This window comes from Solanum stenotomum, chromosome 8 (genome assembly GCF_019186545.1).
Source record: "Solanum stenotomum isolate F172 chromosome 8, ASM1918654v1, whole genome shotgun sequence".
Classification (NCBI taxonomy): Eukaryota; Viridiplantae; Streptophyta; class Magnoliopsida; order Solanales; family Solanaceae; genus Solanum; species Solanum stenotomum.
This window is the reverse complement of record NC_064289.1, coordinates 358,083-430,171: the sequence shown is the minus strand read 5'-3', so window position 1 is coordinate 430,171 and position 72,089 is coordinate 358,083. Positions and strand designations below refer to the sequence as shown.

Genomic DNA, 72,089 nt, shown 5'->3' with positions numbered 1-72,089 from the left:
TTTGCTTTTTTGATTGTCCATTGGAAGTTAAATTTTGATGACACAAAAATATTAATCTCACGATTGTTTATCCATGAAATGATGCTTGTAAACTATCAAGCTTTCGCCTATATATCATGGATAGAAAGTTCACATGGAGCAATATTCATCAAGTCAATTGAACTAGAGATGGTAAATAGACAGAGAGAACTAATTATACTTTTTGGTTAAGTGTGTTCTAGGTTGACTTGAGCTACCTACCTAGAATTACTCCAAGTTTCATGCATCTATGAGTATATACTTTTAGTGTCCAACAGGATTAATTGGTGAAGAAAGTAGAGCAACTTTCACATATAACAAACACAAAAATCATCTTTGTATGTTATAGCTATAGTTTGCATAATTGTGCTTCATAGCAAACATAAATATGTATATTTCGCTATATATATACAAAAGAAAGCAGTTGTATAATTTCGATAAACATATACAAAACAAAGCAGTTGTATAATCTGTTTTGGTATACATATACAAAAGATCAATTGTATAATATGTGTTTGTATAAAGCGAGAAAGAGAGAAAAACAAAAGAAAACTGGGCAAGGAAAGATCGTATTTGTATAATCATAAGTGTATAGAACGAAAATATATGCATTTGTATTTGTATATACAATTTTCTCTCGCTTTATACAAACACAAACACAATGTATATATTTGTGTTTGTATAAAGTGAGAGAGGCAAGTGAGCGAGCGAGATCTGGGATAGTGGCGAGCGAGATCTAGGAGAGGGGAGAGACGGGAACGAAAATATATGTATATATACAATTTTCTCTCGCTTTATACAAACACAAACACATTTTATACGTTTGCATTTTTTGTATAAAGTGAGAGAGGCGAGTGAGCGAGCGAGATCTGAAAGAGTGGCGAGCGAGATATGGGAGAGGGGAGAGAGGGGAACGAAAATATATGTATATATACAATTTTCTCTCGCTTTATACAAACACAAACACATTTTATACATTTGCGTTTGTATAAAAAGCGAGAGAGGCAAGAGAGAGAACGAGAGTGGCGAGCAAGATTGACCGGGAGAGAGGCAAAATAGCAACAGTTTGCTATGGGGTACAATTAAATCAAATTATATTTGTAGCATTTAATTTAAATTAATAATTTGCTATTATATACAATTTTTCCAAGAAAGTATGAAATTCGTGATTTGATTATGGGGACAGAATATGCCGACGTGGAATGAGAATCACATGCACTAAACTACCAATTAGGCCCACATTCACATTGCGAGAAAAGTAGCAAACGTTATAGCTTGAGACATATATATATACTTAGATATGGGACCCCGTGCCAATATATGTTACTGTTTCTGTTTTAATTTATGTGGTACCTACAAGGAGAGAAAATTCATTGTGGTTGAGAAATTTATAAGAAGACTGATTAGTGTTTCAAAGGGTAAGAAAAATTATTTGGAGAAAAAATCATTCTATTTATGGAATTCGTATCACATTAGGAGGAGAACAAGTAAAAATTTATTTTGTGATTTGAAAAGAGAGAAAATTAGATATTATTTCTTTCAACCTCATTATTCTTCTAATTTCTTTCTTCTTTTATTTTGTCATGATTTTTTGTATCTTTAATTAAAGTTTTTTTTTCTTATTTATCTTTAATTAAAGTTTATATATATTTTCTTAAAAAAGAATTTAAAAAGATGATCATATTTAGTTTCTTTCCTCATCAATGCTATTAATCTCATAATTAGTGTTATTTATATTATTTTCTTAATTACTTTTTTTTCTTTCATTTAATTATTTATTTGAAGAAATTAGTTATTATAACTTTATAAGAATTACACATGTATTTTTACATAATTGATTTGTTATTTTTAAAAATTTTGGATCATTCTTCATCTTAAAGTTTCTATCTATATGTAATAATAAAGCTAAAATAGAAAATGTGGGGTGACACCTTCTTAGCAATAGATACTTATTTATTCTTATCAATGTTTCTGACATTTTTTGTTATTTTTTCCTTAAAATAATTGTTGCCTCGATTTTTAGTTTTAGTTTTATTTTTTTAGCATTTTCTAATTTTAAAAGACTGGAAAAATAAAATTATTATTCCAATATCCATAACCATATATAATACATTAAAAAATAATTGAAAAGTTGTAAATGGAAAAGGAATCACCATTTAAGGAATCATTATTTTTAAATTTTTGGATCATTTCTTCTTCTAAAAGTTTCTATCCATACGTAACAATAAAGTTAAAATAGAAAATGTAGTGACACCATTCTTACTAATAGATAGTTATTTATTTTTATCAATTTTTTTTGACAATTTTGGTTAGATTTTTCTTTAAAATAATTATTGCCTCGATTTTGTTTTAACATTTATTTTTAATTTTAAAAGATTGGAAATTTTATGTTAAAAATTTTAATAATAGAAAAAATGATTTATTTAACTTTTATCATCATCAATACTACTAATTTTTTTGATGTTTTTTCTTAATCTTCATCTCATCATTAATGTTATTTATATAATTTTCTTAAATCACTTATTTTTTCTTTTTTAACTCTTTTATATATATAAAGTTGGATATGTAAATGATGATGTGACATTTCTTAGAAGCTAAGATTACTATTTATCTAATTTCTCCAATTTTTGAGTTCTTTTGTCATACTAAATACAATATGTTTTATTATAATTACATTCAATATAGTAAACAATGTGTTCTAAGAATTAAAACAAAATTATTATTTCAGAAAAATAAAAGTTAAATTATAATTTTATTATGATTAAGGAAAGATAAAGATATTATTTCAACATCCCATAACCACATTCAATACATTAGAAATTAATTGGATATAACTGTAAATGGTGAATCACCATTTAAGGAAAATAAATGTTTGCAATACCATAATAATTAAGGAGAGTAAGATATTATTTTAATATCCTAATTCGGAACTTTTAATCTACTACTCAATTAAAAATAAAATGCATTTAAGAACATTAGAAAGTTATTAGTTTAATATTTTTTCTCATTGTACTAATTCAATTCAGTCAAACTTAATTTTAAAGATAAAATAACAGCTTCATTTTAATTGTTATCAATATATTTCAAAAAATTATCGTGAAAAGGCTTTTCTTGCACCTTATTTTAATTTTCATATACTATTATTATTTTTTCTGTCATTTTTCAATGAATTTTTATTTCGATTTAAAATTTAATGTTTATTCTTAAAACTCTGATGGTACAAATTAAGGTGGAGTAGAATATAATAAATGATGATTCTTCTACTAAATAAGAAGATATAACGAAATTGAAAGGGTGAAGGTTTTTTTTTTAAAAATGGATAGGAAATTCTATTAAGGTATCATTACGTCATTATTCAATATATTTTTAATATAAATTTCATTTGTTGATGCATTTGTTTAGTACTCCCTCTGTCCCTAATTACTTGTTCACTTTTCATTTAATAGTTGTCTCTAATTACTTGTCCATTTTGACAAATCAAGAAAGAATATTTTTTAACCTATTATACCCTCAATTAAATGACTAAATACTTTGAAAATTGCAGAACTTTTTATCTACTTCATAATTAATAGGGGTAAAATGATAAACTCACTATGTCATTAATTGATTTCTTAATAAATGTGTCAATTTAAAAGTGGACAAGTAATTAGGGACAAAGGGAGTATTACAGTGTTATTTGACATTATGAGATATTTATTAGACATTTAAGGAGAATGGTAGACCGAAATATATATTATATATTAAAGGATGAACTTCATGCAATGGAAGAATTTGTTATTAGCAAATATATTTTAACTTATTTGATAAAAAATATATTCTTCCTCATTTAATAGATGTAAAATTTGTGAAACTTTATTTTTTTTTCACAATCTTCATATTATTAAAACAAATAATAATATTACGATTAAGCAACAGAGTAAATATAAAATTAATCAAAAATATTTAATTTAAATGATCGCGCGAAGTGCGGCCAAGTTCTCTAATTTAAAACAAAAAAGTAAAATTTAAATGGGTCTACTATAGAATTCCTAGAAATCCAACTTCAAAAATTATGTTAAAAATGGAAAATAAAAAGTGAAATAAATTTAATTGAGAGTTATCCTTCGTCTGTCCATTTTATGTGAGACTTTTTATTTCTCGAGAATCAAATAGTTTAAGTTTGACCATAAATTTGCGTATGATATCTTCAATTTATTTTAAAAATTTGGAGAAATTAGATAAATAGTAATCTTAGCTTCTAAGAAATGTGACATCATCATTTACATATCCAACTTTTATATATATAAAAGAGTTAAAAAAGAAAAAATAAGTGATTTAAGAAAATTATATAAATAACATTAATGATGAGATGAAGATTAAGAAAAAACGTCAAATAAATTAGTAGTATTGATGATGATAAAAGTTAAATAAATCATTTTTTCTATTATTTAAATTTTTAACAAAAAATTTCCAATCTTTTAAAATTAAAAATAAATGTTAAAAATAAAAATAAAAATGGAGGCAATAATTATTTTATTAAAGAAAAATATGTATAGAAAAAGTAGAAGTAGATGAAGTTACTTTAGTTCATCTTTTTGGTGGGCCTCAATGTACAATTTCTATAGCTTTTAGTCCAACTCTTTAGTGCAATGTTGGTCCTCCAAACTCCCATTTCTAAATAAGAGTAAAATAAAATATAAAAGAGTTAAAAAAGAAAAAATAAGTGATTTAAGAAAATTATATAAATAACATTAATGATGAGATGAAGATTAAGAAAAAACGTCAAATAAATTAGTAGTATTGATGATGATAAAAGTTAAATAAATCATTTTTTCTATTATTTAAATTTTTAACATAAAATTTCCAATCTTTTAAAATTAAAAATAAATGTTAAAAATAAAAATAAAAATGGAGGCAATAATTATTTTATTAAAGAAAAATATGTGTAGAAAAAGTAGAAGTAGATGAAGTTACTTTAGTTCATCTTTTTGGTGGGCCTCAATGTACAATTTCTATAGCTTTTAGTCCAACTCTTTAGTGCAATGTTGGTCCTCCAAACTCCCATTTCTAAATAAGAGTAAAATAAAATATAAAAGAGTTAAAAAAGAAAAAATAAGTGATTTAAGAAAATTATATAAATAACATTAATGATGAGATGAAGATTAAGAAAAAACGTCAAATAAATTAGTAGTATTGATGATGATAAAAGTTAAATAAATCATTTTTTCTATTATTTAAATTTTTAACATAAAATTTCCAATCTTTTAAAATTAAAAATAAATGTTAAAAATAAAAATAAAAATCGAGGCAATAATTATTTTAAAGAAAAATATAACCAAAATTGTCAGAAAATTAATTCTTCATGTGGGTTGTTGTATATGTAGAAAGGCACGTGTACAATTAATGAGGCACAATTAATTTTATAGTACAATTTGAAATGTTTTGTGTACAACTTGATAGTGCTGTGTTCGTGCTTTAAAGTGTCAACTCTAATAAGGAGCAAAATGAGTAATAATAATAATTCTAATAAGGAGTAATGAGTAATAATAATAATTGTAATGTTAGTCCTTGTAATAGTCCTTGTAATTGTCATTTATAAAAGTTAATGTACAATTTTTTTTGCACGTTGTACAACTAATTTAATGCAGTCAAAAGTTAATGTACAAAATTGTATGCACGTTATACAAGAGTATTAATGCAGTGTTAGTCCTTCTAAGTCTCACTTCTAAATAAGAGTAATATATATATAGATCGCCCAATATTTAGGCCCAACACCGTTTGGATTTGAGCTTCTTCTTTTTCTTTTTCATGATAATTTTAGGAAGAAAAAAAATTGTTCTTGTATTTGTTTTTGATACATAAATTTGGAGGACATCTGCATAAAGGCCACCGTAAAGTGTTTGTAGTTTTGTAAGCATATGTTGGTTTAATTTACCGAGTAGATTTTGAGTGGGATGTGATATAATTCAATTTATTTTAATCGTTTAAATTAAATCAATCCTCCCATTTAACACTTGCTAGTGAATTTGGCCGCGCTACGCAGTTTTTAAATATTTCAGATTTTATTTAAATTTTTCTAACAGAATTTCACTTTATTTGATAATATTAACAATAAAAATTGTATTTTGTTTCTACAAATTTACAAAACATTATTTTCTTTAGTTCTACTTTTACGTACTCTTTGTAACTCTTATTTTATCTTTTAAATATTTGATTACATTATTATTTCTCACACACTTATTATTTGACTTTATCCCTATAAAAGTTTTCGAGTATTCACATACATAATTCTTTGTCATATTTGTTTGTGTTTTCTCCTATTTTAGAAGATCATGAATATTGTACCCTGAAACATAAAAAAGGTGAATGTCATGCCTTGCAAAAAAAGTACATTTTTTAAGTTTTACAATATAAATAGAAAGAACAAATGGGCATTTTATCTTTAATTGTACCAAATAGATTTCAAATTTATTTAATTTTTATATGTTTGCTCGTTTAACGGTTCATTTTTTCAGATTTATACACTTTTAATATACTACTTGCTTCACTAAAACAATCTAAAATAACTTCTACTACAACAATCTATTTGAAGCTAATGATTCATTTTTCATAATTATAAAAAATATAGTTACATAGAGTAATTTTTAATAATGTAAAATGAGTTATGGCAAAATATACTTTTAGATTCTTTTTATTGTTTTGATATACAAATAAATATAAGGAAATAAGAAATTTTGCAAATGTTTTCGCAAGCAATTTCAAAATAGAATTCTCACAAGTCCATTACGATTTTCCTCCATCTCTCGTATTATTTTTTTCACTATTTATGTCGTATAAAAAATGAAGATAAACATGAAATCACTTACTGATTTGCAAAAGGAGAATCCTACATGAATGAAGCTAATCTTGATAATAAATAATAATTTACAATGAACCGATTATATGAATACAATCAATAATGAAAAGTCAATAAATTTGTGTTCTTGATAACATCACATATCCATGCATGCGATCTGCAGTAAGAAATTTAAAAGACAATTACAATTTTTATTTATTTATTCACGAAGAACTAATAATTCATAAACATTATCAAGATTCAACGATGAAAAGTCACTATATAATTTTTAGAATTTTTTGTGATGAAAAATTAAATAGTGAATTTGTTAGGTAAAATTTGAAGACCAACCAAAAGCATGGTAAGAGAAATACTTGCACTTTTTCATGTTTCAACTCCTTTGAATAATCATTAAAGAGATAATTTGTTGTAAAACCTGCAAACAGTTAACATATAATTAGAATATTATTTTCATAAGATATATAGATCAAAATTCATTGCTTGAGGTAAATAAAAAATGAAGATAAAAATAAGATGTTGCAATGCTAAATAAAAAGAGATATAAAATGACCAAATTGAAGTAAAGATTAAAAATTGTGGTAGAATTCTGAAATGATTACATTATATAGTAAAATTCTGAAATGTTGAATTATCTTTTTCATTAAAGTTATCATTAAATGAGTATTGTTTTTAATAAAATTATGTAACCACTTTTTCCGTAATTAGCCACATTAATTATGGGAAAATAAATGTTAATTTAGGGAGTAGCCTTTTGAAATTCTATATTTTAGGAATGTATAACTGATCATTAATAATTAATAGTAGTTAACAATTTAAAAATATAGAAAAACGTCTAAAATTTTAAAAAATAAATAAATAATTTTTCTGATAATTGAGGCATGCCACATCAACAGGATGAAGATTCTCCTTTATATATATAGAGAGAGATTCTCCAACTCCTTCTTTCCTTCAATTTAATGGGTAGGTGAATTTATTTATGTTAAAGCTACTGGTTAATACCATCATGTTTCAACTAATTAATGTGAATAACATATGTCTCAAAAATTAACAATTCAATATAGGAAAAATCACCCTATATATACATTTAAGAGATAATATTACGAATTTTAAAGCTATTTCTAAAATATTCTTGCTTATAACAATTTAATTACGGGTTATAACAGATAACATTTTATTTAAAAATCAATTAAAATTTTACTTTATTAAATAAATAATATTTTATTATTTTATATTTATAAATGCTATAAATAAATAATCTACCATAATTTTCTCTTACACATTTATAGGAAATTTACCTTGATTCTTTTTCCTTTTTTTACTTTTACACGTCAAAATCACACCCCTAATTTCACCATGCCTCTTCTAGTCATTAACCCACCACCCCCACGTACAAAAAGTAAAATTTTTCGTTGTAACAATTACCCATTCCTCTTTCACCTTATCAATCATCTTCCATTCAAACTGCTTCTACATCTCAATATCACCTCCTAATAAAAAAATATTCAGTCTACAATCAGAAAGAAAGGGCGATTTCACAATACTAAGAATCAAGTTTTCAAGATTTTCGTTAAAACATGTCGAAGAAATCAGAGCATACTTATAGAAAGAGTCCCAGATTAGTAGAAGCGAGTTCTACGGTTGGAATAAAGCCTCTGACGTTTAACATATTGACTCAAACGCCACCGCATAACAAGAATGCAACTCCAGCGAAAAGGGTTGGTACTTCTCAAAATAAGAAGCAGTTTACAGGAAAGAAGAAGAAAACTTAGTTTATTTACGAATGAGGCTTCGAAAATTCCAATATCAAAAAAGGGCAAAAAAGTGATTAGGATAAATATTTTATTTAATATATTTTCCAATTATTAAATTTAGTAGAAATTTTGTTATAATTGTTTATTTATGCATATTATTTGTGGCATGAATTTTGTTTTAATGTTTGACATGAAATTGTCGTGACATAAGCATACATATGTATAGTTACTATCATGGAATTGATATTAATTTGGTTATTATTTTTATCAAAAAAGATATGAAGCATGTTTAAGATTGGTATGAATCTGACTTAATCTTGGTTTATGAATGTGGTATGCAATATGTTTAACATTTGTATGAAACTTATTTAATTTTGGTATGAACTTGGTATACCTTTTAGCAGGAAAGCTATCCTTCAAAATCTCTCATTATGTCTATGAATGTGGAATGAAACATGAATAATATTGGTATGAAAATGTCTTAATATTGGTTTAGGAATGTGTTATGCGGTATGTTTTAACATTGGTATGAAACTGATTTAATTTTGGTATGAAGTTGATACACCTTTTAGCAGGGAAGTTATTATTTAAAATCTCTCATATGTATATATGAATGTGGTATGAAAAAAGAATAATATTGGTATGAAACTGTCTTAATATTTGTATGAAATTTGTCATCTAACTAATATTTGTATATGAATGTGGTATGAAATAGGAAATATTGGTATGAAACTGTCTTAATATTTGAAGTCATGCATCTGACAAATGTGTCTCAACAAGAGTCAAGTTCAGAGTATGTATTTCTATCTTTTAGTGATTTCATCATAAAAATTAATTCACTTTATTTCTTAAAATTATTTTTCTTTCATTTTTGTTTCAGTGATTGTGGTATGTACACATATTTATTTGTTGAATGCATCAGCAATGAAGTTTTTAATATGGGTTCCATTGATATCGATGCAAAGTATCTTCGTCAAAGGTACGCCACAATCATATGGCAGTACGAAAAAACAAAGAACGATGATGGTGCGATTAGTGAGAGTGAAGTAATTGGAATTGTTACTAGCAAATTTGGTGGACCCGCATAGCAAAAGAACATTCCCCCGGATACCAGCAATTATCCTACACCAAGACCACGAAAATCTAATTTGAGATAGTTGATTGGTATTAGAAGTTTTTTTAAGTTTTGGATGATATATATTTGTTTTTTCCTACTATTTTAAGTTTTGGATGATATATAATATTCACTGTTTTCTTCCAACTATATATAATATTCACTGTTTTCTCAAGTTGAATACTAACAATACACAATTTGGATATCAACATTTTTATTGGACTTTAGTTTGAAAGAAACCTCATAAACATAGTACCAAATAATTCATATTCATTGTTAAACTTAACATGTGGATTACAGATTGTCTATTATAATTCTGGGATACCAGTTATATAAAAACTGCATACCAATTAGGTTCAACATTAAACAGTTTTAATTTTGGATATTAATTGGAAACCAAATAAACAACACTTTAGATTACATGAAATAAGAGTGTCATAGAATTGGTTTTCAATTTGTATAAAATTGGTATCCAATTCATATATGATTTTTTTTTTTTACTTCATAATCTAAGATAAAAACTAAAAAAATAAAAAAATGTATGAAGGTGGTATCCAACCTGTATAAATATTCGAAGAAACAAATCTTACAATGTAAAACAAAAGAAGAAAATCTGGTTTTTGAAATACAAAAAAAAAAATCTAGGAGAGAGAAAAATTTGAACAAAAATAATAATATGATTTTTGAAATACTTTTAACAGATTAGAGTAAAAAAAGAAAAACAAATATTCCTATTTTGTTTTGAATCTCCTAAATTTATGGCAATTATGAAATATCATTAATGTATTAAAATTAATTACTACAACTAATTTCGTGTTTTACTTTTTCTTAATTTTTAAAAATCATTTTTTATTATTATTTTAAAACTTTTTTTAATAAACTGTTATAACCTGAAATTTTTTATTGTTACAACTTGAAAGTTTTATTATACTGTCATAACTTGAAATTATTAGTCTCATATATGTCATTTATAAAATTTTCACTTCAATATATTTTAAGGAAAAATTGCCAAGATACACATCTTATTTTACTATAATTTCAAAAATTCCCTCTCGGGTACATCATTTCTCTCTCGCTGATACATCCATATCCCCCTTTCGGATACATCCCTCCCCTATGTATCCGGATGTTCTATCCCTTCTATCATACGTCCCTCCCCTATGTATTCAGATGTTCTATCCTCTTTATGATACATCCTCCCTTCTCGCATACATCCCTTCCCTATGTATCTGAATGTCTGCTAATGTATTCAGAAGTCCAGTGATGTATACGAACTCCATAAATTTTAAGGGATTTTTGTAATTTAAAAAAATAATAGAAAAATAATGTAATTAGTCTTAAAAGTGTGAATTTATGTAAATTAGACATTTTAAATACATATGAAAAATTATCGTTAAAAGAATATTTATGTGACTCTCAAAAATCAACACACACAAATCGGAACGGAGTGAGTAACAAGGGTAGATTATGTTGCAAAAGAAGGTCAAAGTAGGTGGAAAGGAATTTGAGATGTGTCTTGTCTATTTGTCCGAAATAGGAAACAATTTTTCAATTTTCTAGATCTACCATATCTCCACTCTCATCTTATTGTCGATGCACTGTCTTTAAAGCACACTTTGCCTGCCATATATTATCCAACATCCAGGTAGCAGTATATATTATATAGTGATCTAGAAATATAGGCAAGAGAAACAAGCTCTTTTACCATCCACCACATAAGAGGTTGGCAAAAGATCAAGCCAAACATAATGTGTGCGTTTCATACGGTGGAAATCTTTTTTATAATTTTTTTTGAGGTTCTATTGGTTAAGGAATTAAATTTCTTAAAGACTAGAAAAATGACTTTTGTGTGAATATAGCTAGAGAAAACAAATTCTAGCACTCAAGGACATGGTCACCTAGAACTAGTGGTCATTAATTTATTTTTGAAGAAACATTTTTCTCTCTACCAAAAACACCCATAACATGCTAGCTACATATATGCATAACTGCTCTTTGAAATATACCCACCAGTAAAATCTTTTGGCTATACGACAACATCATGTGGTTGTTAATTAATATGACCAGGCAATGCCATATATATCTCTTTGGACTATGTCATGAAAAGAAAAGAAATGGCTTACTATAAGAATGTATATATATCAAGATTCATGCTAATAAATATATTGTGTTAATTTAAGATAACTTTTATAAGATCCTTTCTCACGACCACTCTGATTTGATATATCATCTTGTTAGGTGTTACTGCTATAGCTTTTTTATTAAAAAATAATAATAAATTATTTCATTATAAAGAAATCTAATATTTAATTTACTAAAATTGAACTGCTTAGGTTGTAGGAAGAATCTTTTAAGATACTTTTATAAGATCCTTTCTCACGACCACTCTGATTTGATGTTTCATCTTGTTAGGTGTTACTGCTATAGCTTTTTTATTAAAAAATAATAATAAATTGTTTCATTATAAAAAAATCTAATATTTAATTTACTAAAATTGAACTGCTTAGGTTGTAGGAAGAATCTAGTAAGTAGTACTTAGTGCTTAATTTACAAAACTATTCAATTTCTTAGTTATAGGAAGACTACTATTTTATTTTAGTTGTGAACAAAGACAATCAGCTTGTTGTGTTTGCTGCCAAATTAACATGTGTGTCATAGTCCACCAGAGCTGCGGTTTAATTTGACCCAACAAGCCATCCGCTCTTTGGACCAAAAAGATGCTACTACTCTAAATTGTATTCAATATATCAACGACAAGAGGGAGTTGCTCGGATGGTAAGCACCTTCACTTTCAACCGAAGGTTGTGAGTTCGAGTCACCAAGGGAGCAAAAAGGGTAGAAACTCCTAGGGAGGGTAAAAAAAATAAAAATAAAAATAAAATTCTATATACCGTTACCATGCATCAATTTAGACTGCTTATTAGAACTGAAGTCAGTACTATTCAATTCAACCTGAAGTACAATAATCATAGTTAGTGTCATCTAAACTTGTTGCAGCATGATTAATTGTTTTGCTTTAATATTTTTTTAAAAAAATGTATCCCTAAAATAAGTGTTGCTTTAATATTTCAAGACAAAGTATTAATTGTTTCCAACTACATGCACCTTTATATTAAAGAACTATTGATTTCTTTTCCATAGTGATTAATTCTCAAGAAACACTATCTAACTAGTATGAGTAACTTAGTAAATTATATCTACATTTATTACATAAAACGATACTTATTTTGAGACAGAATAAATATTTTGCAATAGGTGTGGAGTATGATGCAAAAGAAGGTCGAGACAGGTGGGAAGGAGTTTGAAATGTGTCTTGTCAAATTGGCTCTTGCTTGTCCTAAATGGGAAACAATATCTCACTGTTTTGATTTACCTCATCTTTTAATCACTTTGCCTGCCCTACATTGTCGAATATTTATCTAGCAGCAGATAATCCAGAGATACAGGCAAGATCAACAAGCTCTTTCACCATCCACCCCATCAGTGTCGTATCTTTTTAGGCCAAAACATAGGGTGTGTTTGGTAGGGTGCAAATGTTTTCTAACATCAAAAATAAATAAATTATTTTCTATAAACAAATTGTAAGGATTTGTAAGATCATAATAATAAAGGAAAGAGACATTCTTTTGAAAATAAAGTAAGATAAATAAATTGAAGCATAATAAAGGAAAGAGGGAAATAAATTAAAAAATAAAGTAAGACAAATAAATTTAAAGCGAAGGAGCATTATATTACTCAATAAATTAAAGCGCTAACACCTCTGATCCCAAGAAGTATATTTCCAGTCAACCTTTTCATCACAACAATTTCCTTCTATTTCTATCACATACATAATATATATATTCCTGATACCTTACGTACCCTAACTATAAATGAAGGAATTAATGTACATGTGATGAAATAATTAAACTACTCTTTCAAATAGCACTTTGGCTATGTGAAAGTTAATTGTTCTAGTATCACAATAAGCTGAGTAGTAAAAGGTTTTGGCAACAGTAAGAAAAGTCTCTTTGATATTGGCATCCAATTTCGAACCATCAGATTCAGATAGCACGAGCTCTGCTAGCTGCTGCATGTCGCCTTCTATTTCCTCACTAAAAGTCAACATTCCTACCTCCTGCTTTTCACTGCTTTGGCTGTCTGCATTTTGTCCCTGAAATTAGAGGACAAAATATTAGGCAAATGCTATATATATATATCTCTTTGGACTTTGTCCAGGAAAAGAAAATAAAAAGTGGCTACTATAAGAATGTATCATAAAAAGATATATATGTACGAGTATACACCTCAAACTAATCTAATTAAAGTAAAAAATAAATTGGAGGCCTAACTTTTAATTATGTTTTTATTTATAAGATACAAAGTTATATTTCTTTTGTTTTTTTTAATAAAAGGGCTTAAAGCAGCAAATAGAGTTATAGCTAAGAGATGGAGAGTGTTTTCTAAATACTCAAGTGCTATATGTATTGTAATAACCAACCTTGTAGAGTTGAAAGAGACGGAGTCGTTGAGAAACTGTATTGGTGATTTCCAATAGCCTTTGGTAAGTTGGATGGGACAAGAATATCTCCTCCGATACCCAGTGAACACTGCACAAATTTAACGTGCGAATTATGAGTTGAGCAGCTCCTTCATCACATCCTTCTCCTACTGTCAGCAGCCAATTTTCCCACTATAGCCATAGACAAAAATTAGTCATGTAATAAAGCAGCATATATATATATAGTTATAGTTATACTACACCAGTACTTACAGCATGACGCAAGTAGTGATGGATGTCTCTGCCATGTGTCAGCAAGGCACTCAGTGAGAGATGATTTAGGGTTCCAAGAATAACCCCGACGAGCCTCTGTTCTGTGCTGTACCTGTCATTGCCATTGCCATTGCCATTCATCAATTATAATACTCTTTTATGTGTGATCAAAATATATAGTGATTGTTACCTGGAATTCAGAGTGGTGCTAGACTGTGTGAATTCGCGAAGAAAGGCAGCCTTGTCCTCTTGTTGGCAACCAAAATGAGACCTCACACAGTCCATAAGAGCTGCGGTTTTGACCCAAGCCATTCGCTCGGTCGACCTTTCAGCCTCAAATATACTAGCACTGCCTAAATAGTACGTCACCAGCAACCTTTTCTCGCTTACTCCAAACTCTCCTAACCCGCATTCGTAGTACCACCTGCATGCATGTGCCCGCCCATGTACTTTACATATATATAAACACTACTTACGTGTTGTGTTATATATTAACCCCGGCCCATCCTTTTTCTTTTATAGCTAGCAAGTTCACTTTAATTAATAGAGTAGTAATTTTAATAGTTTTGTCATGACTTATAAAATTGGTAACTTACTTGCGAATTCTTCTCCACTCGAACTGGTGCAAAGCTTGGCAATTGTTATAGTCCGATTTCGCTAGCTCCAGGTATAGGCTATTGTTAACAAATGGCATCCTGTATCAAATAAAATGATCAGTACCTACCTACCTACCTAGCTAGCAGATTTCAAACAAAAGGAAAAATAATTAGTACATTCGAGAGAGGTCAAAATGATTTGATTGTATTGGCTAACGTGGAGGTGTAGTGAAGTCTGACGACAAAGCACATCAGTATCCAATGTTTAGTGTCAATTTATTAACGTTTGTTGTTTTGAAAACAAGAAACTTGATTTTTCCCAATTGTCCTTATATATCTTTGCAAGGTCCCACCATTTCTCAGGGTAATTTATTGGTTGTATTCAATTGTAGCATTTGTTGAAAGAGAAATCAATCATTGATGAGTGTTCATTTAATTTGATAGTGAAACGAAACCAAACAAACAGAGAGACAGACATAAGGTGTGTCTGCCGTCTTTTGCAACTATATATGGTGGGGCTCCAATTACTAAATACTATATAACATCACTAGGCTAGCTGCTACCACCTTTTAAGAATTAAAACAACATTTTTTGTTTTTATTTTATCATTTATTGCAACAGTGTAAAAGTTACTCCATATGATTGTGTAACACATTAAATTCTCTCCATTCATATATTATCTTTGTGCAAGAAAAGGTTGCTGTGTAAAATTAATATATTTATCAATCGCATGTAAAAAGTACCTATACAATGTTTTGCCAATCCACACGTCATCTTCACCACCATAATGTTCTAAAAAGAACCTTGTTTCTAGCCGGGGCAGGCTAGCATACCATGGCACATCTAATGCATATCCCACCTGTAAGATATATAATATGTTGTAGAAGATCAAACAAATGAATGTGATGAATAAATAGAAGAAGAAAAAAAAAAAAAAAACCTTTTAGATAGAGATAATAAGTTCAATGGCTATATATAGGTACCTCTCCAGGTAAATCTTTAGTAATGATCCACTTGTCTAGCAGTTGATTTTGAGCTCGTTTTTCTCTTAGATAATTAGAGGTGAATATTCTGGCATTTTCAAGTATTTTCTCTCCTGAGAACATTACATGAGATGCCCTATAAAGATTATACATTCCTGTCACTGCTTGATTTGATTGCCCCACGAAGCAGAAAAATTCACCTTTGCTCTCAAAATGTTTGAATACGTCTGACAAAAAAAAAACAAGTACAGTACATTATGTATCATGAGTACAATAGCTAGCATATACTTTTAATTTGTTTCATAAGTATGTATTTGTTTTCTAACTAATTTTATAAATAAATTTGAATACAACTTTAGTTTAAAACATAATTTTTAAAAAAAATAAAATACTAAAGCCAAAGGGGTCTATGGTAGGGAAGTAGATAATTACTAACCAGCAGAGACCACGTAGCCATGCAAGCGCAAAAGTCTAAAAGCCATGGCCGTGTCATCAATGTCTTGAACTGGGGAATTTCTAGCCCAGCAGATTCCTTCATTTGTCCAATATCTTAAAAAACAAAAACATGGAGTACTATTATTATATTCCACTAGCACAATATTAAAAAAATAATAATACTAGCACAAGAAACCAAAAATAAAAATAAAAATGGATACTCCTACTTAGAGGAAACGATAAACCCTCACAGTCCACAAATTCCTCAACTTGTTTTTAAAAGTACCTGCTAACGTAATCAATGCACTCTTTTATTTCTGGCTCAAAATATCGAGAAATTCCAAGCCTTTGCAACCGATCAACGGTCCAAATATGTTCAAACAAGTCCACAGGATACACATTAGGAACTGTAGAACATATAAGTCAATTTGAACATCAATATTACAAGTAATATAATATATAGTGTAGTAATATTTTTTAAAAAAATTATATACCTCCGCCGTTGAATTTGTGGACAGCATTTTTGAGATAATTGAGGCAATTATGATCTTGAGTTTGCATAAGTGCAAAGGCAGTGGAAGATGGAGAGAAGAGAAAAGAGCCATCAGTGCACTGAAATTGAAGCAACTTTTGCCAGTCCAAATCTGTCATTCCTTCCAAACTGTGGAGTAAAGTTGTGGGGACTTTGTGCATAATGTCCTTTGGTATCCTATTATGTACATTGGCACGCACACGTTACGTTATCATTACTCACATCCACATATAAGCTAAAGAAAGTAAAAGTACTTCCACTTTTGTATCCAAAACTACCCTACTAAAATCTGAAGAAGGATTAGATATGTTTTATTCATAATGAGAAGCATGAAAGATAATAAATTCATGAGCTACTTTTTCTTGTAATGGAAACCCTCTCCTCTCCATATAAAATTAATTTGTTATTTCTCAATTCAGATTTAATCAGGTTTCAATATGAATATATACTAGATACCAAGTGAAAAACAAAAAAGAGAAATAATGTATATCATATATATATATAAAGTGAAAGAATAGTAGATATAGGTATGATTACCTTGTGAGCTTTAGTTGTCTTCTGGCATAGATGTCTTGCAAGACGGGAGAATCATAAGGAAAATCTAAGCCTAATTTTTTAGCAATCTCAATGAGTGAAGGAAATGCCACTTCAAAGCCTATAGGCATGTGCTCTGCATTCTCATCACCAATCCTGCTCAAATTCTCTCTCATAAACGACATTCCTATAATCACATACGAAATTGTTAGTCAATCATCATTACATCGCGAAACTCTACTAGTAATATACTTGACACATTCGATATATATAATGTACTAATAAAAATTAAGATTGAAACATTACCAAGTAGAGTCTTGTCAGGATGCAAGTTCCATGACTTCAAGGCAATAACACAAGCCAATGTGTTGATGACACGATCATAAACCAAAAAAATGGATCTGTCACCCCATGAACCATCAGGCAACTGATTGTTTGCAATCCATTCAACACTTGAAGGGAACTGAGGAGTTTCAGTTCCCTTCACATGATCTTTCACCATGGCAACCCATGCTGTGTCATAAGCCGAGACGCTTATTTCTCCGTCTCCCATCGATCCTAGCATCGACCGAACAGCATCTATATGTTCCTTGTTGGATGATGGATCGTACACCTTTTACATATATAAAAGTCAATTATGTGATGTTAGATTAATTAAACATCTTAAAATTAGGTCTGAAACACCTAGCGTTTTATTATACTGAACGAATAAAATTAAAAAGTTTCTATTTTGGCTTAACAACAACCTCAAGTGTGTGTGTTTCCACGTCCACTTCCTCTGCGATGTCGTCCCACTTGATAACCGGCAACGAACCATTTTGCACCTCTTTGTAGTCTGCATTTTTATTTTTTTTGGTGTGAAAAAACACTGTTAAATTTATAAATAATTCTTATAAAAATCGTTTAGAAAGCATGAAAATTACTATATCACCTTTTGTACGACGTCTAGAAACAGCATTACATTGCGAAATTCGATTGAATTCAACATGTTCTCCAGAAGATCTGTTGCCTGTATAAAACAAAAAAAAAAAAGCATCCATTAAAAAAACTCTGCTATGGACATTTTATTCACGCCACATGTATGAAAAAATCATGCCTTAAAAATTCCGCTAAGGACATCTTACTCATGCATCAAACAAAACAAAAAAGAACAGAGATGGCTATAGATTTTAAAATTGATTTGGACATGAAATTGAAAACATTTCCAAACGAAACGCTAAGTTAAATTAATCCTGATTTTTGATAGAGAATTATTTTTAATCTATATATATATATAAGAGATGATAAAAATTGTGCATCTGTCACTAGCTAGTATTAAAGTTGAAAACGACTCAAAAGCTACTTACTTTTTTATGTGTCAATTAAAGAATTTTAGAAGAAGGAGCAGAGTAGAAAGTAGAAAAGAAAAGCTTACTTTTAAGGAATTTGAAAGGTTGATTTGCTGGAGAAGAAGAAGAAGGAGGAGGAGGTTGATAGTGAGCAGTGAGGCTAAATCTCAAAAAAGAAGCTGAGATCGACATGTTTAAACTTGTTTTTTAATCTGTTGATCAAAAAAACTAATTATAATTATACTAGAGTAATAAAAAGCCAAATAGTAATGATGATATATTTTTTGTTTGTTATGATGATGAGGATTGAGGAATGAAAAAGAGTTAAGAGGATTTATATATATAGAGGGAGAGGGTGGGGGAGGGGGGCGGGGGAGGGGGGAGGGGGAGAGGAAAAGAAACAAGACAGAAATGACTTCACGAGATATGCCCTTAGGAGCTACATTAGGATCAAATCCAAATACTTACCACTTTGACCATACGTTTTTCAAATACATTTTAAACATTTTCCTTTATTTATTTATTTATTTATTTTCTTCTTTTATCTATACATTTTGAAAGTTATTTTTATTAAATATTTCTTTAACCATAGCTTTTGAAAGTAACTTTTAAAGTTTTTCCTTAAATATTTCTTTGACTACAAAATTTAATATGATTTTCAATTATTCTAGTTTTTAAAGAATTTCCTTAAATATACTTTGCTCATAAATTTAATCTTTTTTCCTGAAATGTTCTTTTACCCATAGATTCTAAAAATAATTTTTTAAATTTATTTTTTAAAATATTTCTTTGATCATAGATTTTGAAAGTAATTTTTATTAAATATATCTTTGACCATAGTTTGGAAAGTAATTCTTAAAGATTTTCCTTAAATATTAGTTTGACCATAAAATTTATTATGATTTTATGATATTCAACAATTTTTAAAGATTTTCTTTAAATATTCTTTGCTCATAAATTTTGAAAGTAAATTTTTTTTTTCCTGAAATATTTTTACTAGTAGATTTTGAACATAGTTTTTAACTTATTTTTTAAAATATTTATTTGATCATAAATTTTGAAAGTAGTTTTTAAAGTTTTTCCTTAAATATTTGTTTGACTATAAAATTTAATAAGATTTTAAAAATATAATCTTCAGCCATAAATTTTGCTAGTAGTTTTTGAAAATTAATCATCAAAAAAATAATTTATTATAATTACTCCAACCTTTGATCATGAGTTTTGAAAGTATTTTTTTTTAAAAAAATCCTTAAATATTTGTTTGGTCATGAAGTAAAGTTTGATCATAAAAAAATTAATCTTTAATCATAAATTTTGGAAGTTATTTTTAAAAAAATTCTCTAAATATCTATTTGATCATAAAAAAATGTGATCTTTAATCATAAATTTTGGGAGTAATTTTTAAAATATTTCCTTAAATAAATATTTGCCATGAAGTAAAATTCAATCTTATAGTTTTGATATTCATTCATAGATTTTGCCATTTTGGAGTAGTTTTCAAAAAACTTCCTCAAGTAAAATTTGGTCATAAAAATTGAACTTTCCTTATAAATTTTAGGAGTTCTTTTTTTTTAAAAAAAAAAAATCTTAAATATTTGTTTGACCAAGAAGTAATATAAACTTGATTATAAAAAATGATTTTTAGTAATAAATTTTGGAAGTAATTTTTCAAAATTTTCATTTTAAATATCTATTTGGACATGAAATAAAATTTGACCATACAAATCTGGTCCAATCACAGTAATTAAAATATTGACCACAAATATCTTTTGATCATGAAATAAAATTTGATGATAAAAAAAATGATTTTTAGTCATAAATTTTTGGGAGTATTTTTTCCTTAAATATCTTTTTGACCATCAAGTCATAAAAAATTAATCTTCAATCATAGATTTTAGGGTACTTTTTTAAAAAAAAATCCTTAAATATTTGTTTGACCATGATGTAAAATTTCATCATAAAAATCTAATCTCTAGTCATAGATTTTGGGAGTATTTTTAAGACTTTTTCCATAAATATCTTTTTGACCATCAAGTAAAATTTGGTTATAAAAACTAATCTTTCGTCATAGGTTTTTGGAGTAGCTCTTTCAAAAAAAAAAGATCTCTTATTTTTTTTTTCTCTCAATCAATTTGAATGGCAGAACCAAATGATGCAGAGAAAAATCACAAATTAATAATTGATGTTATCTCAGATAACATTAGTGAGACGGCATATAAGGACCAGCAAACAACAATATTTCAAATTAATGATGAGGTTGAAGTTGCAAGTCAAGTAGAAGGCTATATAGGTTCTTACTACCAGGCAACAATTGTTCATCCTGTTGGCGCTTATCATTACAAAGTCAAATACAAAACTCTAGTGAATAATAATGAAACGGCGCCACTAGAGGAATTAGCAAGTGTGTATGAGGTCCGTCCTATTCCACCTGATATTCCACATGAAATGAAAATCTACGAGATCGTTGATGTGTATGACAATGAGGGATGGTGGTTCGGTGTAATCACTAGGAAAGTTGAACAAAAGTACTATGTCTATTTTCCTACTACAGCGGATACCGTTGCCTATTCTATTGATAAGTTGAGGGTTCATCAAGAATGGTCTGATGGCAACTGGATAGTTCCTTTACTAGGTTAAGGATATATATATATACATTACTCATTCTATTGTCATTTCCAGTTTAGTCGCAATATATATTATTACTATGTATGTTCATATGTTATTTCAATCTTCACATTTTGGGAGTTAGTTGTCTTCAAATATTTTCTAACTTCTCACACATTAACAAAAAACTTTAATTTATTAATCGAGTAAAATGCATATCCAAACACAACTTCAATTTTAAAAACTCAAATTTACAAGCTTCAATCTCAAAATTTATAACAAAAAAAAAAAATTGGACTCGAGAACTGAATGCTACATTTTATTAACCTTAATGGCCTTCAGACCAAACGTTTTTAACATTTACATTGAGAGTTATTAAAATGAGTGATTCACAAAAAATTGAAGTGATTGTCAAATGACCATGTCTATACTCTATTGTAAGGCTTGAATGGATTTTAAACGTGAGATATCGTGGTTATCAATGTAATTCACTTTATCATTATTTTATTAGCTAGGCCACACTTCTAATGCCATTTCTCAGGCAAATATTTTTTTTTAAAAAAAAAAAAAACTGTTTTTAAAATTACTTACGTACAATATAGCTATACAGAGTAAAAAAAAAATTAAGTACTTTTTTCATCCTATTTTATATAATATATTATTTTTTGTTTATATAAAAAAGAATATTATATATACTTATTTATTTAAAAATAATTTTATTTTAAACTTTTAATTATACATCTTTAATAAGATAATTAAATAGTTATGTAATATTAAAAAAATAGAAAAATATCTCTTTTGTAAAATAAGTGTGTTAGTCAAACATCATTATATCTGTATATATATTTTGAAATGAAGGTAACATTATTATTTTTCAGATTACGAACTCCCAAATTTAAAGGGCTAAAGTTTAAAATTTCAAATCTACGATTTTCAACCTCAATAATTCTACAATTGTAATTTTGAGAAGGCTAAACTTTAAAAACCTTATAAATTCAACTATTATTTAAATAGGGTCCTAAAAACTGATTTTTGTGTACTTTTCCCTGCACTATTGAACAAGTACTCAATATTTACTTTCAATTCAAATACACCAAAATTAAATACCAGAAAGACTACTTAATATTTGATGATCTAAGGAATTAATTAATGTTTCATGCTATTCCACAAGTATATAACAATATTCAATCGTTAATAATAAAGTAAATAAAACTAGTGTATATTGCGAGATGATAAGATATTAATCAATCACCTCCAAAATCAAGAATCCCAAGAACCAATATTTTTCCATCATCTGCTTATCCGCTTAAATCGCGCATCACATCCCAATTTGGAGCGGATTCCGATAGGCTCCGAAGGTTCATTTTTATTTTATTTTTTTATGAAAAATGATATTATATATAAATGATTGTAAATCGTAATTAATATATATATTAATTATTGTTTTTTTTTATATTTACTTTTCATATTTTACATTGCTATAATAAAATTCATGACTCCACCATCCAACAATGAGCAGTAATATGGTATTGATATTATCGCTTTTTCTATTAGTCTTGTCATTTCTCAACAGGAAAATGAGCAGTAAAATGAGTCATGTTAACAATCTGACAAGGACCACTAGCGGATGTGGTGCTGGGCGAGTAAAATCTTCCTCCTAAATCAAATATCTCAAATTCAAGTCAAAAAATAAGATTTTTTTTTTTTTTTATAAAAAACAGTTTCTCTTAATGTTTATCAAAATTAATTAGGTCATTGAGTAGCGAATATGTAATTATTAAAACGAATAAATTAATAAGGACGACTAAGAATATATGTGTTAGGACAAATCATTCTTAATTAGACATGTTGATTATTTAAGAAATTTCTAATAAAATTTTTTTTTTCTTAAATGAATCCTACATTATGAGTATTCAAATTGTCTAAATCAACAAATCATAATATACAACGATTTAAAACACGTTAACGACTCAATTATTGAAAAAAACTATTTTTCCATAATTGAGTGTTACATGACACGTACTAAAATTGATCGGATGTGTAAGTATTAGTATTGAATTATATGTGGGTGAATGTGATTTCTGTAATTTGCCCTAATTTAAAAGAGTTTGAGAAAGATTAATAATGAGGCGTAGCCCAAGCCCATCAATATAATGTAGTAAACAGTAGTGAATATTATCTTTTTGATTATGCGGAGTACGCCAAGACGAAAACCACCAAAGACTAAGGATTTTGTTGCCATCATATCTGTCCACCAATCAAATTCTACTGGTTAACATTAAACCATATATCGGCTCAATTGACATGAGATTCTTTTTCTTTTCAATTTTACTGTTTATGAATGATGGATTTCAGGAAATTAATATAGATATATCTATATTCAAACTTAAATTTTTGCCCACACAACTTTTGAAATTCTTAGTTCTAGATGATTCAAGTTGGTTTGATTTATACGAGGCTCATTTTTGTACTGTTACACTTGTATTTAAGCTAAAATAGCTTAACTAAACACTGAAAGGATATGATGTCATAGTACCAAACACTCCAAAACATTATAAGTAGAACTTAATTATATACTATTCAATATATATGACAACTAACTTCTTGTTACTTTTAACATTAAGCTATTTATAATCTCATGATGTTATAGTATACATGAAGTCCTCCAATTTTTTCAAGAATTATAAAAAGGTAACGTTGGGTCAAATATTAATTCAAAATTTCATTCAACTTTTAAAATTTTTAGTAATATTGAAGTGTAAAAGATGTTGGATTCTATTGAACTTGTACTACAATAAGTGATTCTTGGGAGGGGACCATGGGTTCACGTGAATCCGGTGACCCCCTTAGATACGCCTCGGACAGCAACTATATACTACATGGCTACAACCAACACTGACTGCTTTGAGGATGGCTTGTTGCGCATATGGCCACAGCCCACAAAGATAATACCATATTATAGTCTATTTTATTTGTCAATATGCTTGATTATTTCAATTGTCTGCTCATGAAAAAATTAATTGTCAGCAAATTGTCGACTTATTTAGGTATATTCGATGTGGTTCGCAAAATTTCGTTGGTTATTACGCCAGTTTAAATTATGCAATTTGGAAGCTTTTTTATGTAGTACATATATAATTTTTGCATTATAGTTTGTTCGATAAATGTGTTAAACCTTCAAAACAACGATTGAGTTGGTGCGGTAGGTGGTATCGGTTAAATATCAATTTCATTTTTATATACTTATTTTATCAAAGAGTTGCAGATATATATATATATATATTATAATTGACAAATTAACCAACATATGATCTATTAAAATATTCTTGTGGGATAATATTTCTAAATACACATGATAGTTATTTTATTGGTCAAATACTAGTCATTTTTTAAATGATATACGTATACGTTTTCAAGTTTAACCAAATTTAAATAATTTAACAAAAGATTTCTTTAATTTAAAAAATTATAAATATTACATTATCTCAAGAATGTTAAGAGTTTAATATATTGATCTTGACATATAAGTATGGAGGAATAAAGAAATTGACACATTACAACAACACTTGATATGAAATTGACAATACATGCTTAAATCAAGCATTATTTAACTATATAAAAATGAATGTACTATATAATTCTATTACAAATAATTTCTTAATATATTTTTAAAAATATATAATATATTTATATGCCGAATTGGTTCATTTTTTTGTTAATTGGTCAGTACGGAATCGAATGATAAGAATAAATCAAACTAATCTAATTCGACATATTATAAAGAAAATACTCCTGGTGAAGAATTGAATGAAGTATAATTTATGCAAATAATAAAACAAAATGGTGCAAACCCAAGATAGAAAGAAAATAGTCATGGCATCTAACGTGAATTTGTAATCTTTCAAATAAACTTTGATGCCTTTCCTTATTTCAGTTGATGCTCCAAAGGCCATATTTTTTGTTTTTTTGCCCACCTCGTATTTATGAATTCATATAATTATTATTGATGCGAATAATAAAAGGTTCTTCCCTTTAAAACTATTAGTATAACTTGTACGAGTTTGTTTATGTATCATGCAAGGAGGCTTATTTTGATCAGATAGCATCTAATCGACTATAAAACATTTCTACATTGATTAGTTGTCTAACGAACATTATGAAATGTGGAATTGGTTTTCCTAGATAGTTGTGGATGATATATAATCAGTTCAATTTCCGAGGTTGAGTTACGTCTAAGTTTTTTATTTCTTTACATGACACGGGATCCATATCAAAAAAAAAATATTTGGAAAATTTTTGTCATTTGTTTTTTTAGGACAATTATTTAGTGAATGATCCTCCTTTAATTTTGTATTCTTATGCAATTTGTGAACCTTTTAGATAGAGCTGTCAATATGGGCTAGGCCTGTTGGGCCAGCCTGGCTTAACCCGAGATTTAATAGGGCTGAGAAATGATTTTTGGAGCCCATTTAAGAAAAGGGCTTTTTAGCCCCGCCTGCTGATTTGTGGGGCTTGAGAAATATAGGTAGGGCCGGCCCGTGGGCCAAATAAAAATAATTAAAAATATATAATATAATATTAAAATTTAAAATTATAGAGAATCCAAACTCAAAATCTATTTAATATTTAACTAATTGAAACCGCATATAAATTGCAAATGAAAATGAAGATGTTAAGACAACCTTGCCACAAGCTGATTCAGATATGCTTGATGAAGATGATCATGAAGTGTTGGATACGCCATAAATTTCATGATGTGTTAGATACGCCATAAGTTTCATGATTTTTTTAAGGAGTTTATTTTTAACTTTTTTATGGTTGGAATATTGTCACATTTTTTGTGTTTTAATGTGACAAAACAATTAGGTTAATATTTTTAATTATATATTTATACTTTTATTTGAAAAACCCTTAATATATATTATAAAGATAATTTTATTTGTGGATTTGATTAACAAGTAGTAACATTAACATGATGTAATATTGTTTTGTCGATATTTATAATAATATTTTTAAATTATAATTTATAATTTATTTTAATAATTATAAAAAAAATATAATTTTAAAAAAAGTGGGTTGGCCCGGCAAGCCTGTAGCCCACGTACTTGTGGGTTGGGCCGACCGTTTTCTGGCCCACACCAAAAATGGGCTAGCCCGACCTGACTCGTAAAATGTCAAAGTCTGTATGGGTTAGCCCGGATGGGGTGGGCTAGCCCATATTGACAGCTCTACTTTTAGACCGTGATTTTAAATTTAAAAAATGTAGTAAGAAACGTTAGGGCTCATGATTCTAAAACTTTAGAAGCTAGCTAGACGACGAGCTAATGTTGTGTCAGGTCCGGAGCTATACATTTGCACAATTTTTTAAAATAGAAACACAATCTAAATGGCAATCTTAAAAAGATATAGTATATATATATATATATATATTTGCGTAAATCAACCTTGTTAATTTACCTGTTGTTATGCTCTAGTTGGTAAGCCTAGACTTTTATGGCGCTAAGTTACGTTATGCCTTATCACTTGCATGGCTTTGTAACAATTCTTCTCATTTTAGTGAGGCTCAACGTTCATTTAATGTACACGTTTCATACATTGTTAGGCTTAGTTATGTTATTTTTCTCAAGAAATAATTCGATCCCTTAGCTTGTAGCCTTGAAGGAAGAGAGAGGTGTTTCTATTTTTGTACCTTTTTATGTTGAGAAAATAATATTTATCGAAAAAAAAAGAGAGTGTTTGTTCGTTGTTATAGATATGATGTAAGTAATTTTTTTCTTAAATTGAAATGGTGATTTGGAGTTGGCAGGCCCAGACCATTAGAGTAGTGAAGTGGATCTCCAGCAAAAATGGCCCAAGTCGAAGGAGTAATAAATAAAGGAAAAAGGGAACGAACTAATATTTCACTCAAAGTCCATTCAAGTTATGGTCTTCTGGATGGATGAGTACTAGTAATAGTGTTGTTTTTTATTTCTTCAGCGCAACTGTGATTGGCGGAACGTACAGTGTACAATTCCATATGCTTCTCCGGTTGAAGCTTTTCAAAGGGAAACAACGACAGTCTTAAGTGATTGCTAGCAAACAAAAAAAGGGCCTCTTAATAAAATTTGTACTTGTGATCAAAATTATTATCTCTTTAATTTGCTACTGGACTTCCCGCCCTAGCTATTAACTAGTAATAACTACCTACTCTTATTTGTTTTAGTACTAATAAGCATCGTTGTGGGCAAAACGTAGTGTATATTTGAATATCACCACCATAATTCAAATCTTTTTTTCTCCATTCTACAAATATATAAATTAGTTATGTGTAGGTAGGCTGTAGCCATTAATAACAGCTAAAAACGAATAGCCAGCCATATATATAGGCATAGATCTATGGAGTAACTTTAGTCTTGTGTAGATTGAAACACATTACAATTTATTCCAGAAAAAAAAAAAAAAACTAGTTGAGTTCAAGAAATCCACATCAAATTTCGATCAATTAATTATCCATTTATTCCTATTTTTTTGGATCAGTGGGTTACCAACTCATAATTTTCCAGAAGACATGCAATTTTTTGACTAAGACATAACTATAATCCAAAATCTCGTGATCCCATATATATAACACAGATAAACAGAAATTAACACACATGTCTTCTTCTTTGTCTTCCCATCAGTAGAGACTGATCCAAGATTTATATTTTTTGGTTTCGAAATATCATTAGACTTATAAAATACTAGAACCGATCACTATTTTGTCCCTCCATTTAAGCTGATCTAATAATAGGAACACTATATAATTAATTTAACATTCGAGGTTGAGACAAATATATTGTTTAAAATAAGGTTTAGCTGAATTCAATAATTTCGACGCAAATACTATATATATATAATGAAAAACCTAGATAACGAATCATATGTTATGACTTGTAGAATAAAATGAACCGTCCATTCAAAGTATTTAAGATAAATAAAAATTAGAATTTTAAATCCGCGTATTTACACATTAAAAAGTGAGTTTGGTAGGAGTTAGCCTAGAAATCAAGAATCCCAACATTATAAATTTAAAATGTCTAGAGGGTCCAATGTACTGTTAAAACGTGACCCGTAACTGAACGGTAGGCATGCATAAAACTTTTTGTTTTATTGTATTTAAAAATAGCAAAGTAGCTGGCTATGCTACTCACAATTGTAAGAAATATATATATAGGGACAAATAAATAATATTGACGCATCAACATTGTAATTATAGTTAAAATTTACTGATTTGTGAATAAAAATAGTAATACTCCTTCATTTAAATTTATTTGTCCTATTTTAACTTGAATATTATTTAATAAAGTAAAAAGAACTTTAGAGTTTTATTATGATAATTAAATAAAAAATATATCAAAATATTATTTAATTTTATAATCTTAAACATATCACGTATAAAAGATAATCTCTCTTCCCATAATCGGTAATCCTTTATAGAGTTACTCAGCCATTTTATTATCGATAACATACTTTAATTGAGTACAACCATAATTGGTAATCTTTGTAGAGTTACTCTGTCGTTTTATTATCGATAACATACTTTAATTGAGTACGAAGTTTAAAATGAAAATATTTTAGGTACACTAGACTTCCTAATTACGAGGTCTTGAATTTTGGAGACCTAAAGAAATTTACTCTTTTAGCATTAAAAAATCGTTTTTACAATTTAAAATTTACAATTAATTATGAGGTAAAAATTTATCCACTGAGGTTTGGAAATTCAAGATAAAAATAATATTTTCTCCAATGAGGTCTTTATATTAATAAAAAAAATTATTTTTTAATGGTGTTCCATTCTCAAGAATTATCTAGTGAATAGAAATAATTTATTATTATTGTTTTTCTCAATTGACGTAAATTAAACTAAATAAATGAGCACTCGTTAATGAGTAGAATTTAACTACGATTAATGAGTAAAGTTTAACTATGATTAATGAGCACTCGTTCCAACCTGATTAAATACTTTCTCCATTTAAAAATAAGTAATGATGTTTTACATTTTTGCTTTGTTTCAAAACACAATATAATCAAGAAATATTAATATTTACTTCCATAATTATCCAAGCTTTAACACATGATATTTTACATCATTAAAAAAATGTTTATTCAGTCAAGGTATTTAATTAAAGATAAGCTAGCAAAACACTTGAGTATTTTAAAATTAAATTTATATTTACCATGGCGGAGTTTCAACTAGATGTATTTAAAGTTTCTTTCAATGCTGCATTTCCTCTGTCATTATTTTTGGTCTATTGCAAAAATAAATAAATAAAAAGAAAATGGAATTCAGAGTAGTGCTTCCCTATAACTACTACTGCTCTACTTCTCTCATTTCCACTTTCAGAGAGGAAACACACACTGCACTAAAACTGTTACTACTATTTCAAGTAAGTGGAACTCATACATATACAACTGCCCATCATAAATGCCTCTTCAAACGAAATAGTGAGCTTTTTCTTGTTGTACCTTTCACGGATTTCTCCATTACTATTCTGCATATATAGAGTACATCTGGCATCTATTCGTTGTTATCCACACTCCATTTTTACCTTTTCCCATTGCCTTGATAATCAATAGAAACTAGTTTTGCCATTTTGGTACTGTTGATTTACTGTATCTGAAATGGAGCTTGATAAGGTGACGATGGAGATCTTCTCTAAACTCGAGCAGAAATGGTTGTACCAGTACGAACAGAAGAAAACACGTATTCTCACCATTGACGGTGGTGGAACAACCGGCATTGTTTGCGGTGCTGGGTTGATTCATCTAGAAGACCAGATCTGTTCCAAAACCGGAGATCCTCACGCTCGAGTTTCGGACTACTTTGACATTATAGCTGGTACCGGCATTGGAGCGGTTTTTGCCGCAATGCTTGTTGCTGACGCAGGCGATGGACGTCCGATATTCACGGCGAAGGATGCTGTGAAATTCGTAACCGTAAACCAGGCACGGCTGTTTAAGGCGAAGAACGTCGGTGTTTTCCCCCGGAAAAGGAGGTATTCAGGGAAGAGTATGGATAAGGTATTGAAGGAAGCTTTCATAAGAGAGGACGGGAAAGTGATGACGCTAAGGGACACGTGTAAGCCTATACTTGTTCCTTGCTTTGACCTCAAAAGCTCAGCTCCCTTCGTTTTCTCCCGAGCTGATGCGACCGAGTCTACTAGCTTTGATTTCGAGCTCTGGAAAGTTTGCCGCGCCACGTCAGCAAATCCGTCAATGTTTAAGCCGTTTCAGTTAAATTCTGTCGACGGAAGAACCTCTTGCTCCGCCGTAGACGGCGGTCTCGTGATGAACAACCCAGCCGCCGCGGCGGTAACTCATGTTTTACACAACAAACGAGATTTTCCTTCGGTGACTAGCGTTGATGACCTGTTAGTTCTCTCTCTAGGTAACGGTCCGTTAAGTCCCCAGTCAAACATGAAACTCCGTAATGACGGCTACTGCTCTCCATCTTCCGTCGTCGGTATCGTTGTCGACGGCGTATCTGAAACCGTTGACCAAATTCTCGGCAATGCGTTCTGCTGGAATCCTAATGACTACGTCAGAATTCAGGTAATTTTATCTAGTGAGATTTTCACTCTTTTTGAGTAGTTGATCACTTAAATAAATTACTCATATCTTTTTTATTAACTAGACACTAATCCATCATTGGCATTGTTAATAAAGAGTTTAGCAATGCTAAATTTGTCTAAAATAACACAACACAAATTGTAGTTTAGCTGGATAACTAATTAGCTACTAATTTGGTAATTAGAGTCAGTGCTGTTAACGGAGTGGCGTTTATGCACAGGCAAACGGCTACACAAGTGGAGGAGTGGGTCCGAGACCGACAGAGGAGGAGGTGTTGGAAGAAAGAGTGGTAGAGTCATTGCCTTTTGGCGGTAAGCGGTTATTGACGGAAACTAACAGACAACGAATCGGAAGCTTCGTACAACGGCTTGTGAAGAGTAGTTTGCCGCCAAGTCCTTGCAAGGAAACTAACGTGAACCCCCTCATAAACGGACGTTAAGTCATATTCATTGTCTTCTTATTTGTTTGATAATTCACTTTTTGTCCCTTCTGTTTAGTGCTAGACCCGAGATTAGTTTAAAACCGTTGTCGTGTTACGTCTTAATCATCTTGATGTTCGAGTAGAATATTAGTGGTCGCATTTTAATAATAGAGTACTAGCTTAGTGTCTACTGACTACTGTAATATTTTACATAAACTCTCTTTTGTCTTAATGGATCGTATCAAATGAGGGTATATATATATATGCAGGAATTATAAATAAAATACAATTATGTATCAGCTAACAAAAAAAATATACGCATTGTACTAAAACATTACTAACATGTCCTGAAGTTAAGTATTTTAAACTTATATTCTGATGCGCTAACTATTACGTACAGCTGATGGAATTAATTAAAACTGCACAAGGTTATTTTTTCTTTCTGTAAACTTATTACTATCAGTTGCCTAAAATCTCACTAATACATTAATTAACTAAGGCAAAGCTATTCTTCTACTGTCACGCAGGAATTTTACCAAAATAGAATTAATTAATAAAAGAAAAAATGGTCAAAAGCCCCCACCCCCTCCTAAGCAATTATCGAATTTTTAACTACACACTTATTTTTTATGAATGTCCTATCACCCCTGAACCTTTTAAAAGTGAAATATCTAGCCCCTACAAATTCACTCCCAGATTCGCATTAGATAGTAATCAACACGCGATGTCATGTAATATTATCCTTTTTTTTATAAAAAAAAATTAATCATTCTTTTATATTTTACTTTTTTTTATTATATATTTTCATCTTCTCCTTTTCTCTTTCTTTTCCATTCCTCCATTTCTTTTTCTTTGAAGCTTCTGAAGATTTGACGACGAGGATGCCATGACTATCGCATCTTCGACCCTCACCGGAATTCTAAACACCAGGAAATCTCGTTCTCTAAAGCTAGAGACAGACGAAAAACTTTACCACTAATTAATGTTTACAACAATTTCAAAAAATGGGTCTTCTTCATTAAAGGGTCTATCACCCAATGATGAATTCTTCTCCATTATTTAAATTTATTACTTAGTGAACTCTTCCATTAATGACTAGTTTAAAGTTCGATTCTTCTAACTTTCAATTTTGATTTTGATTTTGAATTTTGAGCCACCAACAAATTTTCAAAGTGATGAAAAGTGGAGATATGATGAAAAATATGTGATTTGAAGATATGAATTGACTTAGTGATGAAAAGTTGATGATGGTGGTGACCTGGTGGTCGAGTTGAGCCCGCCGGTGTCTATGGATCTTATGAACATTGAAGGGAAAAGATAAAGAAGGTAAAAAAAAATAAAAGGAAACATAATTTCTTTTTTAAAAAAATTGAATATTAATATGAAATAAATTAAATATTTATAAAGTTAATATTGTAATCATCTTTTTATCTCTCACTACACCTTCTTTACCACATCAGCATTTAGGAAGCAACTAACTACACTTTAAAATAGTTCAAGGGGTAATAGGACTCCCGTATAGTATGAGTGTATAATTGCGCTCGAGGAAGTCAGACTACATATATTATTAACAAGCATATATAGTAAAATATGTCCAGCTATGGGTTTAACCGCAATTATTGGCACTTGAAGTCTTTATGCTGCCTCTAAGTACTATATATGCATCTCTTAAGTTTTGCATAATGTTATGTGAGATTGTAAGTAATTTTATACTTTATGAGATTACTTAAGAATGTAGCATTAGTAAGTTAATATCCTGAAAAGATAAGTAGTAAAAAGTAATTTACTAAAAAGCAGTCAAACTGCACTTAATTCTGTTTGGAGACATTTAAGTACAAACATATACGCAACTTCGTTTAACGTTACTTTGTCAGCGTGCGACAGCTTCAAAAGGGGTTTAATTTGTATGACATTCATTTGCTTTTGACTTTCTACCACAAACTGCAAAATTAGCAAAACGCTATTATAAAATCAAACAGTAGCATAAGCTTTGTTTGGTCATCCAAACACATCCACACTTAAAATAAGAAATTCATAATTTTGAAAATAAGACAAGTTATTACTCTTTTCATTTCAAATTAATTAATTTGTTGAGGTGTTTCACAACCTTTAAGAAAAGAAGATTAAGACATAAATTAGGCATAACTTTTCATTTTTTCCTTATTAATTATTGTCAAATTTATGATTAAAATAGTGAACATTAATTAATAACTAATTCCAATGCTAACTAATGAAGGGTAAATTGGAAGAACATTTTAAAAGTAGTCTTCAAAATTAAACAATTAATTTAATTTGAAAAATAAAAAATGTCTCAACAATTCAATTAATTTGAAATGAAGGGAGTACTACACACCATGACGGAGTTACACATTCATTTTGTTAGCATTAATGACATATGGTATATATACTCGCTATGTCCCATATTAATTACATCTTCTAATTTATGATTTTTTTAATAAGCATATAAAGAGAAAGTGGATAATTAATATAAGACAGAGAGTATAACTTTAAACATCCATGTATATATAATTCTTCCTACCTTATTTATATACTCTATAACTTTGCCTTTCTTTTGGAAGGGAAGGGTTGAGGGGGTGGGAAGTTGTCAAATATTTATGCAGTTGACTTATTGTCTCATCTTCCGTATGAATTAGTTGTGGTACGTAGAAATTAATTACATATTCATTTTGGAAATTAATTATGAATACACCTACACGCCCAATAAGGTAAGACCAGTAAGAATATAATAGATATACTCTTTTAATGCCAGATACTAGTAATAGATGTGCTTTGGGGTTGTTCTTTCCTTAATCAGAGGTCTCAAATTTGAGTATGAAAAAATTCTTAATAGGAAGCACTACCATCCAAATGGTCAGCATGATTCGAAATAGTTGAACTCCAACGTAGATACTGATCACTAAATTGAAAAAAAAAAGGTGGGCCTTTTCGTTGCGTGGGTATATACATGTTAGACTTTTAAATATCAAAATACGTACATATAAATAAAATATACATATTAACGTAGCGAAATTAATACCATAAAACCTTAAACACAACAAATCCAAGAGTGCAAATCAATAATATGATGAAAACATACCAATTAATATCATAGCACTACAATTAGTAAGACTAAATTATTAACCTAAAAGAGAAAGCAGACCTACTTCTCTAGCTGCACAACTTTCAATAACTAAAAGTAGTTGTCCATATAATACTCCCTCTATATATTTTATCTATGTTGTTTTATTTTTTAAAATATTTTTACCCTTTTAACTTTAATACTCCCTCTGACGCTAATTATTTGTCCACTTTTCTTTTTATAGTTGTCCCTAATTACTTGTCCATTTTGACAAATGAAGAAAGGATAAAATAATTTTTACCTATTGTATCCTCAATTAATTACTTTGAAAAAGGACCCATTCAAGTGATAATCTCGTAAACTTATTCACTAAGGATTGCCAACATCAATATTTGAGAAGTTGTGATATAAGATTGGAATGCATCGTCTCCGAGTTATCAAGTAAAGTTTTTATCAGGGGGAGAAAAATACGCGTTGTACTCTTTTCCTTAACCATTGTTTATCCCAATTGGATTTTCCTGGTAAGGTTTTTAACGAGGCAACATTCAAAGCGTATTAAAAGATATGTGTACTCTTTTTCCTTCACTAGGATTTTTTCCCACAGGGTTTTTTCCTAGTAAGGTTTTAACGAGACATATTATCTATGGACATGCATCAAAGGGGGAGTGCTATAAAATGTTATAGTGTGGATGTCCACTACACCAAGAAGTTAATCTCACCCATTATCAATTACTTTCCTCCATTATGAAGAGAACTATAACCTCCATAACCTCCAACTTTATAACTATTATTCTTGTAACCTTTAACTTTCATAACGTCCTCCATTATATTCATGTTAATGCCATGTTTATGACTAACCTTTTGTTTGCCTCTATGTTACACTAAAAATAGAGGCATAAGGGTTCATATTGTATACACTTGAAGATTTGGTGAACACTTGAAAGAAAGAAAGTTATCTTATATTGTTCCTCTTGTCTTATACTCTTCTTGTCTTCATTTTTATATTATTCTTTTGTTCTTAAGTTTTACAAAAATCTTAACTTTTAGTTGCTTGAGATCATTATAAGATATTATACACTTTCAAATTCCGAATTCACCTCTAATTCACTAGCTAATTACACTTTTTAGATGTAAAGTTGTATATACACTTTCAAATTCCGAATTGCCCTCTAATTAACTAGCTACATTTTTTAAATGCATAGTCGTTTTAATTTATTATTGTTTTTTTTTTCATCAAATCCAACCACTTTGTATTAATTATGAAAAACTAGGTAATCCAAATGTAGCCTGGCATCATTTGTTTGAATTGTTTATTTATTCACGTGTGAAACCTCTGGTAGCTCCTAGAAATGCATGCAGTGGAGACTTTGAATTCAGCCAAGTTCCTCAATTTCATCACTCAATACAACAATAATAGGGGTATATTACAATATCCTCCAAACAGAATATATAATATGCTACGTGTAACTCCATTTTATTTTCCTAAGATCAAGAACAACAGAATATGTAATTTGGCTCTGCATGAATTCCAAGCGGTTCTCTATAACTATAGACAATATATAAAAGTTTCATTTTATAAAACTGAAACTTTCCTAATTTCGTAAACCCATGACTTGGACAATATCAAGAAACCCCACAAACAAAATTAATTAAGAATTTTCGACATAAATAATACATTATTTACTGCAATTAACAAAAATAATATAATATTTTTAAGATTTACATAAAAAAAATTAAACGTATTTATTAGTCACGTTTTATAGTAACGACTAAAAAAATCTAACGGCAAAATTGATGATTGGAGCGAATTTTCTCTTTCCTTATCCTCACTTTCTGTGGGCCCAAATAATTGTCGTCATTTCCTCCACTGTCTTTTCTCTTCTCTCTAAAAAAATAAAAATGGTGAAAGGTCCTTACAATTTTTTTTGGAAAGATGGCTGAAATATTTTTGCATTTTAATCGATGATTTCGAAATCTCTCTATTACCAATGCTAACTAACTGTAATTATAGGAGGCTGTTCTCTCCGGTACTGCAGATGTTAACAAAAACAATTTTCATTTGATTTCCGTGCATATCTTAACAATAACTGCTTAAAATAATGCAGATCTGCATTTTCGAAACCTCTATCTGCATCTAAAAAATGCAGTACATTGCACGCACTTAGAGTTTAGGTAATTAAGCTTCTAACATTGTATATCAATAATAGTGTAACAAAAATTACACTATTAATATTACTAGTATAATTTAACACGTACGTTGTAGTAGTCAATCATCCAAAAGAAGGGGCAATTCAATCATGCATGCAAGTTCTCCAGTTTTATCATAGAAATGAAGATTTAATTTGTGAAGCAACAAAAAAGAATCAACGGCCATTCTGTCAAACCAGAGAAGGACACATGCATGTCCAGTACTCTATTTTTTCAGGATATGTTATATAATTAAGCATTCGTAGCTATTTTAGATATATACTTGTCGAATATGATAGGCAGGGGCGGACCTACAGTGGTTCAAGTGGGTTCATATGAACCCACTTAGTTGAAAAATAACACTGTATATATATGTATATTTAATCAGTTTTTAAAATTTTATATGTATATATTAAATTTTGAACCCACTAACACAAGTTGAAGCTTAGCCGAGTGGCTGAGGGGGTTCAATTTTCCCAGCCAACCCGGGATCGAATCCCTACAGCCACATTTCAGTTTTAATTCGTTTTTTTTATATATAAAACATTCACACACAATTTTGTCCTAAGTAACTTTTGTCCTTTTAGTTACTTAGGAACTATAAAAAGTAGAACAACTTTTTACTTTTACATTTAAAGTCCAATAGTCAATAACTTTTGTCCTTTTTGTTTTTAGTTTTTTTTTTTTTAAAAAAAAACTCAACTAAAAAGGCACTAATCCCTATTATTTTCAATTCTAAAAATCATTTTATCTTCTTCTTTGTTGAAATCTTCTTGAACCTCTCTTACTTTTCCCCCCAAAATTTTGAGCATATTTTTTTGTTGAAGGAAAAAAACTCTCCCCATCTCTCAAATCTTGCACAAGTATGTTTTTCGCTCTTGATTCTAGTCTTTATATATACATATATGATTATTGTGGTTATTTTTTATTTCTTCAACTAAAAAATCCCTTATCATTCTAAAATCAACAAAAAATTACAATAATATTAGGTATGTTTCTATGTATTCAATTCTGAAATTAAGGTTATAATTATTTTGTTTAATATTTTGTTTTTATTTGTTAACTGTTGAATGAAGAGAAATCATTCATAATATTCTTTTATCTTCTTAGTTTATATTGAAGCCTAGTTTTTCGTTCATCTTGTTATTTACCGTCTCATTCATAAGTCAATGTAATTTTTTTTCAAATTTATTAACATTGTTTAGTATAGTCAAATATGTACGTTGTTAGCCTCATAAAAATTACAAATAATATTAGGTATATTTTTATATCTTGAACCCACTTCGTGAAAATCCTGGATCCGCCACTGATGATAGGCATAATCAACATGAAAATTCATATGAAATGGACATGCATTTATTGGCGACAAATGGAGTAAATCATTTGAGACCACACAAACTAGCACCAACCGCCGGCAAGGGAGCAACAGTACACATGTCATGTCTCCATGCACACGTGTCGTGTGGTGTGACTAATTAATTCTCTCCTACATACAATCGACACACATCCATCGTATACGTATGTACTCCCTCATTTTCATCTCTCCATACGCACTCCATCGTTGAGAAATTCGGTGTATCAAATTCACCTAATTAATGATGTTTGAAATTTTAAATTTAACTATTACTTCCTATAGTTATTAATTAATGGGATAAATGACAAAAACACATCTAAGTCATTTTATTTTATTTTGAGTTTCATACCTAGACTATTGAGACTGTAAGTTTCATACCTTAATTATCACTTATTAGTTTGAGAAACACACCGTAGTCCGTAGTGGTGTGTTTAATACATTCTCACTTTTATTTGAAAAAATCTTGACACATGACATTCCACATAGATAAAATATGCCACCTTGACAAAAGTAACACTTACACCATGATGTGTGTAATACAAACTCTCTTTCATTTTAAAAAATTGTCACATCACACTCAGGTATGAAACTAAAAAGAAAAGATAGTAAATTTTAGATGTGTTTTTTTACACTTATCTCTTATTTAATAGTATAAAGGTTCATATCAAGAAAAAGTGATACTCACTTGATTTGTTAAAATGGTTAAGAAAGATGAAACATTTATTTTTAGTATAGGGGTCAAGTAAAATGAAATGAAGAGAATACAAAATCAAATATAAAATATAAATATTAAAGCTAAAAAGAGTTCAACATCTATATATATATATATATATATATATATCAAAATCAACATCTATTTTTTTTATATATATATAAAACAATTAATGATATATAAACAACGTAATTTTTCACGAGAGGCTGAATGAATCCCCTTAACTCTTCTACATACCTCTTCACCCCTAATATACTTATGCTATATAAGATTGAAATAAGTTAATAAATAGAGAAGTTTTTCAGGTGGTAAATATATAAGATTGGATAAGATCTTGTCCCCTTGGAACTTTATGTCTAATTAGCTCCGTTGCCTTCATGATTCTACTACAGAAAAACGACGAACAATGCCACTCTTCTGCCCTTTTTGATTTATTCGCATTCTTATTTTTATATTTTACACAACCATAAGTCTAAAATCCGTAAAAAATTTGTTCCAATAAACTTGAATCTTCTTAAAGAGAGCGAAATATTTAAAATATTTTTATGGGAAAAAGGTCTGAAATATATCCAAATATTGATCGAAATTGTTGTAACAATACCGAACTTTGGAAATGACCTTTTACCCCTGCACTATTTAATAGTGTATTTTAAAGGTATATATATATGTGCCGACATCATCAATATTGCATCATTATAAATAGTAATGTGTCCACATGGGCACACACACACACACACATATATATATATCTTTAAAATACACTATTAAATAGTGCAGGGGTAAAAGATTCTCCATAAATTTGGTATCTTAACAGCAATTTCGGCCAAATTTGATGTATTTTTCAGACCTTTTTCCCTATTTTTATTTTTCTTCATCCTTTTTTTAAACTATAATTGTAATTCCATAAATAACCTACACAACTATACTAATGTTTAAGAATAGGAAAAAAAACTCTAATACTGGTTAACGTGCCAGGAGAACTTTGTGAATGACGTAAATAACAGTCTTCTAATCAAGAAGAGTCTTCTTGATTAGTGATCTCAACAAATTATCGAACACTAAACATTCTTCCCCAATTATTATATATGTAATCCTCAATTTTGAGGACAATTTCACTGTTCAAAGGATTAACTCGAGATAAATTCACATATGGTCCCCCTTGACCAGTAGTATTCACTAATATATCGTTAAAGTTGTTATTATTATTTTTGTCAAAGTTGTTGAATTTTATCCACTACCACAATAATTAAAACCACCAAACTTTATCGAGCATATAACAGTACGTACAGATACGAAATTCATCTCTGTCATATTAAAATATAATAATAATAATAATACAGTGTATATGTCTCATTCTTCGATAACGCTTCCTATGAAAAAAAATTATACTCAAAAATCGAATTTTAAATCTCTAATTTAATAAAATTCATACTCTAAATTTGAATTCAAAACCTCTAATTTAATAACAAACAGCCGCATATTTTTAGTGATGCACGGGATCTTTTCGATTGATACACGTTGATAAATTATCGTAATAAATTGGTAGAACAACTACTGTAATTTTGAGGGGATCCAATGAGTAAAAACAAAAGAATCGACAGAAGAAAAGTTAGAAATGATGGTTAAATCTATTAATTGAATAATATATATTTTACCTACTGTGCCTGTACATGTCAGGAATCTCCCAACAAATACATAAAATTCATAAATACTTCTTGTTAGTATTGTACGTTCTTGTTTTGATACTTCTTACTTTGGCATTTGCCCTTGCCACTTCTTTAAATTTCTTCTTTTTCCTTATATTAGCAAGATGAGTCGAACTAAAGATACTACTAATTACTCTTAACTATGTTACTGTAAACTTGTAGGTTAATGACTAATATTTTACGATGTATTTTCATTATATTGATATATAAAAAGTTGAAATTTATAGTAATTTTTGTATAGTTTTTGAATATTTAATTTTTTTATTTAAATTATTGAAGCAATGCAATTTAATTTAACTTTGAAAATTAATCAAATTGACTTTCGAAAAGCGTAACATACAATTTAAAATGAAAAGTGCTAAATGGCTAGAAAATTTGGCCAGAAAATTAAAAAAACTATTAATATTTTTTTAATTTTAAAACAAACTGATCTTTTTCCCATTTTTTAGTTAAAAGGTACTCCCTTTGTTCCTAATTACTTGTCCACTTTTGAATTGACACACCTATTAAAAAAGCAATTATTGACATAGTGAGTTTATTATTTTACCTTATTAAAAATTTAAGATTTTCAAGAAATAGATTTATGTGATTGCATTGTAACTGATCTTGAGTGCGTAAGTATTCTTTGTACGCTGTCAGTATACTAAACTTGATACTTGTAGTTTGATAAACTGAGTGTATCACCAAACATATATACGATTCACAATGTGATTCAACAGTCGATATGGTATACAACTTATGTGACTTGTATACTCCTAGTTATACAACATATAACACTCTTACAGTGTATGAATAAATATTTTGTTCCACATAATGTTCATGAAATTATAATCACCATATAATTTATTTGAAAACCAAACAATGCGAAAGATTTCACTGGTTCTTTCCTCTTGGAATAACTATTTCATTTATGAACCTTTTAGAATACCATCTAAAACTTCTATTACTTCTTACAAGAATACATTAGAGTTTAGATGACATCAAATTATTAAACCCCAATAAAAATTATTACTTTTTCAAGGACTATATTTGCGCAATTCTTTAAATTAAGTAAATGATTACCTTTGACATTTGCATGAATCAACCAAAAATTTGTCAAAGGTTTTTTATTTTAGCCCACGACTTGGTCAGCCCGAAGGAGCCGATTTGGGTTTGTGTATTCTGGACTTTTTGGGCCGCCTAAAAGATTCTCGCGCTCTAACAAAAGGAAATAATGGCGGGAGAGAGCAAAATCTGTTCAAATTTTTGTTTTTTCCTAAAACACCGAATCCCTCAAACCCACGTAAGAATAAAAATCTAAACGCCGTCACTTTTTCAACTCAAAGTAAAATAGAGGAGTGTGTAACATTTAAATCCCTAAACTACCCCACACGCACTACACACACACTCATTGTACTGCTCGCACCACCACCACCCACCACTCCTCTCTCCATCCACTCTTCCATGGAGAACCAAGCAAAACGGAGCAAACAATCTTCGAGTTCCGGGAGGAGAAGCTTGAAGAGAAAGCTCGAAGGAGATTTTGAAGATGATCATAAAGTTTCTTCTCCGTTTTCTCATGATGATTATGATGCTCATCAAGATCTCGCTCCTGAGGTTCGGACGCAAGTGGAGATTCTCGAATCTACTTTCTCTTCGACGGAAGCAGATCGTGCCTCTGCCAAGCGTGCTATTCATGTTCTCTCTGAGCTAGCTAAGAACGGTAACTCAATATCTCGTTTCTAGCGGATCAGAAAATTTCATGTACATTTCTGTCTATCGGGAGTTAATTCAACTAATTTCCCAAGTTAAACTCTACTGGATTTATTCAACAATTTTTTTTTCTTAAAAAATACAAGTTAGATATCCAAAAACAGCACGATAAGTACTGTATTAGAACATTACAAATGTTAGTCAAAGTTCTTATAGAGTGCTGAATGTCCTGGGAAGTACATGCAGAGAGTTGAATTGGATTATATTCAATCAATTTGGGCCTGAAAGTTGGGTTTTGATATTTGAGGATTTTTGTGTTGCAGAGGAAATTGTGAATGTGGTTGTAGACTGTGGTGCTGTCCCAGCTCTGGTGAAGCATCTTCAAGTGCCATCCCTTGGGAGTGAAGGAGATGGTGGACAGATGCCGTATGAGCATGAGGTCGAGAAAGGAAGTGCTTTTACGCTTGGGCTTCTAGCCATAAAAGTTAGTATAAATCATATTTATTCTCTTAAGAGTTAAGCACATATGAGAAGGCAATTTTCGTTATTAGGGCAGATGATTCTTCGAATTACACCGTACTATCCACACTTTAGCATACACTGGAGCTTGCTTACACAATAGGACTACATGAACTTGCTTATACAATAGGAGCTATGTTTTGTTATTGATTGATTCCACGTTAATTGGTACTTTAATTTTATCTGTCTATTGCATGTACCATTTGTGCACTCTCTTGCCACTGTGAAGAAGATGAACAATTTTCGCTAATAAGGACTGTTACCAAAATGATTAAATACTAGTGTTTCCTACCAATTTTTTTGTCTCTCAACAGTAACTTCTAGTCTACCCTGTAAGGCCCTTCATTGGTTCATAATTTAGATGGAGGTGTTTTAAACTGTTTCTGTTTCTTGACAGCCGGAGCACCAGCAACTTATTGTTGATGCTGAAGCTCTACCTCATCTTGTAGATCTGTTGAAAAGGCATAAAACTGCACAAAATTCTCGTGCTGTCAATGGTGTTATCCGGAGAGCAGCTGATGCAATCACTAATCTTGCCCATGAAAATAGTAGCATCAAAACTCGTGTTAGGTTAGCTTATTTGTTCTCTAAAATTTTGGTCACTACAGCAAATCAAAAGAAAAACTTATATTCACACTTCATCTCTATTTTGTATGTGAAGGATTGAGGGAGGTATTCCTCCACTTGTTGAATTGCTTGAGTTTGTTGATGCAAAGGTGCAAAGAGCAGCTGCAGGAGCATTGCGAACTTTGGCATTTAAAAATGATGAGAACAAAAATCAGGCTAGTGGCTTTAATCTTTATTCTGATTTATAAAAAGTATCTCTGAATTTCTTGTGTTATCTGTTCTATTAGAATAATTTCTCTGATTTGATTTCAGATTGTTGAATGCAATGCACTCCCTACTCTTATTCTAATGCTACGGTCCGAAGATACTGCAATACACTATGAAGCGGTTAGGCATCATTCTGCAAGTTCATATTACTAGCTCTTTTTTTGTTTTTATATATAATTAGGTATAAAGTCACAGCCATGCTTCAAGTGGTAGACATAATAAAATTGTGGAATGTCAGGTTGGAGTCATTGGAAATTTGGTGCACTCGTCACCAAATATCAAAAAGGACGTTCTTCTTGCTGGAGCTTTACAACCTGTCATTGGGTTACTTAGGTAGTGTTGGATCTTATAATTTTTGAGTGGCTGGTCATGTACAACTTCTGTTCCATAGATGCTTATCATTTGCAGATTCCATCTAATGGACGTAGACATGCTACTATTTGGTTTGTTCTTTTCCTCTTGATGGCTTCTGAAATAAGCCCTTTTATATGACAGTTCCTCCTGTCCGGAAAGCCAAAGGGAAGCAGCTTTATTGCTTGGACAATTTGCAGCAACGGACTCAGACTGCAAGGTTGATGATGCTACTGTGCTCTATTAATGTCCTAAAGAGTAGTAAAATTATTGATTTATTGGCATTTAAAGCAACTTAATCTGATTTATGCTTGAATTTTTTTTTTCTGATGGTTTTGCAGATTCACATTGTGCAAAGAGGTGCTGTACCGCCACTGATTGAGATGCTTCAATCTCTGGATGCTCAACTTAGGGAAATGTCAGCCTTTGCCCTTGGAAGGTTGGCACAGGTGACTTGAAATCCTTACAGAGCTTCTTTAGGGTACTTTGTTTTCTTGTGGTTATCAAGTAATTCTTCTGTTCTGTTAGTCGTTGTCCCCTGGGCCACTATTTCTCTGAGTACTCTGTAAGTTTACCATTCAGATTTATTTTCTGGCATTACTTGTGTTGATAGTTGATGATCATGGACTTACCTTTCACGATTATTGAGGTTGTTTTCAAGTATGATATGTGCCTGTGACATCTTTGTCATGGTCTTACCCCCTTTTCCAATCAAACCTTATACCAAAGAATATTATTGTAGTATTGGTTCCAATTAGACCATGTTTTTCTAATTATTCTGCGAGCTTAGGATTCAAGAATTTACTTTCTTATTTACTTGTATGTCGGATGATTAATTGGCATGGCTTGTCCCTTGATGGAGTGGAATGATTACATAAGATTCATATGGGTTACCCCTTTAGGATTGAGGTTTTGTTGATCGATTGAAGTTTGACTTGTATACTTGGATGATAGATCTTGGATGGGAACTTGATTACTTGTTTTTAGTTTGTTTTCATGTATTAAAGATTATGGATTATCTTATATATTGACTTGCCCACTTTTTTAACATAACTTGTTACGTAGGAATAACATAAATGAATAAAACAAGGAATCATGCTTGTGAGTAGTGGTTCCTTTGCACCATTGTGCAGTTTCCATGAGTGGTTTCAATTCAAAATTGACTTGTTTTCCTGTCATGGTATACATGTATGGACAATTAACAGTTAAATTCACTATCTTGTTGTTACTCATCAAAAACAATAAATGCTGTCTTGCTGTTCAAGTGGACCTTATTTCATGTCGTGAAATATTGTCTGCACATGGATAGGGTTCCCTAAAGTAGTTTAAATTGTTGTTGCTTGGCATTTACACCTTTTCTATTCGGCAGTTACATTTTCTCATAATTTTCTTAAGTGATAATGCTAACGTTGTGATTATATCATAATAGTGCATGAAGGGTCAAAGCTTGGAGCTCTTTTTTTCCTCTTAATTATAGTGCAGTACGACTGGAAAGTTCCATCGCATTGGGTTGTTCTTTTCTTTCTTTCTCAGTCAATTAGCGACAACTCAGTCCAAAACTATTTAGGCTTTGCTATATGAATTTTTTCTATACTAGCTCATTACATTCCAATACTCAATAATCTACATGTTGAATATATAATTAAATAAATAGAAGTGGGGTCTCTGAAACAACTTAAGCTTTTGGATGAACTAGAAATACACTTCATGATATCAGGGCAGTACCTTGGGTTTGAGTCTCATCGCCACCCATTTAAAAAAAGAAGTATATTCACCTGCTTGACTCATGACAAAAGAATCATCCTTGCATGTACAGAGGCATGTTGAAGACATAATTAAGTACATAGAAATGTGCTCTATCTAACAGTTTAGGAGTTCATGTGATTTGAGAATTCTCTACATGCATTCTAGTTGATTGGATTCATTGGTTCCCTGATGTTCAGGACACACACAATCAGGCTGGTATTGCTCATTGCGGTGGTCTAGTCCCATTATTGAAGCTTCTTGATTCAAAAAATGGATCGTTGCAACATAATGCTGCATTTGCTCTTTATGGGCTTGCTGATAACGAGGTGTAACAACTTATCCAAACAATGTTATTATAACCAGATTTTGTACTTTTAAATTTGTAACGACGTGTTACATCTCATCTGATTCGGGTGCAACTTTTCGCTATAGGATAATGTTACAGATCTTGTAAAGGTTGGAGGTGTTCAAAAGCTTCAGGATGGAGAATTTATTGTCCAAGTATTATTCTTTTTTTCTTCCCGTGATCGTTATTTTGTGCCAAATATTACTTAAAGGAGAAATAATTTCATAGAATTATGATGCTTTTCTCATTATTCTTAAGTCTTTGTCATGACCCTTGATATTGTTCACTCATTTTTCAGCCAACTAGAGATTGTGTTGCGAAGACATTGAAAAGATTGGAAGAGAAGATTCATGGACGGGTGAGTTTCTATTTGTTGCAAGGAATTTGTTGATGCATACTTTATTTGTTGGCAGTGAAGCACATGATGCAATGAGTACATTTCTTTTGCTAACGAATGCCAAGTTAATTTTGTTTTTTCTAGCTATGAAATGTGGTGTATCCCCCATTGTCCAGTTCCTTCTTGTCCCTTTAATATGGTAAATTTCTTTGTTAAGTCTTATAGGTTACTGATGGTTATATCTCAAACCTTTTTGCCCTCTTTTGAAGGTATTAGGCCATTTGTTGTATTTGATGCGTGTTGGGGAAAAGGTTATTCAAAGACGAGTTGCTCTGGTGCTTGCCCATCTTTGTTCACCAGATGACCAAAAGATGATATTTATCGATAATGGTGGTATGTGATTTGTACCTATACTCAGACTCAGCTTTTCTCGGTGTGCTGGTTAGGCTGTGACAGTTTATCCACTATGTGGACTATGTTCTTGTAGGATTGGAATTGCTTTTAGAGCTTCTAGTATCAACAAACTTGAAGCACCAAAGAGATGGTTCTGTAGCTTTATGCAAGTTGGCTAACAAAGCCAGCTCACTTTCACCCGTTGATGCAGCTCCTCCATCTCCTACACCTCAGGTTTGCTCCGCAGTTTAATGCTCATACTCTGGCAAAATTTTTGTTCAGGTTTTTGGTTCTTAAGTTCTAACATGAGTAATACTAGTCTCTTAGTCACTAATGGGTTTTTATTTAGTTTTTCACTGTTACATGGTGCTTCTCATATCAAGTTAACACTAAGCTATGTGCGTATTATCATCAAGCATTTCGAAGATGCACACTGAACCGTCTGATGTTCAAATTTAATCATTGATTGTGATAATTTGTGAAGCTTTTACCATTTACTTTATAAACAATGTCAAATCAAGTTTTGCTAGTGTTACCTCAAGACTTGAAAGTTATAATGTAGCTGTCCTGCAAATTTAATACAATGTCTACTTTACCAACCATTTGAATTACTCCATAAAAACTCTGGTCGTACAGTTTCTTCCCATATTGTGGTTCAGTTTGCTTCTCACATTGTGACCCTTCTTGTGTTATATGCTGCTGTTTTTACCAACTTTATTATGAGAAAACATCTATTTAGAGTATGATATGCCTTTTATTTGTTCTTGGCATCTGTTATGCTGATGAGGGGTAGAAGACCTTAGAACCCTCTCTTGATATGCTAAATTTGCTTCACTGAGCGTTATTTTTTTGGTTCTGGGAGGGTGTGTATACCAAGACTTGGTATTCCTGTCGATCTCTTATTCAGGTCTATATCATCGTCAATTGTTCTATGGTCTTAGTAATACAAAACAGTTGAGTTCTGAAAACTTCACTCACTGACCCTTAATTGCTGGCATGCTTGGTGTATCCTGAGAATCAATTAGGCAATATGAGGGCTTTTCTTATCCCTACATTTTGAGGATTTAGATTATGGGAGTAACTCGTCTTCACTTTGGTGATCATTTGAGGAGGGTTTACATGTTGACAGATTCCATAGGCTGTTTTTGCCACAGTTTACTTGATGTTCACTTTCTTTACCAATTAATAATGTTGTCTGAGCTTTCCATGTTTGTTAGTTTGTATGTCCGCTTTCTGTCTCTTCTTTCTCAATTGACTTATAGGTTGTTCATAACCATTCATGGTGCAGTAATTAGACAATGTATTTGATCATATATTACATCTCTTTTCCTTATTTTCTCCTTGTGCATTTCTTTTTGCAGGTCTATTTGGGTGAGCAGTACGTAAATAATTCTACGCTATCTGATGTGACATTTTTAGTTGAAGGTAGCAGTAGTTTTGTGATTCAAATATTGTCATCTTCTTTATATCATGGTGTATCTTAATGATTTTTTGGTCCTTCACCAGGCAAACGGTTTTATGCCCACAGAATTTGTTTACTTGCTTCTTCTGATGCATTTCGAGCAATGTTTGATGGTGGCTACAGGGTAAGTAGCATAGTTGGCATAAAGATTTAGTGCTTTTACTTTTAGATTTATTGGTTTCTAAATTGATCATTAGCAACACAAGAGGAAAGCTGTTTTTGCTCCTGAAATTTGTCTTCTACTGATTACCTTACCCTTTTGACAAATTTAGATCGACTATCAGACAGTCTTGCAAAATTGCTAAAAGGCAAACATCTTCATTTGAAATGTTACAAGCATATGTGTCATGTGACATGGCTGAATGCACAAATATGGAGTACAAAACTCTGATGATCTGTTATCTATTTATTGCAGGAGAGAGACGCCAAAGATATAGAGATTCCCAACATTCCATGGAATGTTTTTGAGTTGATGATGAGGTGCACTGCTGTTTAATCTCTGTCACATGTGGGATACAAATCAATCTAGCAATATTGAAGAGAGGAATGTTTATTGTTTGCAGGTACATATACACGGGATCTGTTGATGTTAATATGGATGTTGCACAGGATCTTCTAAGGGCTGCTGATCAATATCTTCTCGAGGGCCTTAAGCGTCTGTGCGAGTATGCAATTGCCCAGGTGAGTGCTGGGGACCTTTCTGTCTTAGAGGAGGATTTATGTCGGGTTTCTCCTGATAGTTTCTTATCTTTGGTAGGATATCTCAGTGGAAAATGTCTCTCTGATGTTTGAGTTATCAGAGGCTTTCAATGCATTGTCATTAAGAAATGCTTGCATTGTCTTCACATTGGAGAAGTTCGACAAATTAAGTGTCATGCCATGGTATGTCCAGATTTCTACCCTTTTGCTTCATCATTTCTTGGAAGAAAAAAAGACACGCTAAACAAACATGTAATTGTGTATTAACACACTGTAATCTTGTTACATGTAGGTATTCACAATTGATTCAACGTATATTACCTGAGACACGTGCGTACTTTGTTAGGGCGCTGACCAGGCCAATTCAAGCTGACCTCTGATGTAGAGATTTTGGTTCATTTTTATTCTTTGATTAAATGTAGAATATGATGTAAATTGTACAGGAAGTGGGTTTTATTCCACTCGTTCGTCTCTAACTGCAAGAGTTATGTGTAACTTCTCATCACTTGCAATTCCATATTTGTTGTGACGTTTAATGTAGCGTATGAAGTCCAGTTGCGACGCCAGCCATGCTTCTAAATCTCTACAACAAGCTTACAAATAAATTGCCGGTTTTATGATGTAATTTATCCACAATATTATTGGGATCTCATCTATACTATTTTTCTTAGTTGAGGGTCTATTAGAAATAGTTTCTACCTTCACGTAGGGGTGAGGTGTGCTTACACTCAACTCTCTCTAGACTTTACTTTGTGGGATATGGGAATACACCATCCAACTTTCACCCTTTAGATAATCCCTATCTATTTGCTAGATGTAAATGTCCTTGACAACTTGGTTCATCACGTTCTATTTTGAGACAGCATAATCAAGTCGAGTATAACATACATACATTAATTAGATTATGATATGTAGAATTGGTTTCCCTGTATAATTTCGGAATTCATATGATACACCATTAATGAGTTGAGTTAGGTTTAAATTTTTTATTTCTTTACATGATGAGACCCATTTAAATTCTTGATTCAGAATTTTTTTCGTTGCTTGTTCTTTTTAGGACAATTCTTTAGTGAATGATCACTTTTTGTTTCTTGTGCAATTTACCCGGGGCGATAAATTACGTTATTCCTCATTGCTGGCATGTGAGATATGAATTGATATTCTCATGGCTTGTATGATCCTTAGACCAATTCTAATTTTATGATCAGTTACGTTTAAAAATTTAGCGAGGCTCAACGTTCATTTAATCATTTATTTTTTTTACTATCTACATATGAGCCAATAAATAAGGACTGAAAAAACCTTCTATCATAAATGAGGCCTTATTAACTTATTGATTAAACGAGAGAGATTACGAAAACTTATATGAGTTTAACATACGTTTGGGAAATTAGTTGAAAGTGTCTGCAAAAAACAGTACTTAATTAAGAATCAAATTGTGTATATGATGTAAATGAAATTTTTCTTAAATATAGGTGGTTGCAATCTCAACATCCTGGCATAAAGGAGCCGACCAAAATTTGGTATGGAAATTGGACCTCTATTCAGTTGCCAGGCCCAGACCAATAGAGAAGTGAACTGAATCTCCACCGAAAATGGGCCAAGTCCAAGGAGTGATGGCCTAATGGCCATTTTTTTTAAGGGTAAATTACATAAATCACATACTTTTAAGGTAAAATTACAATCTATCCCTTAAAAATTTATAATTACAGAAATCCCTCAAATTGATACAATAATATAAGTGTTGATACATTAATCTGATGCGCGAGATACATTAATCGTTAAGTAAGATACATTACATTTTATACATGATACACTAATCTGATATACATTTTATACATGATACACCAATTTGATACGCGAGATACAATAATATAAGTGCTGATACATTAATTTGATGCGCGAGATACACTAATCTGATGCGCGAGATACATTAATCTGATGCGCGAAAATGAGGGATTTTGAAAATTTGTAAAACTTATAGGGGATAATGGTAATAAGTAAACTAAAAAGTGGGATTTCTGTAATTTATTCTTTTTTTTTGGGTTAACTGTGAAAGATTACGTTAGACAATCAATATTTACACTTAAAAGAGCACTCATAGGATCCGAATCAGAACTAGAGTGTTAATCATCTCCAACATAATCAGTAAAAACCAATTAGTTACAAATTTTTGAATTATATAACTATATTTCCTAGAGCCTTTTACTAGTTCTATCCTTTCTATAATCTCCTTTGTTAATCTGTGTAACAACTAATTCTGTATTTACATTTAATCAATTTAAGTGTTTTCAGTTTCTTGTCTTCCCCAAAATTGTAGTTGCCAGTTCCTTTATGGATTGTCGTCAATTTCTCTTTTTTATCCATATTGAACATGGATAACACCTTCTTTCTCTGAACTCACCATTGTGACTGTTGTTATCCACATACATTTTTTTAAAAATAAATAGATGCAGCTAGGACTCCTCATTCACACAAACAACACATTTGTTCATTCTCTCCTTTATCAATAGTTATCTTGATTTGCCAGCCAGAGTAGAAATCTTTGTCTAGATAGTAAAATAGAGCTCAACATATCAATGTCCTTTACTCTCTCCAAGTTGATTTAATAAAAAGAGCACTAATTTTTCTATAACCATAGATAGTTTAATTTTAAAACTCTTATTTGGCCTTAGCAACTATGACACAAATATAATGACATGTTTAAGATAATAGATTTCAAAAGATCTTCTTTTCTTCACGAATTTAGTAACCAATAAAATAGTTTCACATAAAATGAAACATATCAAATAATAATATACAAATAATACACATATTAATAATATTTATTTAATTTAAATCATTCTTAAATCAGATATAACTCCACAATTGGCAGGCATGAAACACTTACAAAAAATGAATATTTTTAATATGCATCCAAATGATATTCATGAATCAAAAAGCCCAGAAGATGAAATTCTTGCCTTCCACACCACTAAAAGTGAAAAAACACTATGGAAGAAAAGAATTACTCTATCCTTTTTTGTTAAAACTATAAAGTACTCCTAGTATAAAATACACTCAAACCATAGTAAATAAAAACTAAACAATGGCTTCTCTGCGTTTTCCATTCTTGTTTTCTCAGCCCCACAAGACTCCGTCTTCAGCCACTTCAGATGCTCCATCTCGATCCTTCTCCACCGTCGCTGTCGCCCTCGCGTCCGGCGGTTCAGCCCTCGCTGCCGCCGGAGCGATCATTGCCATAACTCAAAGCCCCAAAAATCCGTTTCTGGAAAATGCGATGAATTTCCTACTTTCCAATTTCTCACCTAACAAAAATCATTCATCCCCTTTGTGGGGTTCTGTTTCTCTAGCAGATAACTCAGCTCCGGTCACTGAATCCAGGGCCGGAATGGCATTTCCGTCAATTCTGAAAGATACTCAGCGACTCCTTGGAATTGGGCTGCGTAAAAAGGCGGTTTTTGGATTGAAAAACATTGATGTCTATGCTTATGGTACCAAATTGTCACTGCAATTTACTTTATTGTTTTTGCTCTTTATCGATTTATGTTTCTGTCTCTTCTGCAAATGTTGTTATACTGTAGTTGAGGTTCTTAATTTTTGTGATCCTTGTGTGGAGCACAAATACCCAAATATATAAAATGAATCCCAATTCTATGGCAATAGGAAGTTATGGAGGACATGTTGTCTCACTTATCCTTCCATACTACTCCCTCCGTCCCTTTTTAGTTGTCCACTTTAGAAATGACACACAGATTAAGGCAACAATGATTAGCACAGTGAAGTTACAATTTTACCCTTATGACAACTTTTCACTTCAAAATTACAACCACTTATTTGAATTAAAGTGAAATAAATTGAAGGGAAACAACATACACTTTTACAATTTTCAAGAAGTGTAAATAAGGGTATAATAGGAAAAAATTTGTTGTCCTTTCTTGATTTGTCAAAATGGACAACTAAATAGGGACAACCAAAAAAGGAAATATGGACAAGTAAATAGGGACGGAGGGAGTAGTAATTGTAGCATTACATTTTTTTTCCAGATTTTATTCCTTTTTTATTTTCAAGATGTATTTTGTCGTGGCTTCTTCACTTCTGTTATTCTTTTCCCGAGCTGCTTTTTTATGTTTTTTCTTGATCTAAGGGCATATGGAAAACAATCTCTCTATTTTCCAAGCTAGGGGTAAGGTCTGAGTACACACTACACTCCCAGTCAGAACTCAATTCATGCTTTACCATTTATAGCAGTTCATGTGGGATCGTGGGCTTATCAATTGTTAACAGCTTGTGTAGGCTTATCGACTCATGCTTACTGTACATGTTACTTGGATTAAGTTTTTGAAGCAACATAATACAGTTTCTTGCACTGTCAGTACCAGTGGTGGAACCAGGAAGTTATACAAGGGATTCAAAAAAATAATAGGATTCAAAAGTAATTGTGTAACCCCTTTGCCACTTTACTAGAATTTTGCCTTCTATCTAGGGGATTCAATAGCATCAAGGGGTTTCAATAGTGAAATAATACGAATATAGAATTCATTTTTGCTCTATTTGTTCAATGTAGAATTTTTAACGAGGGGAAGTCAATTGAATCTCCTTTCTACAACTTAGCTCCGTCCCTGGTCAGTGCATAAAAATTAAGCCTGTGGTGGTATCATATTTGAGAATCTCATCGCCGTCTCTATTGGACCTTCCTTTATATGATCAGGGGGGATATGCATTATAACACTCTTTGTCTCCTTTTGTAAGTTTGAATCTGCATTTCAAAGTAAAAGTGATGTTTACTTTAAATATGGGCTTTATCTAATGTAATATCAATATGGCATTCTCTAGGTGTGTATGCTGATGATGTTGATGTAAAGAAGTGTCTGGCTGAGAAGCATGGACGGCACTCTGTTTCTGAACTGCAGCAAAAGGAAGAGTTGAGAAATCATCTCATGGAAAACGATATACGCATGACTATTAGGCTTCAAATAGTCTATGGCAGACTAAGCATTAATTCTGTGCGCAGTGCTTTCGAAGAATCTGTTGGCAGCAGATTACATAAGTTTGGGGGATATGATAACAAGGAATTGCTCCAAAGGTAATTCCTTAGCCTCATATTATTCATATCTTAGTCAACCTTTTTTGGAATAATTACCATATCACCACAGGGAACAAAGCCTGCCAAAGCTGGATGAAGCACTTCATTTGTTTGCACTCTAAATTATTATGTTTTATATGTATTCTGGAACCTTACTCAAGTTGCCTTTCAAATATGATGCCTTGCGATATCATAGTGTTTAACATTATTGCTGGACTCTTTTGCCCAACTGTGATCAATTATCTCTCAGCTACTACGTCACATCTTTTCTTGAATAGAGTTATTGAGCTGCGAACAGGTTAACCCACAAGATTGTTTTTGGAAACGGAAACTTAATTGTTTCTCAATCCTTAAACTATTATTGCCTCCTTCCAATCTATATATATATATATAAAGGAGAATGTTAGACATCCTGATGTGGCATGCTTCTAAGGGATAGAAAGCTATTTATCTTTTTTTTTGTGGTTTTTTTGGCCATTTTTCAAATTTTAAAATACAAAAAATTCACCTAAATATTAAAGATAGTCACATTTAATTCTTTCTTTATCAATAGTCCTATTTAATCTATTTTATCATTAAATGCTATTATTTTCTTTTCCTTAATATTTCTCATTTTCTTCTTTTTAGTATTTTAATTTCTTCCCTAATGATATTTATATCATTTCTTTAAATCACCTTTTCCCCCTTTTAGTTCCTTTTTACTTCTTTTTTTAATTTATCCAATTCAAGAAACTTATATTTCTATAAAATATGAAGTCTTTTTTTTTTTTTAAAAAAAATTACGATTTTGTTCCCTAAATCTCATCATTTATGACATCTATAACATTTCCTTAAGTCACTTCTCTTCCTTTCCTTGTTCTTTTTTTACTTTTTTATTTATTTATTCAATTCAAGAAATTTATATCTCTATTTAGTATAAAGGTATTTCTTTTATCTTTTTTATTTATTTTTTTCCTTCTTTATTTACTTTTAAAGTTTCACCTCCATAACTTATATCTATTAAACTTCTATTCTTAATAATATAATTAATTTCATGACTTTTAAGTTTTCATATTCATAACCCCCAACTATTAAATTATAAAATTTAAGATACGTTATGATATTTCTCCGTTTTTGTCAATATAAATTCACAAGTTTTTTGTTTCGTGAAATTTCTACTCAAGATTATTTTTTATATTTCATTGTTCTTTGTAGTATTATTCTATTATCAAATCCATGTGTTAACTTGACACGATGAAGAAGACTCTTGAATGTTGATTAATTTGACAAAAAAGGTGTCGGCCAAGAGCTCAAAAAAGTGGGCACTTATTTTGTATTCTTATTTTTATCTATTTTCTTATGATAAGATTCTAAGGAAGATGTGTTTATGTTTGTGTTTTCTCCATGTAACTTCTTTAGTTTGAATTTTTATAATTTTTCATAATTGCAAGTCTGTATTTTTGTTTAGATGCAAATTAGTTATTGTAACTTTGTGTGTAATAATATTAACTACTGACCAATGTTCAACAATATTATTGTACAAAAACTATTTAAGTTTTTTTTTAAAATTCCTCTATTTTGTCCATATAAAATCATTATTTTTATTTCATGAAACTCCTACTCAAGATTATCCTTTTTATTTCATATTTGAAGTCATGTTTTCCATGTTTTGTTATTGTAGTAAAGGTAGACTCAATAAAGAGGACACTTAGATATTGATCAGTTAGTAAGAGGGAGTGTTGACAAGAGCTCAAAAATTGTGCATTGATTCATTAATATTTTTTCTAAAATCTATTTTCTTATGATTAAGGTCCTAATGAAGGAATGTGCATTGTGTTCTTTCTATGTAATTACTTAGTTTGGAAGGTAAGAGCATTTTGTTTGTACTTCGTTAGACGAAAATTAATTACCGTAACTTTGTCTTATGCTAATTATTATAAAGGTTCAAACACTATTATTGATAGATTAGAGAATTTGACTATATATCAAATATTGAAATACGGCTTTTTTATGATATTTTTTTACAGTACAAAGAACCATTTATGTTTCTTATGATTAAGATCCTAAGGAAGATGTGTTTTTGTTACTATAAAAAGTTACTATTAAGTAGGATAGAGGAAGGAAAAGAGAAAAAGAAGACAAAATTAATAAAATAGAAAACAAATAGTACAATAAAGGATAGAGGCAAAATTAAAAATATGAATATTTATTTAGACAATGATGAAAAATAAGAGGAAAAATAACAATAATGAATGAATAAAATTGACACCTCTCTTTGGCCAAGAATATTGTTATTATTATAATAATAATAAAAAGAATTGTGTTAATTACTATTTCTGCATTCATTTTTATTCTTTATTGTAAAAATCTGAATGTCTATAAATAAAGACATTGTAAGACTCTTCTGAAATGATCACATTAGAGTTTGAAAAATTGTGCATGAATTTCATATTTTCTTCTTCCTTTTCTTAATAATTAAGATCATAAGAATGGTGTTGCATTATTTATTTATTTATATTCTCTCCATAATTTTTTTTGTTTTATATTTTATACGAATTTTTTATTATCGCAAGTTTATAATTATTTTTGGTCCAAAGTAACAACTTGTGACTTTGTTGGAAGTCATATAATTACTGACCAAACATTTCTCTTTATGAAATCACTTATACGTCTGGATATATATTATATTTATGCACATATTATAAATATTTCTTCTATCTATATTATATTTTCATAAGTTCCCTAGTTCTTATATAACCAAAAATGTCTTTTGCAACTGTAGGTTCACTTCCCAGTTTAAAGATGAAATTAAATTACCTCGGGGATCTATCATTGAACTCTCCAGAGATCATGACTACATACTCCACACAACAAGTAAGATGATTTATTTCTGTTGACAGTATTTTGGAAATGAACAGCTCAAAGTTGTCTTTTTTCCACTTTTTCTACAATGTTGATACTTCGATCTGATATGAATCTTTTGAAGTGAAGACTCTCAATCTCTCAGTGTATACGCCTACGAGACGTGCATGTGTGTCTGTGTGTTTTGAGAAAAAATAAAATGTTATAGCTATCACTTGCTCAAATTATTGAAGAGCTATTGAATGGATACATAAAACATTAATTTCTTTTAGTCATTTCCCTAATAAGGTTGGCTTTCGAAGCAGTATGTTAGAGGCTACAATAAAGAGTAATTACTTCAAGTGAGCGCTATACAAGAACAATACCATAAATATCCTAATTGCACTGTCAGTTGGCACATTTTATACCCTTACATTTCCTTTGTGGGAATTGGCTAAACATTTTCCTGAATTTGGTTACAGAAGTCATGCTGGAAATTATGCTTGTGTAGTATTACACCAATCAACCATCCCTATTCTCTTTTATACAGATATAGATTTTCTGGTCTTTACCAGCTTCACTGTCTATAAAACCAAAAAAATAAAATAAAAATTGTTATATGTTAGCTGTTGAAAATATTCTTCGCCAAGATACTAGTGATGATTTTTATTATCACCCTGTTAGCTCTTGAAAATATGCTTCCACAAAATACTGGTGATGATTTTTATTACCAATGGCTGATACACCTGTCACAGTGACTAATAAATAAGTTAAAGACATTCCATATTAAAAAAAAGACTTAAGTTAAACAGCATCGAAGTATTGGTTGAGATTTGTTCTACATGCATTTTAGGTAAGAAACTGATGAGCTAGTTAATTTCCCGTCAGTTCCATAGACCATAGAAGAATAACTAAAATATTTGTTGGTTTTCTTTAAATTCGCAATATATTAGTTTCTGATCTTTTTTCTTTCTAGTTGTTTGCTTAAAATTTGCTCTAGCATCAATCACTTAGATGAAGCTTAGGTTCTGTTTATTTTTCTTTTGTAGTTGATGGAAAGGAAGTGGGAAGTATACAAAGCAAACTCTTATGCAGATCAATCCTAGACCTATATATTGGTGATGAGTCATTTGATCACAAAGCCAACGAAGATGTCGAGTCGAACTTGGCTTCTCTACTTCACTAGTAGCTACTTCTTTAGCATAAAGAGAATTTTATCAACACGAGGAATTGAGTTGTGGTGATATTGGCTAGTTTCAACTGTTGCCCCCCCTTAGAAGTTCTACATAACTCATGTTAGGTTCTATTGGTTGGATGATTCTCTTTAAATAGTTGAAGTAGAGATTTAATCTCTTGCAAACTGAACTTAGATCTATGTTTTATATGCTGATGAGTGGTTTTCTCTACTCCTGTAATATTTTGCTTTGAAATTTTTATAGCATAATTGGCATGGTCACCAAATTTGTTTTATTTACCTCATTGAAATGCATCTTGGAGTGTTGGTTGGATGATTCTCTTTAAATAGTTGAAGTAGAGATTTAATCTCTTGCGAACTGAACTTAGATCTATGTTTTTTATGCTGATGAGTGGTTTTCTCTACTCCTGTAATATTTGGCTTTGAAATTTTTATAGCATAATTGGCTTGGTCACCAAATTTGTTTTATTTACCTCATTGAAATGTATCTTGGAGTGTTTACTACTAAGGTTGGAGAGCAACTTAGATAACCTTAGTAGTGTTTACTGCTAAGGTTTCTTATTATCATCTTCTTGTTGTTTACATTTGTTGCTAGTGTCTCTTTTTCACTGTTTATCCAGCCATGGTCTTTCGGAAACAACTTCTCTACCTTCTCAAAGGTAAGGTCTGTGTACACTCTACCACTCTACCCTCCTCCCAAGACCCCACTTGTGGGATTACACTGGGTTTTTTTTTTTTTTTTTTTACTACTAAGGTTATTTTGCCTGAAGTTAGCACGATGCAGATACAATTTTGCCCAAAGAAATTCTTTGGAGAGACAGATTTTTTTCTTTCTTAATTGAAGTTATATCCAGTCACACTGAAATAAGTATTACACTTAAGCATAGCTTTCTTAGAGCATGCAACACATTCTACTCATACAATTAGCTCAATTCATGCACAAATTGTGAGTGCTACTGGACTCCCAGATCAGCCTTGGCTCTTTATTCACTCAAACATCATGGTGCATTCAGCAGCAGAAGTCTGCTGAACAGTTATATACTGATAGTTCATGCAAAAGTGCTGCTACAACATCCCTTGAGTTCTAAGTAGCTCCTTCTGAATTTCCAGAACACCTACTGTTTTTCTGTTTTGGAGGTCAAGTCATGATCTTCACAAAGGAAGCCGTGTTTCTCTTCTCGATGATGGTTGTTTTTTATTTATTCAGCACAACCGTGATTGGCGGCACAGTGTACAATGTTGGTGATTCCGGTAGTTGGAATGGAGACAATGTTGACTTCCCTTATGTGGGCTTCTAGTAGAACTTTCCAGGTTGGTGACACTCTTGGTTAGTCCAACTAGTCGATCAACTGGGATCTAGTATGAGAAAGTCAAATGCTTCACAATTCGAACAGTGTATATAATAAATTAGTAATTGGCTAACGTTATGTGAAGTTGTCTCCCTTGTTGGAAAAATACTACAATATTGATACTGTACAAAAAATACAAAATAACTACACTGGAGCTTGCTTATACAATAGGAGCTATTTTTTGTTATTGACTACATGAACTTGCTTATACAATAGGAGCTATGTTTTGTTATTGAATGCATTCCACGTTAATTGGTACTTTAATATTCTCTGTATATTGCATGTACCATTTGGTCTATTTGTGCACTTACTTGCCACTGTGAAGAAGATGAACAATTTCATTAATAAGGACTGTTACCAAAATGATTGGATACTAGTGTTTCCTACCAATTCTGTCTCTCAACAGGAACTTCAAGTCTATCCTGTAAGGCCCTTAGTCATTTATGGGTTTTTATTTAATTTTCACTGTTACATTTGGTGCTTCTCGCATCGAGTTAGTACTAAGCTATGTTCGTATGATCATCAAGCATTTTGAAGATGTACGGTGAACTGTCTGATGTTCAAATTTAATCATTGATTGTGATGATTTATGAAGCTTTTACCATTTACTTTATAAACATATGTCAAACCAAGTTTTGCTAGTGTTACTCTAGAGTCAAGACTTGAAAGTTATAATGTAGCTGTTATGCAAATTTTATACAATGTCTACTTTACCAACCATTTGAATTACTGCATAAAAACTCTGGTCGTGCAGTTTCTTCCCATCTTGTGGTTCAGTTTGCTTCTCACGTTGTGACAGCTTCTTGTGTTATATGCTGCTGTTTATACCACATCTATAATGAGAAAAGCATCTATTTAGAGTATGATATGCCTTTTATTTGTTCTTGGATGGTATCTGTTATGCTGATGAGGGATAGAAGACCTTCGAACCCTCACTTGATATGCTAAATTTGCTTCACTGAGCGATATTTTTTTGGTTCTGGGAGGGTGTGTATACCAAGACTTGGTCTTCCTGTCGATCTCTTATTCAGGTCTATAACCTTGTCAATCTTTTATGGTCTTAGTAATACAAAACAGTTGAGTTCTGAAAACTCCACTCACTGACCTTTAATTGCTGGCATGATTGGTGTATTCTGAGAATCAATTAGGCAATATGACGGCTTTGCTTATCCCTACATTTAAGGATTTAGATTTTGGTAGTAACTCGTCTTCACTTTGGTGAGTGTTCGAGGAGGGTTTGCATGTTGACAGATTCCATAGGCTGTTTTCGCCACAGTTTACTTGATGTTCATTTTCTTCACCAATCAATAATGTTGTCTGCTTTTCATGTTTTTTAGTTTGTATGTCCGCTTTCTGTCTTTTCTTTCTCAATTGACTTAGAGGTTGTTCATGACCATTCATGGTGCAGTAATTAGACAATGTATTTGATCCTATATTACATCTCTTTTCCTTATTTTCTCCTAGTGCATTTCTTTATGCAGGTCTATTTGGGTGAGCAGTATGTAAATAATTCTACGCTATCTGATGTGACATTTTTAGTTGAAGGTAGCAGCAGTTTTGTGATTCAAATATTGTCATCTTCTTCATATCATGGTGTAGCTTAATGATTTTTTGGTCCTTCACCAGGCAAAGGGTTTTATGCCCACATAATTTGCTTACTTTCTTCTTCTGATGCATTTCGAGTAATGTTTGATGGTGGCTACAGGGTAAGTAGAATAGTTGGCATAAAGATTTATTGCTTTTACTTTTAGGTTTGTTGGTTTCTAAATTGATCATTAGCAACACAAGAGGAAAGCTGTTTTTGCTCCCAAAATTTGTCTTCTACTGCTTACCTTTCCCTTTTGATAAATTTAGATCGACTATCAAATGGTCTTTGCAAAATTGCTAAAAGGCAAACATCTTTATTTGAAATGTTGCAAGTGTGACGTGGCTGAATGCACAAATATGGAGTACAAAACTCTGATGATCTGTTATCTATTTATTGCAGGAGAGAGACGCCAAAGATATAGAGATTCCCAACATTCCATGGGATATTTTTGAGTTGATGATGAGGTGCACTGCTGTTTAATCTCTGTCACATCTGGGATACAAATCAATCTAGCAATATTGAAGAGAGGAATGTTTATTGTTTGCAGGTACATATACACGGGATCTGTTGATGTTAATATGGATGTTGCACAGGATCTTCTAAGGGCTGCTGATCAATATCTTCTCGAGGGCCTTAAGCGTCTGTGCGAGTATGCAATTGCCCAGGTGAGTGCTGGGGACCTTTCTGTCTTAGAGGAGGATTTATGTCGGGTTTCTCCTGATAGTTTCTTATCTTTGGTAGGATATCTCAATGGAAAATGTCTCTCTGATGTTTGAGTTATCAGAGGCTTTCAATGCATTGTCATTAAGAAATGCTTGCATTGTCTTCACATTGGAGAAGTTCGACAAATCAAGTGTCATGCCATGGTATGTCCAGATTCCTACCCTTTTGCTTCATCATTTCTTGGAAGAAAAAAAGACACGCTAAACAAACATGTAATTGTGTATTAACACACTGTAATCTTGTTACATGTAGGTATTCACAATTGATTCAACGTATATTACCTGAGACACGTGCGTACTTTGTTAGGGCGCTGACCAGGCCAATTCAAGCTGACCTCTGATGTAGAGATTTTGGTTCATTTTTATTCTTTGATTAAATGTAGAATATGATGTAAATTGTACAGGAAGTGGGTTTTATTCCATATTTGTTGTGACGTTTAATGTAGCGTATGAAGTCCAGTTGCGACGCCAGCCATGCTTCTAAATCTCTTTCACAACAACCTTACAGATAAATTGCGGATTTTATGATGTAATTTTTCCACAATATTATTGAGATTTCATCTGTACTGTTGAGGACCTATCATAAATAGTCTCTTCCTTCAAGGTAGGGGTGAGGTGTGCTTACACTTAACTTATCTCTAGACTTTACTTTGTGGGATTACATGTTTGTATTATTATTACGGAAAAGGGTCAAAATTGCCCCCGAACTATATGAAATAGATCATTTATACCCTTTGTTACATTTTGGGATCAAAAATGTCCCTGCTGTTATCCTAAGAGACCACAAATACCCTCAAGAGTTAACACCACAAATTTTTGTTGACGTGGCAAGCCACGTGGGACTAATCCTTCCACCTAAGCATTGCCAACTAGGATTCACTACAAAAGAACTAGACCTTTAGCGGCAACAACAGTCGCCACAAAAGCCCAGAAAATCGTCACTAAAAGTTTTTAACATTAAATTCTAATTTTGTGTTTTTTTCTTCATTGTTTTTAAACAACCAAATATGATATCGATTAAGTAGGAGTTTGAAGACACTATATGTTTTATTTTTATGTCATATGTAAATGTATAAAATGTACAATGATGCACTCTATATATATATATATATATATATATAGTAGGAGATTTGGATCGAGAAGTAATTTTGATCATTTTTCGTAATAATATTGGATGTTTTTAATATGGATATTGCAAGTTATTTATTTTAGAAAATTTGGTCGCGATCGAAAATTAATTATCATATTTTTTTTTGAAAAAATAGATTTTACTAGCGAATGGTTGTTGGAGCCTTAGTCGCCACTAAAAATCACTCATAACCTTTAGTGGCAATATTTTGGGATTTTGTGGCGACTTTGTCGCCACTAAAAGTCAAGTTCTTTTGTAGTGAATCTTAGTTGGCAATGCTTAGGTGGAGGGATTAGTCCCATGTGGCTTGCCACGTCACTAAAAAATTGGGGTGTTAACTCTTGAGGATATTTGTGGTCTCCTGGGATAACTGCGGGGTATTTTTGATCCCAAAATATAATGGAGGGTATAAGTGGTCTATTTCGCATAGTTCAGGGGCAATTTCGACCCTTTTTCGTTATTATTATTGGGGGTTCTCATCCATCCAACTTTCATACTTTAGATAATCCATCCGTATCTATTTGCTAGATGTATATGACAATGATCTCTGGTAAATTAATGAGAGTTTTAAAAAATTCTCTCAAGGTTTAGGTCTGTATGTCAATTACAATTATTTTTCTATTTGAATAGCACACACACGCGTATTTTGGGTTTTGCATAATTAAGCTTCTTTCCCTTGTATAATAAATTTTCCAAATGAGAACAATGAATTTTAAAGAACATAGGAAGAGCAAAGCAAATTTGAGGCTTCTGAATACATGAAGGAGCTATAAACGTTTGTTTCAAATTTTCCAAAACTAAGTTTTAAGAAAGAACCAAAACTGTTTGGTTGGTTTTAGTTATATTTTACAAAAAAACACCTTTGCAGTCAAAGTTATAAAGATAATTATTTGTCTAATACTTCTATTTTTTTCTAAAGTATATAAATTCGTTATTTATTAACAAGCAATATTATTATTGTTATTTTAAAAGTAGACCAAAAAAATATCCTTTGCATACCAACAAGCTTTACAAAGTATATGTTCAAATGCCTTGTGCAGTGGTAAATCTGAAGCGATAATCCGCAACCGATGGCTACACAGTTCCCTGGTTTGTTGCTGAACAGCGCTGGCCTTACACTCGCCGGCGGCCGGTCTCTTAGTTGCCGGAACAATCAACCACCGGCAGCCATGTCCTCTGCCAATCCTCCTTCTCTCTCTTCCACAATTCAGGTAAACTGTATAATATTTCCCGTGTTATATTTACGCTGGTACAGCGAAAAGCTTGAAAGCTGAATTTTTATTTTGCCCTTTTGCTTTGAAGCAGCATAATAACTTGTTTTATAGCTCTCTGAGGTGCTGCAATATCTGCTTATAGTTAGTGGAGAAGTATGCATTATACAAAATTTCACTTCATTTACTTATGTATTTAAGGTGCTAAATTAGCCAATAGTTGCATAGTACTCCATCCAACCCCTAAATGAACAAACGGAGTTCGCCAAGACATCTAATTTTCTGTAATTGGAACATCAATTTTTTAGACTTCTATTTTAATTAGCAACTACGTAAAAAGTACTTAAAATCCCAACTTTTTGTTAATTTTAGAAGGGATAAGGGTCTGAAAAATATTCTAACTTTGGTCGGATTTGCTGTTGCGATACTAAACTTTCATGAGGACCTATTACCTCCCTAGACTATTTAATACCGTATTTTTTACCCTGAACTATTTAATAGTGTATTTTAAAGGTATATATGTGCCCACGTGGACACATTACTATTTATAATTTTGCATTATTTTTTATGTCCACGTGGGCAAATATATATGTTTAAAATACGGTATTAAATAGTCTAGGGAGGTAATAGGTCCTCATGAAAGTTTAATATCGCAACAACAAATTCGATCAAAGTTGGGGTATTTTTCAGACCCTTATCCTATTTTAGAACATAAATATGTTAATTTTATTTTTTGAAATACAACTTTTAGAAGTACATAAAAAGCAGGATAAATGATAACTTTGTATAGTTAAAAGAAAAAAACTGCTTAATTCCCTAATGGTTGCCAAAAAAGATATTCAGATGGAGGAAGAACTTCAGAGTATTAGAGATGGAGATGTTGAGACGAAACAAACTTCAAATTTGAGAGTGAGACCATGGGGAAAGGACTGTTGCTGAGAGGAGGAAGCAGCATTCTCTGGTATTTAGTCCATGTAAAGGAGCAATACACCAGAAGTTATTAATGTGTCATAGATATTGCTTTAGGGAGTTTGTAACTGTCCCTTTGAAGAGATTTTTTTAAAAATTATAGATATGAGATTGGATAAGCTGGATGTGAAAATAGTTCTTGGAGAATCTATCGAATTAGGACATAGTCAGGAGGAATCAAATGTAGTGTTACATAATTGGATTGTCTCTAGTAGAACTTGTGTAACCCTCGAAGCCAAGTAAGGTAGGTTCCAGAGGCTGCAAGTTTTGGCCTATAATGAAGGTATGATAAAGATGGTGTGAGCTGCTGAATAAAGTGTGACTTAAAGGTGAACGAGCATGAGATAACTCAAGTGCAAGGGTAGATTTAAGTAATGCCAGGGAAGAAATACAAAGTCAAGTAAAGGCAGGACATCAGTATTTAGGATGCCATGCCCAGTGCAAGTCTAAAGGAGCTCGATCTCTCAGCTTTTATTTGCTCAAGCATCAGTAGTATTATGTTCTGGATATTAGTGCTTCACAGCGGTTGAAGAATGAAGATGCTTCTTGTAGGATACTTATTTTCAATACAGACCAGTTAGGACTTCTCTTCCAACTCATGGGTACAAGATGATGTTCCCATGTGGTTGTTTTGAAGCTTACTCAAGACTTTGGAATTATAGTCATTTCTCTTAAGATGGTATGTGGCGGTTATTTCAAGCTAGGATTCTTGTCTTCGAAGGGTGCCTTCCTTTGATGTTATTGGCTGAGGAATAACCAGAAATGAGTTTAGCGGTTATTGAGAGTATACATTTTGACTTCATTGGTCTAGGTTTCATCAGTTCTTATCACCTAATGTGATTTAATGTAGTATTCTGTTTACATAAACAAAAAAACAAATCCATAATTGAAATATATGACAGCCTCAGATCTCTTTCAAAAATTAATGCAGTGATAGCATCCATGTCAGCCTACTTGTACTAAAGTTGACGGACTTCAATGAAAAATCAAGAATATGTTTATCATGAAAGCGGTCTCCAAATTCAAGTCCAAAAGAAAGAAGATTGGGCCACACGAAGCCCAATAAAATAGTCCAAAAAGCTGAATGGTTAAAGTCAAAGTTTAGTCAAAGTGTCCTAGTTTAAAAACCTTTATTTTAAAGTTTCCTAGTTTAAAATTTCCTAGTTTAAAGTTTTCCTAGTTTACAAGTTTTCTAGTTTAAAAGTTTTCCTGGTTTAAAGTTTCCACAAAAGTAGGATTTAAATCTCATTCTATTTGGGATAGGTTTTTCCTATATATAGGGGTTGATTTTATTATTTTAAGAGCAGACGTGATTAACATTATTATTCATTGAGAGTTTCTCTTCTTTACACCTTTGTGTGTGGCTACTTGGGATTTATCTTACAACCTTATAAGAACCACCTTTGTGTGTGGCTACTTGGGATTTATCTTACAACCTTATAAGAACGATTCTTAAGAGGTGAGATTAATTCTTTAACTTGATATCTTTGGTTCTTATTCGTAAATTAAAGAAGGTAATTAGTCTTATACTAATTATTGTCTCTAGTTTCTTCGTAATAGGGGTCTAGATCACTTTTTGATCTAAGTTCTTGAATTGACTCTATTAGTATCATAATTAGTCTTACTCCGCTAATCTTGAATACTAAGATCAATTAGGGTTCTTAGCACTTTATCTTGAAATTAGGGATTTTATTCTTGAATTTCGCATATCTTTCAATTTCTGTCTTTAATCTTTATAATTTTGCTTCCGCACTATTTTCTTGTTTATTCTGGTAACCCGATTCTTATCATGCAGTCTCATGTAGCAGTTGGTTCATAGCGTAAAATAGGGCTGCTTATCGGGCGGATTGGGCGGATAATTTCGCTTAATGGTTTGGCCTATGGGATATCGGTTTTTAAATTTACTAATTCGCTAGCCAACTAATAATATATGGTTGGTTCGATAATGGATTAACAATTATCGGATGGTAGATCGCCTAACCTCTACCCTTTTTTTTCCATGAACGCACCTTAAGAATTTCTTTTCATTATTTTAAATGCAGTTAAATTATAAAATTCTTCTGTATTGCAAAAAATATAAATTAATAATAATATAATAGTTAATACAACAGAAAAGTAAGTAGGTTTTTCAGTTTTTGGCTTTACGTCTTTAGGACTAACAATATATAATATATTATGGCAAAATATTATATGAGGCTAATATATATATCTAAGATAAAAGTTTTAGTATGGGAACTCTTAACAGGTTAATAGTTTATCGGATAAGGAAATTGAATCATCGCCTCCACACCAATAAGCTGTTAAATATAAAATTCTAATCAGTTCACCAACCGTTTATTCGATAACCCAATACCAATAAGCCAATTTTACGGTTGGCTTATCGGTTACGTTCAATTTTGAACAGCCCAAGTGTAAAACTTAACATTCATGGATTGTGGTTTATATTAGGTTTTGTTTTTTCTTTTAGGCTACAATATTCAATAGTGGTGTATTTCTTAATTCATTCTCACATGCAACACTTAGACACATAAAAATGCTCTCATATGTGGGTATTATATGTCATCTAAATGCTGATTAAGTGTTTCTTGCTCTTATTGAACTTTTGGTCTAACTTTATTTTATCGATTACACGAAACTTCTGGAAACTCTCCTAGAAGGGTCTCTTTAACTATCCATTACACGAAGTAACATTCTTGTGAATGAACTTTTCAGGTTGTTGGTTGGAAAGGTGCTGGAGGGTCTGGCAGTCAGAATTCAAAACTTTTTAATTCTTTTGAAGACATTCAAGAAGAATATGACTGGAATGATCTAGAAACCGATCTTTACCATTGGACAAAGACTTTACGACCAGTTCAGGTATGCTCAGGGTGCGGACTTGACCTTGACCTTGACCTTCTGTATGTTTCAAAATTTTCATGTGTTTCCTTGTTGAATGTTTGACCTTCTAACACTATGTGTCTATTATTTACATAGTGGTATCCTGGTCATATCGCGAAAACTGAGAAAGAGCTCAAGGAACAGTTGAAATTAATGGATGTTGTCATAGAGGTTCGAGATGCAAGAATCCCGATGTCCACAAGTCATCCACAGGTTAGAAACTTGCATGTTTATGCTTTGCCTTTTTGCTTTTTGGCTAGATTATTGAATGTTTTGTTATATTTGCATTTTCGCTAGGGTATTGAGTGATGTGCTAGTAACCTAGCCTGCTTTCCCAACAGCTAGGTAGATGTGGCCCACTGTGCCATCCTAAACAATCTTTACCACTTAAGACTTGTTGTGTAAAATTTGAGTGTTGCAAACAGCTTGAGAACTTGATCATTATATTTTATTTGAATTGGAGAATGTGCTTAGGAGTACATTTCACATTTGAGATCTGATATTATGCTTGACAGTTCTGATTAGAAATGGGACTGCTTGGTATTCTGCATATGGATTGCCTCTATAACACTTGGCCAGCTATTTTCCTCTTGGCCTGGCCTATTCTTTCTACATCGCACTTGTGATTAGTATAAACTGATACTCCATCTCAGAGTTTTCCTCGTCTGGCTTAGAAATGTGCCTATTGAATTGCAGTTTAATCACTTCAGGGAGTGTGTTTTGGAACTTTGGAAATTAATAATATACTTAACAAAACCTTGGATCACTTTGATGGTTTGCAGCTTCAAAGAGTAGATTATTCATAGGTATCACTCTGACCCTGTTCCCCTTTGGCACAGCAAAACAAGAGCAAATGAGATGTAGGAATTTTTTTCCAATGATGCAAAGAGTGTGCTATGAAGTAGATACTCAAGAATCTCGTTTGAATCAGGATAGAGTATACATGTGCAGTCCATAATTCCTTTTCTTGACTTCCATTCAGTATACCAAGCCATTAATAAATTTTCTTGACTCCTATTGCATGTGAGATTCTTATCTTGTCTCCTTTCAACTTTCATCTATTTGTTTTGTTAGTAATTCAACTTCGATGAGCAGATGGACTCATGGCTTGGCAACAGAAAGAGGATTTTGGTTTTGAATCGAGAGGATATGATATCAACTGCTGATCGGAATGCTTGGGCAACTTATTATGCTAATCAAGGGATTAAAGTTGTTTTCTCCAATGGCCAGCTTGGAATGGTGATTGGAATAGCATTTACTTGTTTCTGCTCCAACAAACAGTCATTTTATAATTTGTTGATTCATGTACTGGACAAATTTCAGGGAGCACTGAAGCTTGGAAGGTTGGCGAAAGCATTAGCGGGTACTGTGAACATAAAACGTAAAGCAAAAGGACTACTTCCTCGCCCAGTGAGTCTACTAAGATTGATAATAGCTCATATCATCCATGCCTTTAGACTGTAGATCTGTTGTGAGCTCATTACAATTGTCAAGACAAATGAAACTTAAGTGATTACTTACTTTCAATCCATCAAATTCAGTTGGTTCGTGACTGATGTTAGCAATCTAATTCTGATTTTTAAATTTATATGTTATCTTCATCATTTACGTATTGACCGTCAGAAGCATTTAAACTGGTCGATCTGTGTGAGCACATTTCAATTTTCAAGCACCAATGATTTTTTTCATTCAAATCACCAATTCAGTTGGCTCATGACTAATGCCAGCACTCTAATTGTGATTTTGTATTTAATCTGTCATTTTTATCATTTACAATTTTACATATAGACCATTGGAAGGATCTACCGTGATATAAAAGAAATGCAAGGAGTTCAATGGCGAACATCAAAGTCTTACTGTCTAATAATTTGGGTTTGAATGTACACCAGGGGAAAAGTGTTATTTCTGCTGCCATAATCTTGTACCAATGTACTGATGAACAACATATGGAAATTATGTAACAGAATATAAAATTCTTATTTCGTTCACTAGTAGATGAAATGACAAAATTATGGAACTACTTCCTTAGATAGGATATTCATGCCTGCTTCTTCTGTGTTAGTTTTTTCTGAGTGAGAATTTTATATATTTGACAGGTTCGAGCTGGTGTAGTTGGGTATCCAAATGTTGGTAAGTCATCTCTGGTAAATCGTTTGCTGAAGCGCCGGATGTGTGCTGCAGCCCCAAGACCAGGTGTTACCAGAGAGCTGAAGTAAGTCCATAGCTCCTTGCTCTTTTCTTTTGCGGCAAGTTCCTTCGCCATTAGATTCCATGAATTATCCCACAAAATTTTGATTCCAAAGCGTGTATCTCTTCTTTACTTTTAAGTGACAAGGGGGTGACAGGGTTGTACCTTCTTCTCTATTTCACCATCTCATTCTGATTCCTTTTAAACTGCTTAGATTTTCCAGTCATTTTAGATTCAATCATTACATAGAAATTGATAGGAGTACCTTTTTAATATAGCAATCTATTTCAAAAAAAATGATTTGCTAAGTTGAACTGAGTGAAGATTTTCACCATACTTAGGTCCATGCAATTGTTAATTGTTATGCAAGAAGGAAGACTATCATCAATTTAATTTGAAAAGACTGGGTTAGATTTTACAGACTCTTCTTCCTTTTGATTGTCTACTGCTCATTTTTATTAAAAGGTGGGTCCGTTTTGGGAAAGATCTAGAGCTACTGGATTCACCTGGCATAATTCCTATGAGGATCAGTGATCAGACAGCAGCAATAAAGCTTGCCATATGTGATGATATTGGAGAGAGATCTTATGATGCTGCAGATGTTGCAGCCATTCTTGTACAGATGCTTTCAAGGCTTCCAACTGTTGGTTAGTTTCCTGTCATTCAGATAGCACATGCTATTCACTCGTGTAGGTAGATTTCTTGTTGTAACACGTTGCTGAAGATGCTATGCGTCAGAATTCATTACCGGATCTTATTTAGATGATAAGACTAATTACTCATCCTGTTAGATCTTTATTGCACCTCGGCATGTACTTTGAGCCTCTTGTATGCATTAGGGGTTGGCTGTCCCTAAATAGTTCATTTTAAGCTTCTTGTATGCATGCTGCCTTATATTTTTCTGACATGGGTCACTCTGACCAGGTAATAAAGCTCTTTGTGACCGCTACAAGATTGAGGCAGATGGGCGCTGTGGTAAAATGTGCGTATGGCATATTATACCCAAAGGGTGCATGGGTTCCCCAGCAAGGATTTGTTCTATATTTCCATTTTGATCTTTGTTTGTTTTGGTTGCAGATTTGTTCAGAAGCTGGCTGTTCAGTTATTTAATGCGGACAATAATCAAGCAGCATTTCGTATTTTGCAAGATTTCCGAAAAGGGAAATTTGGTTGGATAGCACTAGAGCGGCCACCCAAGTAGACCTGTGCGTTTCAGACCTTGTTCTAGTGCTTTCATGTTATATCAGTTAAAGCTTGCGGAAAATTCTTGGAAGCTTCTCTAAATCAACATAGAAGTACCTAGACGGAAAAACCCAGGAAGAAGCTAAGCTGTTCGCATCTCATGGAAACACCTGCAAGCTAGAAAGGTATATATATGCCACTGAACCTACTCAATGAAGCTACATATGGTGTAATTGGTTCTTGAGTTCCATTAGCGTCAGCAATGATGACTTTGGTTTATAATCGTCAGTTGTAACTGTTATCTTCAGACGATTAAATTATAGTTTGGCTACAATTCCATCAGTTGGAATTTGCTGAAACATTTCAACTTTAGTTATCTACCTGCTGTAAATATGAAGGTTCATTAGTGAAAAATGCAATGAGTAGACCGTGTATATTACTATATAAAATTCCAACTCCAGTAAATTAGATGATATTCGACTGAATCTATGTTCAAAATTTGCATATGTGAAATGAAGGGCAGAAAGGGAAGTAAGTTTATTGCTGCTATATTATGTAAAAAGTTATTAGTGTAGTCAAACTGTCACATAATGTGTTCACTGTAAAATACATGCATGCGACTTTCTAGTCTATTTAAAGAAAAATGTACTTCAAATTACCTTTAGGCTTTAATAACATGTTTTTATGGCCATTAAAATAACACGACAGGTTTAAAATCACAAATTTAAGAATATTTTTGGTATTGGACAAAAGTCTTCTTCTTTTTTAAAATTTGTGTGTCTAGTTAAACACACCATATAAAAGAATGAGATTACTAGGCTTATAGGAAAGTATACTAAGCAATGGTCGGGTAATATTAGACAA

General features: G+C 31.3%; 6 protein-coding genes and 1 long non-coding RNA gene across 10 annotated transcripts; 5 read left to right on the top strand and 2 right to left on the bottom strand.

The window, feature by feature from the left end:
* Positions 1–13,472: 13,472 nt before the first annotated feature.
* On the bottom strand, positions 13,473–19,166 carry LOC125873119 (ent-copalyl diphosphate synthase 1-like). The gene is made up of 15 exons (XM_049553996.1): positions 18,966–19,166; positions 18,483–18,560; positions 18,298–18,386; positions 17,858–18,164; positions 17,555–17,738; positions 16,980–17,194; positions 16,772–16,892; positions 16,487–16,599; positions 16,051–16,277; positions 15,811–15,926; positions 15,068–15,166; positions 14,662–14,895; positions 14,472–14,583; positions 14,199–14,390; positions 13,473–13,871 (listed from the first exon to the last, which is right to left on the bottom strand). Exons 1-15 carry the CDS (start codon positions 19,069–19,071, stop codon positions 13,623–13,625), a joined length of 2,442 nt encoding a protein of 813 aa, XP_049409953.1. The 5' UTR covers positions 19,072–19,166; the 3' UTR covers positions 13,473–13,622.
* A 1,849-nt stretch (positions 19,167–21,015) lies between these two features.
* On the top strand, positions 21,016–21,516 carry LOC125872268 (protein AGENET DOMAIN (AGD)-CONTAINING P1-like). The gene has a single exon (XM_049552980.1). It carries the CDS (start codon positions 21,016–21,018, stop codon positions 21,514–21,516), a length of 501 nt encoding a protein of 166 aa, XP_049408937.1.
* An 8,552-nt stretch (positions 21,517–30,068) lies between these two features.
* Positions 30,069–31,741, top strand: LOC125874064 (probable inactive patatin-like protein 9). Its single transcript, XM_049554872.1, has 2 exons — positions 30,069–31,053; positions 31,292–31,741. Exons 1-2 carry the CDS (start codon positions 30,124–30,126, stop codon positions 31,508–31,510), a joined length of 1,149 nt encoding a protein of 382 aa, XP_049410829.1. The 5' UTR covers positions 30,069–30,123; the 3' UTR covers positions 31,511–31,741.
* Positions 31,742–41,927: 10,186 nt separating this feature from the next.
* On the top strand, positions 41,928–62,083 carry LOC125872271 (ARM REPEAT PROTEIN INTERACTING WITH ABF2-like). Of its 4 annotated transcripts, none has more exons than XR_007447120.1 (19): positions 41,928–42,232; positions 42,546–42,706; positions 43,139–43,311; positions 43,403–43,523; positions 43,621–43,695; positions 43,814–43,908; positions 44,071–44,146; positions 44,268–44,375; positions 45,870–45,998; positions 46,105–46,173; positions 46,317–46,376; positions 46,625–46,748; positions 46,843–46,982; positions 48,110–48,173; positions 48,255–48,334; positions 48,626–48,690; positions 48,774–48,891; positions 48,978–49,092; positions 61,923–62,064. XR_007447120.1 is itself a non-coding variant. In XM_049552985.1 (19 exons), exons 1-19 carry the CDS (start codon positions 41,974–41,976, stop codon positions 62,008–62,010), a joined length of 2,130 nt encoding a protein of 709 aa, XP_049408942.1. In that variant the 5' UTR covers positions 41,929–41,973; the 3' UTR covers positions 62,011–62,083. The 4 variants fall into 4 exon arrangements, 2 of the variants coding, with proteins under 2 accessions (XP_049408942.1, XP_049408941.1); XR_007447119.1 differs by lacking the exon at positions 61,923–62,064 and adding an exon at positions 49,202–49,375; XM_049552985.1 differs by having other exon boundaries at positions 41,929–42,232; positions 48,968–49,092; positions 61,923–62,083.
* Positions 51,960–58,262, top strand: LOC125872272 (fatty-acid-binding protein 1). The gene is made up of 4 exons (XM_049552986.1): positions 51,960–52,403; positions 53,746–53,995; positions 56,757–56,848; positions 57,865–58,262. Exons 1-4 carry the CDS (start codon positions 51,998–52,000, stop codon positions 57,999–58,001), a joined length of 885 nt encoding a protein of 294 aa, XP_049408943.1. The 5' UTR covers positions 51,960–51,997; the 3' UTR covers positions 58,002–58,262.
* LOC125872273 (uncharacterized) lies at positions 57,906–59,324 on the bottom strand. The gene is made up of 2 exons (XR_007447121.1): positions 58,484–59,324; positions 57,906–58,290 (listed from the first exon to the last, which is right to left on the bottom strand). It is a non-coding gene; the product is annotated as an uncharacterized LOC125872273 (long non-coding RNA).
* A 1,705-nt stretch (positions 62,084–63,788) lies between the features above and the next one.
* On the top strand, positions 63,789–71,625 carry LOC125874363 (DAR GTPase 3, chloroplastic). Its single transcript, XM_049555241.1, has 9 exons — positions 63,789–64,009; positions 67,691–67,834; positions 67,952–68,068; positions 68,951–69,094; positions 69,179–69,265; positions 69,952–70,067; positions 70,509–70,690; positions 70,968–71,025; positions 71,121–71,625. Exons 1-9 carry the CDS (start codon positions 63,869–63,871, stop codon positions 71,242–71,244), a joined length of 1,113 nt encoding a protein of 370 aa, XP_049411198.1. The 5' UTR covers positions 63,789–63,868; the 3' UTR covers positions 71,245–71,625.
* Positions 71,626–72,089: the final 464 nt, after the last annotated feature.

Coding starts and splice junctions, on each gene's coding strand:
- LOC125874064 (XM_049554872.1), top strand. CDS start 30,124: ATGGAGCTTGATAAGGTGACGATGGAGATCTTCTCTAAACTCGAGCAG. Junction 31,054..31,291: donor ATGACTACGTCAGAATTCAG/GTAATTTTATCT, acceptor GTTTATGCACAG/GCAAACGGCTACACAAGTGG.
- LOC125872272 (XM_049552986.1), top strand. CDS start 51,998: ATGGCTTCTCTGCGTTTTCCATTCTTGTTTTCTCAGCCCCACAAGACT. Junction 53,996..56,756: donor AACAAGGAATTGCTCCAAAG/GTAATTCCTTAG, acceptor TTGCAACTGTAG/GTTCACTTCCCAGTTTAAAG. Junction 56,849..57,864: donor CTACATACTCCACACAACAA/GTAAGATGATTT, acceptor TTTCTTTTGTAG/TTGATGGAAAGGAAGTGGGA.
- LOC125872271 (XM_049552985.1), top strand. CDS start 41,974: ATGGAGAACCAAGCAAAACGGAGCAAACAATCTTCGAGTTCCGGGAGG. Junction 42,233..42,545: donor CTCTGAGCTAGCTAAGAACG/GTAACTCAATAT, acceptor TTTGTGTTGCAG/AGGAAATTGTGAATGTGGTT. Junction 43,524..43,620: donor ATGATGAGAACAAAAATCAG/GCTAGTGGCTTT, acceptor ATTTGATTTCAG/ATTGTTGAATGCAATGCACT.
- LOC125874363 (XM_049555241.1), top strand. CDS start 63,869: ATGGCTACACAGTTCCCTGGTTTGTTGCTGAACAGCGCTGGCCTTACA. Junction 70,068..70,508: donor GGTGTTACCAGAGAGCTGAA/GTAAGTCCATAG, acceptor TTTTATTAAAAG/GTGGGTCCGTTTTGGGAAAG. Junction 70,691..70,967: donor TTCAAGGCTTCCAACTGTTG/GTTAGTTTCCTG, acceptor CACTCTGACCAG/GTAATAAAGCTCTTTGTGAC.
- LOC125873119 (XM_049553996.1), bottom strand. CDS start 19,071: ATGTCGATCTCAGCTTCTTTTTTGAGATTTAGCCTCACTGCTCACTAT. Junction 14,584..14,661: donor AGCACCACTCTGAATTCCAG/GTAACAATCACT, acceptor TGGCAATGACAG/GTACAGCACAGAACAGAGGC. Junction 13,872..14,198: donor GTCTCTTTCAACTCTACAAG/GTTGGTTATTAC, acceptor CTCTAATTTCAG/GGACAAAATGCAGACAGCCA.
- LOC125872268 (XM_049552980.1), top strand. CDS start 21,016: ATGGCAGAACCAAATGATGCAGAGAAAAATCACAAATTAATAATTGAT.